Source organism: Miscanthus floridulus, chromosome 14, assembly GCF_019320115.1.
Source record: "Miscanthus floridulus cultivar M001 chromosome 14, ASM1932011v1, whole genome shotgun sequence".
In the NCBI taxonomy this organism is placed as follows: domain Eukaryota; kingdom Viridiplantae; phylum Streptophyta; class Magnoliopsida; order Poales; family Poaceae; genus Miscanthus; species Miscanthus floridulus.
The window spans coordinates 97,790,231-97,862,319 of record NC_089593.1 but is presented as its reverse complement, the minus strand read 5'-3'; the positions used below and the strand labels follow the sequence as shown (position 1 = coordinate 97,862,319).

The following is a 72,089-nucleotide window of genomic DNA, read 5'->3' as shown; positions in this document are numbered from 1 at the left end:
TACTTCCACATAACATTGATGTAATGCACACTGAAAAGAATGTCACCGAGGCAATTTTTGGTACAATCATGGACATTCCTGATAAGACAAAGGATAATGTTAAGGCTAGAGTGGATCAAGCGAGGTTATGCAATAGACCAAAGCTATACATGGCGCCTCCTAGAGGTGGGAAGTCATAGAGAAAGCCTAAGGCCAATTTCGTTCTGACGAGGGCCCAAAGGAGGGAAGTACTAGAATGGTTCCAAACGTTAATGTTCCCTGATGGGCATGCAGCGAATCTGAAGAGGGGAGTGAACTTAGCTACTTTGCAAATCAACGGGCTCAAGAGTCATGACTACCACATATGGCTTGAGTAGCAACTACCGATGATGGTTCAAGGCTATGTCCCTGAGCATGTCTGGATAGTGCTGGTGGAGTTGAGCAATTTCTTCTACCAGCTTTGTGCTAAGGAGTTATCTCGTACCATGGTTGCAGACATGGAAAGAATGGCGCCTATGTTGCTCTACAGGTTGGAGAAGATCTTTCCACCTGGCTTCTTTAATTGAGGCACCTCCTGTATGAGGCGCGAATGGGGGGGGGGCTATGCAGGGCCATTGGTGCTATTCAATTGAGAGATTTCAAAAGATTCTATGAACTAAATGTAAAAATAAATGCAAAATTGAAGCATCCATAGCAGAGCCATACATTCTGGAGGTGTCAAACTTCACAACAAAATACTATGCTGACAACCTTCCTAGCGTGCATAATCCACCCCCTTGTTACAATGCTGGCAAAGATGAATCGAACCTTAGCATTTTCCAAGGGAAACTAGGAAGTGCAAGTGGTGCGACTAACAAGACCTTGAAACATGAAGAGTGGCACACTATTATGCTATATGTGTTGACCAACCTATCCGAAGTGGAGCCGTACATGCTGTAAGTTCTCAACAAACTTTTTCTCAAGTAGTCACAATTCTGTGTCCAACTCCCTTGTTTCTTATTGGTATAGGGAATTTCATGAACAATTCTAGCATGAATCAAGGGAACCTACCCCACAGGAAACTTCAACCCTTCTTAGAGAGGGTGTAGAAAATGGAATGCCCAATTTCATTTCTTGGTTCAAATAGAAGGTACTTTCCAATTTGGCTCGTACTTAGTTTGACATTACAAGTTACTCGTACGTGCGACTAATATAACGAACTACCCTGCTTGAACTTGTAGGGACAAATCGATGCGTCTATGAGTGCCGAGTTGAGACATGTTGCTGATGGTTGTGCCTATAGGGTTAGGTCACTTACCGGTTATGACATGAATGGATATCGCTTTCACACAACAAGCCATGAGCAGAGTCAGCCCAATCGAAGAACCACAAATACTAGAGTTTTTACGCAAGGCTTAGATAGGGTTAAGTATTATGGAAGAATTGAAGAAATATACGAACTCATGTATCATGGTTGCAAACCTCTTAATCCTATTATATTAAAATGCCATTAGTTTGATCCTGAAGTAGTGAGACGGACCCCTAATCTTGGGCTAGTTGAAATTCGACAATCATTCATCTTACTAGGAGATGATGTCTATATTGTGGCTCAACAGGCCACACAAGTTTATTATCTCTCATACCCGTGCCAAACCGTCGATAGTCTTAAGGGTTGGGATGTTGTGTACAAGGTATCGCCACCTGGTAAACAACCCGTCCCAAACAATCAAGATTACAACATAGACCCCAACACATATGATGGAGAGTTCTTTCAAGAAGATAGGCTCGATGGGAGTTTTGAGATAGACTTAACCGAAGCTCTGGGGATGGAAGTTGACAATGAAAGTGGTGCTGACGAGCACGCCAGAGATGAGGTTCAGAATGTGAAGGACTTATAATAACTTCAGCGATTACATCTAAGCAATGACGGTGATGACGACATTCCTCCTTCGGAGCACGGGGATGATTATATCGACATGCGTGATAGTGATGATGAGACTTATAATCCAGCTAATCCCGATGATGATTATTATTTCTGATACATGTACGATCCGTGCTAATTAATTTATTATTTGTCATACCATGTTATTTTCTAAGTATGTTTTGTTTATTTTGCATCTATTTCGATGTATTATATGTGCTAATTGGTTTACTCTTTTTAATTGCGGGTGATTGAACAATGGTGGGCGGTATGAGGAGGATAATGTCGCTTTACTCAAAAGCGCGTAAAGGGTCCAATGCAGCTGCAGGGTCCGATGCAGCTGAGGGGTTCGGGAAGAGACCTTGGGGTAGACCCAGGGGTCGAGGAAAGACGAGGCCACCGTCGCCTGTACCTTCATCGCCGTCTGAGATACCTTCCGCTCACTCATCCTCCTTATCCTCTGAGAAGGAGGAGGAGGCAAGGGTGGAGGAGGAGGCAGGGGTGGAGGAGGAGACAGGGTGTACCTCTACCTCCTTGAGACGCCCGCTGATTCGACCCGATGGAGACAAGTAAGTAACTTTAGATGTTATCACTCATTTTTTGTTTGATATGTTCAAAATTACAATAGAAACTGATAATTTATCTTAATCACTTGATCAGGGGTTGGACGAAGGTCGATGGGGGTGATCATGCACACCATGTGAATGGCATCCTTGGTCTTTTGATCAAGGAAAAGTTCCCTGCCTTGGTACAGTTCGGCGGAACTATCGAGCCAGCCTACATGTGGGCCCACTATGCCACCGTCCCCGATGTCCCTGATCGGGATGGTAGGGTATTCGCCGACAAGGCGCATCATGTCAAGGCTAAACTTTGGGTAAGTCTTTCTCGCACTACATTGCTTAATACATCGCATTGATTGGACATTCTATAAATAATGACTAGATACATCGCATCTATATGCAGGATTTCTTTAGATGTGAGGAGGGATAAAAGCCGTCAAGAAACTCGTCAAGGACATTCACTATGAGGCACGCAACCAGGCCATGATCCAATACCACGCGGAAATCCTTAAAGTGAAGGTCCCTAAAAGAGCGGCAAGAACCATGAGACTGACCCCAGAACAATACCTGAAGGTAAATATAGAACATTAATACTTATTTTTTTTAAGATTAATTGTGCTTAATTTCAACTTCTTATGTCATATACTTGATGACATAGGTGCCTTCGTGGTGGTGCGCCTACGATCTGCGGTGCTAGGCCCCGATGGTGGACAGGTGGTGCGACCCTACGTGGGAGGAGAATCACAACGCTTGCCGGGTGCGACGTTTGCTGATGCCGGGTGCACCACACCTTCAAGGTAGGATACGTGGCTAGATGGGTACGCGAATTCATTTCTTTATTCTAATGCTAAATTCTGCATCATTTCTAATCATATTACTTTTTTGTAGTCGGCGCACATGGTGGCGAGCCTTGCTCCCAGTTCATGGCATATGCTTTGGCCCACAAGGGCAAGGCGACAACCAACGTCGCCTACAACCCAGAGGACCCACCCTCAGCGTACAGCAAGGAGTCTGTCCATAGCCGCCTCGATGGATACACATCGATGGCAAGGGCGGTCCATGGCCCAGAGTATGATCTGAGCGCCCATGACCTTGCTGGAGAAGTGGTCATGAGGGCGGGAGGAGGCAAGAAACATGGCCAGTTCTAGATTGGCGACAGCACAATCGACACGACCAGTACTCCCACTCTCTCCTAGATTCAAGCACAGAGCACGAGTTCTAGCCCGGCGATATGCCCACGGCCGGATTCTACACGGTTCTAGATGAACGCACTCCAGGTTATTTCTATTTTATTCATTATTCATTGATTTTTACATACTTTTGCATTGCATTGTAACATTGGGATGAAATATTGTAGGCTCAGCTGGAACAAGAAATGAGGCGCTGGGAAGAGCTAGAGGCGAGGATGGAGGCAAACCAGTAGAGGATGGAGGCAGAGCGGCAGAGGATGGGGGCAGAGCAGCAGAGGATGGAGGCAGAGCAGCTGCAGATGTTTGAATATATGAGGGGTGTTTACGCTGCAATCGGTCAACCTCCGTCACCGATGCCAGTCCCTCCTCCTCAACCTGCTCCAAATAATGTTTCAGGCACTGTGAGTCACTTCATAACCTTATAATCACCTTTTATAGTTTATGCAGAATCAATCTTACAAAGATACTCAGACACTAGAAACTAGAAACTAGAAATAAACTAGAAACTAGAAATAAAATAGAAACTAGAGACTAGAAACTAAATTGATTTATAGTTTACAAACTAGAAATAAACTAGAAACTAGAATGATTTATCTCTTCTTCTTTGTGCAGAATCAATCAGCAGCATCGAATGAGCCTCATGACCCAGCGTGGTCACTGGGGACACTATGGCCTCCTCAGTGACTACTTGTGATTTTATTTGCATAGGCATTTGTGGATTACTTGTGACTACTTAGTGGACACCATTGCACTCAATGAATTTTATTTGCATTTGTGGTTGTGAATGAACCTACTTGTGATTCTGAAGTTTATTTGCATTTGTGTTGTCGATATATCTATATGAACTACCTGTGATGCTTATTGTGAACTATGTGTGTGGTCTGTAATGTTTATTTGAGTGGGGTAAGTCATACGTGACCGAACCATAAAAACAAGAAATATATGGTCGCTTTGCCAAGTGTTACACTCGGCAAAGAGGCCTTTTGCGGAGTGCTAAGGTAAAAACACTCGGCAAAACGGACACGTGGCCAAAATCTATACATTCTGGGCCAGTCTTTGTCGAGTGTCCGAGATTTAACACTCGGCAAAGTAGCCATGTTGTCGAGTGTCTGGAATTTGACACTCTGTAAAGCAGCTAGCAAACAAGGGCATATTTGCCGAGTGTCAGTGCCAGGGCACTCGGCAAACATGACTACTTTGCCGAGTGTCAAATCCCGGACACTCGGCAAACGCGCCGTGACTGTCCCCGCGCCGTCACGTTACTTTCTATTGCCGAGCGTCAGTTTCAGCTCTCGGCAAAATATTTACTGAGTGCCCGATAAAAAAAACACTCGACAAAGAGACGTTTGCCGGCACTGTAGATGCCATGTGCTGTTTGCCGAGTGTTATACTCAGCAAAGCCTTTGCCGAGTGCGGCAAAGCTACTGTTTCCAGTAGTGAATACTGTTTTGTCACACTAACGGGAGTGGCGTGACAAGGCTGAACCTTAAAAAATCATATCTTTTCTATGTGACTTCGGATTCAGATGATTGTTACAAGGACATTGTCGCTAAGATGCTAAAGAAATAATGTAAAATTTCATCAGCATATTAATTGTGTACCACAACTTGTTGTCTTACAAAAATCATATCTTTCTTGAGTGGTGCCAAATGAAGATAGTTTTATATTAAAGTTGTGGCAATCAATGAGATCTACAACTTTTTAGTTTTAAGGTGTTTCTTTTAAAATTGCTAAGATGCTCAAGAATATAATATCAATTTAAAGGATCATATAAATCTTGTGCCAGGGCTGGCCTTCTTAGAAAAAATCATATCTTTCTTATATGATATTGAATAAATATACTTTTTATGTGAAAGGTGTATATAAACAATTTAAAGGGATCAAATATAAGCATTTTTAATTAGCTATGGATTCTAAATTTTTCCAATAATTTTAATTCCTACTCTCTTATCTCCTAAAATTATTAGCCGTTGCAAAGAACGGGTTGATTGGACTATAGTATTGTGATTGGAGGTATTCACACATCGGCGCATCTGAAATTGATGCCACAATGTTATGTAAATTCAGAAGTTATGGTAAATAAATAAATGAATAATTTCAGGCAGCTTATATAAAATTCCAACCTGCAGGCGGTGGAGATTCCTCTGGCGGCGTCATTGCGGGCGGTGGAGGTGCCTCCAGCGGAGGATAGAGAATGATCGGCTGCAGCTGGTATCTGACTTAGCAGCTAAACCCCTTCAGGCTGACGGCCGTGTTGTTAGGGAACTGTTGAATAATTAGGCAATTTCCAAATTAAAACCAGAATATAAATCATGAAGTAACTAGTATAAGCGTAGCTAGTATACTAGTATGATTTAACAGCATGAACACAAGAACTAGTCACCCTGTTCGCTGGTTGGTGCTGGTGCTGGTTTGGGCTGGCTGGTGCTGGTTTTTTGAGAGAAAAACACTGTTGGCTGGTTGAATAAGTCTGGCTGAAACCAACAAGCGAACAGGGTGTAAACATAGCTCCACACTAGTCAAATTAAACAACATCAATCGAGACATTGGATCACGAGGTGTGTACCTTTCAATTGTAGAGAGAGACGACGTCGCGGGTGGTGATGATGACGTCCCTGTGCAGCCTTCGAAAAGAGAGCCGTCGTGGAAGTTGGGAGCTGTCGCGCGAAGTGCGCTTCTAAAAAACCTTATTCGTCCTCTCCCGGTGTAGAATCATAAGGACGAGGGTTTCAGAGACCTGCTCTCCTGAATGCCAATGCACACAGACGATCGGGATGGAGAGACTACGGCGACAATGCAGTAGTGAGAAGAGGAAAATATTATTTGACTACCTTAGAATTTTCCAACTAGAACTCTCAATAGTAGTTTTTGATGTGTCTTTTCCTAGGAGGATTGGTACACACACACACACACACACACACACATATATATATATATATATATATATATATATATATAAGGAGGAAAACTCCCTACCTCCATATCAATTAGCAATATGGTACTAATTAATGTTGCACCTCAAACCTCTACTTATGGGTTTAAACATTAAAGCCCATTAGGGAACACAGGTATTGGGGCTTTGAGATTTATTAGAATTTCTTCATATGGATTTAGGGGAACTATCCATATAAATTCATACAATCCCCCAGCAGATCTCAACTGCCCAATATAGATATTTTTCTTCTCCCACTACTGTTGATATACTAGTGTTTTAGTAGAGTTTGTTAAGTTGAACATCCGCCTAGAGCTTCAAGTTACACACTTACACCCATTCACAAGTTGAATAATGGACTACGCCTTGAATTGCAAGTTTTGTGCGAACAAGTTTCACTCAAATTCAAACTAGTACCTGGCTGCCAGTAGCCTTCCCCGTGGGTGGAGCATATACTATCGACGCCAAAAATCCAACGCCGGGTACACAGTGATCAACGCCGGCGAAAGGCCCACGCAGAGCAGATCCAAGCTTCTCTCTGGACTTTGGAAGGGCACCACCGGACCAGACGGTCGTGACCTCAGGAGGCGTGACAGTAAATTTTACCCGTAGTTGACAAGGGAGCAAGATTGATCAGTAATTTATGGTGGAACATGCCAGTCGTTTGTCCAGACAGTTCCAAATGTATGGCCAAGTGGCCAGTGAGACAAGGCTATCAACTAGAGAGTCGAAATCCAGCATGTTCATGATGTATGATAAGTAAAACGAATGTATCGGCAATCATCAATTACTCAATTATATAGATCTAACCTGCCGATCATCATGAAAGCATGCAAAAGATGTAAGAAGATATGCGTGAAATTATATGATTTGATTGAGAAACATACTAGCTTTTAACCAAGACAAAAATAAGTAAAGAGCATGTAAACAGCCAATATATATTCTCAAAAGACAGGCTATCAGCTAAATAGCCGGTTCCAGTGAAAGAAGGGTCATAGCATGCAACCACTCAACCATTAAACGTGTATAAACATGTACGCCTATTAGATCCAATCAACTATCTTTATCAGTGGGGGCCAGACATAATTGATACAACCATAATAAGGATAACATATTAAACCTTCAAAGCATATAGATCTATAAACGCTTAACGAGATCACGGAAACACGCTATAATTGTGCGGGCTCAAGCGATCGGCTAACTAGCCGATGTAGACATAGCATGTAGTCGAAGACTATGCTTGGCCATAAGCAAGGCTTACCACCTGACGATTTCCAATCTATGATGCTAGCAGGGGGGGCCAGACCTAACCGATGTAGCCATAAAAGCACTTCTAGACCGGATCTCGTCAACTAGCAAGCCTTACCTAGGGCTAAACATGACTTTGACCACACGCTATCTTCGATCAAGATCAGAACAGAATGGCTAGACTAGCAAGAACCATCATCAAAGCGAGATGTAAACAATATAGTGCAATGAGATGACGATTCAAACTTTGGAAGGGCACCACCGGACCGGACGGTCATGACCTCGGGAGGTGTGCCAGTCAATTTTACTCGCAGTTGACAAGGTAGCAAGATTGATCAGTAATTTAAGGTGGAACTTGTCAGTCGTTTGTCGAGACAGTTCCAAATGTATGGCCAAGTGGCCAGTGAGACAAGGCTATGGACTAGAGAGTTGACATCCAACATGTTCATGATGTATGATAAGTAAAGCGAATGTATCGGCAATCATCAATTACTCAATTATATAGATCTAACCTATCGATCTTCATGAAAGCATGCAAAAGATGTAAGAAGATATGCGTGAAAGTATATGATTTGATTGAGAAACATACTAGCTTTTAACCAAGACAAAAACAAGTAAAGAGCATGTAAACAACTAATATATATTCTCAAAAGACAGGCTATCGGCTAAATAGCCGATTCCAGTGAAAGAAGGGTCATAGCATGCAACCACTCAACCATTAAACGTGTATAAACATGTACGCCTATTAGATCCAACCAACTATCTTTATCAGTGGGGGCCAGACATAATTGATACAACCATAATAAGGATAACATATTAAACCTTCAAAGCATATAGATCTATAAACGCTTAACGAGATCACGGAAACACGCTATAATTGTGTGGGCTCAAGCGATCGGCTAAATAGCCGATGTAGACATAGCATGCAGTCGAAGACTATGCTTGGCCATAAGCAAGGCTTACCACCTGACGATTTCCAATCTATGATGCTAGCAGGGGGGGTCAGACCTAACCGATGCAGCCATAAAAGCACTTCTAGACCGGATCTCGTCAACTAGCAAGCCTTACCTAGGGCTAAACATGACTTTGACCACACGCTATCTTCGATCAAGATCAGAACAGAATGGCTAGACTAGCAAGAACCATCATCAAAGCGAGATGTAAACAATATAGTGCAATGAGATGACGATTCAAACTTTGGAAGGGCACCACCGGACCGGACGGTCATGACCTCGGGAGGTGTGCCAGTCAATTTTACTCGCAGTTGACAAGGTAGCAAGGTTGATCAGTAATTTAAGGTGGAACTTGTCAGTCGTTTGTCGAGACAGTTCCAAATGTATGGCCAAGTGGCCAGTGAGACAAGGCTATCGACTAGAGAGTTGACATCCAACATGTTCATGATGTATGATAAGTAAAGCGAATGTATCGGCAATCATCAATTACTCAATTATATAGATCTAACCTATCGATCTTCATGAAAGCGTGCAAAAGATGTAAGAAGATATGCGTGAAAGTATATGATTTGATTGAGAAACATACTAGCTTTTAACCAAGACAAAAACAAGTAAAGAGCATGTAAACAACTAATATATATTCTCAAAAGACAGGCTATCGGCTAAATAGCCGATTCCAGTGAAAGAAGGGTCATAGCATGCAACCACTCAACCATTAAACGTGTATAAACCTGTACGCCTATCAGATCCAATCAACTATCTTTATCAGTGGGGGTCAGGCCTAACTGATACAACCATAATAAGGATAACATATTAAGCCTTCAAATCATATAGATCTATAAATGCTTAACGAGATCACAGAAACACGCTATAATCATGAGGGCTCAGGCGATCGGCTAAATAGCCGATGCAGACATAGCATGCAGTCGAAGACTATGCTTGGCCATAATCAAGGCTTACCACCTGAAGATTTCCAATCTATGATGCTAGCAGTGGGGGTCAGACCTAACCGATGCAGCCATAAAAGCACTTCTAGATCGGATCTCGTCAACTAGCAAGCCTTACCTAGGGCTAAACATGACTTTGACCACACGCTATCTTCAATCAAGATCAGAATGGAATGGCTAGACTAGCAAGAACCATCATCAAAGCAGGATGTAAACAATATAGTGCAACGAGATGATGATTCAAAAACAAATATAAAGCCAATCTATCTTAATCTTAACTAGGTAGGGGATTCGTATCAAAATTCGTACGAGATCAGACTTAACCGAGGGCAGCCATGCGGATTTTGATAAGAATCGATGATAACTATCAATAATTGCAAGAGATCAGACTTAACAGAGGGTAGCCTTACAATCAACTAACGATGAATAACTTATACAAAGCTTGTAAGAGGTCAGACCTAACCGATGCAGCCTTACAAACAAGGTATAAGTCATGGTGGATACTCATAGACAAACTGGAGGTCAGACCTAACTGATGCAGCCCTGCTCATCGAAGAACTTGTCGAAATCTACTCTACTCCTACTCCTAAGGGTGGCATAAGCCGAAAAGTAAAGATACTGATTTATGTTGATCGTTGGAGATGTTCATTACAATGGCTGGGGTTCAATATTTATACCCAAGGCTTGACTACGAGTCCTGATCGAATAAGACTGGTTACAAACAAGAAAAAGAAAAACTCCCCAATTTAAGATAACTTGGACTCCAATCTTTCCCTTATGTGGAATCCCACATGTCTTCTTGCTTTGTGGCTTGTTGATCCTGCCAATAGGGTCCATTCCCTTGCTGTCGCCATTTTGCTAGTTGATCTAGCAATCTATTTAGCTGATTTGATTGTAGGACTCAACTTTCCTTGATAATTTCTTGTCTTCAGGGATTTCCTGTCTCGAACCAAATTTCTATGTCAATACATGCCCCTAAATTTTAGGATAAAAGTGATTTTATTCCAAAATTGTCTTCTATGCTGTCTTGAGGCTGTCGACGTGTCTTCAACATGGACCGAGAACTTTACCCTAGGGCTCACTGGCTCTGTTTCTCTTTATGCTCTCAGCCGTTTGCATGCTTCATGGGTATGCCACTCTTTGTTGGCATCCTATGTCCCAAAGTTCCACGGGCGCACTATTGCTTCACGGGTGTTTGGATTCAGCTTCTCTGGTTGACTATAAATATCCAATCCTGATGAGAACGACCCAACAATCCAACCATGTTCCTCTCGCTTCTGCATTTCTGAGCGCTCTTGGCTTCATTAGATCCTTCCTTGGACCAACGCTCCACCATGAAAACCCCTAGTGGCTAGAAGAATTCTTGTGTTTAGGGTGATCGTGTCGCCCATTTTAGTTCCTTGCCAATCAAGGGAATTAGTCATCGTGGCTAGAAGAATTCTTGTGATATTACCTGAGTCTTCTCACCATCGGCATGAGACTATTCTAGTGTTTGCAAGGGCTCGAATGTGTGGACACCTTCCCCTTATTTACTCTGTCTATGCCAAGAATCCTACGAGGATAACAGTGCATTCTTGATGAATAGGTCTACTTCCTTCTCCCCCTGATGCTACTTCCATCTCTTAGCCGATGCGACTCATGTCTTTTGGCTTTGTGGGGTTCAGACTCCCTTCAATCCAATGAAGTCTTCTTTGGTTGGCTAGTCAGTTTTGGGTGTAATCCTTTTTGTAACAATCCTCCGGGATTCAAGGTATCATAATCATGGAAAGCAACAAATTCTAAATCTGTTGCGTCTCCTAATTCTTCACAAACTGTCCCCTCGATCTCCAGAGTGACGATTCCTTTCCATAACTGATTGCGACTGCGTAGCCTCAAGGAGGCCTATCATCACATCTTCTGGGTTATAAATATGGGCCATGGCCACAGACTAGAAACCAATCTACCACACCTTGATTTTCTTGTTTCCTGAGCATGAACTGTTCCTCTCATCCTTAGATCCAAAATCGTCATCTTTTCCGTAGAGATGGAGAACGACAGGTGACCCGCTGATGAGATTCTTGATGAGTTCATGTCGCCACACCAGTGTTCTCGTCTCCAAGAGTAAGGATAAACATGGTTTTGTTATCCTTGAGCGGATTAATATAACTCTTCATATCTGCAAGGCCAACTCGAATGGTGGCCTTCTTCTCCGCACGATAGTCGGTCGCAGCGATGCATAGGTGGTGGCTCCAGTAAACTCCCCCACGGGATCCTCTGATTCCCATGGGACCGATGTCCGTCGACTTCTTCAGGAGAGAGATGAGGCCCGGGCATGGTATTCCAATGTGGCTCACGATCTTGGGCGCATGGACTTCCATCTGAATGCTCTATAGGATGCGCTCACCATCTCAGAGAATAGGGCCAATTCCGCTCAAGCGAGGTTGGCCGAAGCTGAGGCTAGAATCATCGGTGAGATCCCTTGCGACGACTTCTATTCTCACAACCGTCGCACCCGGTTTTCCAAAGAATACCAAATGCTAACTATATGTGTACCCAGGATGTACACAAGACACATATAGCGACAAATATGGAGAATATCAAGAACAATGCTTTATTATATATCGAAACATAGTTACAACAAGACTTACATCTATTACAAAGTATAGCGGAAACTATTCTATATCTTCTCTTCAGGTCTCCATACTCCACAGGGACAGTTGACTGAGGGAGCACTCGCTTAGTACTCACGGAACTCCGCAAGAACTCTTCAATGAACCACTATCTGGTACCCATCTGAGATTTTTGTTGATTGTAAAGCAAGTGTGAGCGCACCATACTCAACAAGTATAACAAAGGGGTTCATGAAGGCTCAAAGGCTTGACACTTTTTTACTGCGGTTAGCAATTTTAGTTGGTCATATTTTATTAAACCTGAGTCACTACTTTAGTGATAAACCAACTCATGTTGAAGTAATATTAGTCAATATTAACATCATTCCCAAACCATCCAAGTAACTACTAATCAAGAAGGATCCAGGCCGCTCGTGTCCATGAGCATGGCTGATATATCAGTTCAAAAAATTCTATAGAATTTGTACAACTTTACCCCTGTGCTGTGATTCCCATATGCTAGAGGTCATGACTCCCATATCACCTCTTCCAAGGAAGTGCAATAGGGTTTCACTACGTAACCTTTCACTAGACACCCTAACTAGTTAGTAGCCACTAAGGTTTCAACCATCTAGTCATATGGAACCCTCCTTCAGGAGTGGCACTCATGGTCGTGGCATAGCACACACCCTGGTAGGAAAAGAGCCATACCAACTAGTGCCCCCCTCTTGCGCCTTTCGGTGACCACTAACAAGCTAGAGACGTACTAGTTACTTGATTAAGATCAGAGCCATGTGATACTCGTGGTTGTACGGTACCTCCTAGGTGGCCACTTCAGGATTAAGTCCTTAGGGAGAGGAATCTAGAGCACTCAAAACCCCATGCTCTAGCCCCCCTGGTCCATGTTGCTAAAAAGCACCATTTTATCACATTGCATCTATCATAAATCGAGTTAAATTATTAGCTTTGGTTCTGCGCGGCAGCAACTATCCAACATGCATACCAACCCATAGGAATCAAGGATATGTGGTACAAGAATCATCTAGGTAAAGTCCTTGTTGGCATTTCAAATTAGACACATGCATATGTATGAATTAAACATTGTTCATAGGTGCAAGGAAGCCTTTGTTACACTTGCCTCAAATAGTGTTCAAACTTGTCCAACTTTCATTCTGGATCATCCTTGTATAGATTCTTCTAATGACAGCAGCAACCATCGCAAGCATCATAGACAAACCTAGGAACAACACATCAATCATTATAAAACAACATATAAAGGTTTTTTAAACACATAGAGGGCTTGTAGCTATGATTGTAGAGCGCAAAAACAACTAAAAAGATGGTTTAAAATATATGCAAGATCAATGTATAGACTAGGAGGTTTTGAGAAATGATAGGAATGAAATAAACATGATGGTATAAGGCTATCTGGGAAGATTTGCAAAGCACAAGGATTTTTAGATTCAATGTAGATGATCAGGGACTCGTATGTAAGATGGTCATGTCATTGATAACAATGAAGTGAACATAAGCATATCTAGAGTAGATCACATTTGTGGGGATGTGCTAGACTTGGTGGAAGAGAAGCATATACATGTTGATGACTAGACAAGTGTGAGATGACATGTTCATGACTGACCCAAGGTGAGCTATCAAGGTTTATAACTAGGATGATACTTTGCGGTGGTTATGTGGTGTAGGAGAGTCGTTGATTTTGTACAACTTGCGTAGGACGAGTGGATAGGTTGATGATTAGCTCATGAAAGAATGGCACCATCAGAAGACATGTCGGATTATATGGTACAATATTGGCAAGACGATTGATCTCTGGCTATAGAATGTGACAAGGAAAATGTGGGAGTGGAGGCTGGGATGGCTGGAAATTGTCTAGCATGATGCGAGGATACAAGGCTAGCGAGTGCACTAAACATATATATGGCACACACTCTTCTTATTCTTTGAGGATATGATGGTGATCTTTTGGATATCTATAGGATATATGTGAGAAATACCATGAGATAATGGTGCACTAAGATGGCCATTAGATCAACGGAGAACAGGACTATAGTGGCCGGTGCACACGCTGAAAATGCTCAACAGCAGAAAGCAGTGGTTGTGACCATCAAAAGGCAGGGCCACACTCAACTTCTGGACATGGAACTCAGTGGGGTCATGTGCAACTACAAAACACATAATCACATTAGAGGGTTCAGCGATCCGGACAATAATTTAGCGGGGAACGTAGCAAAATTCCAGTGTATCCAGGACGTGCATGTTGGTGGACAGCAGGGGTTATGAGCAGCAAGGGCTTGGCAATAGCAGCACCAAATGGTGATCTATTTTGTGGGAACGTTGAGGACTATATGGAGTATGTTTTAGCAAAAGAGCTTGGTGGTTTGACCATCTGTGAGCCGGGGAGCGCGAACACAAAGCGAGTGGCATGGCAGATTTCTGGACAGCAGGAGTAGCAGATACTACGGCCTCAATATCTTGGCCATCGTGGATTTCATAGATGAACCAACTTGTGGAATCATGTTCAGGGATATAGTGATTATGTAGATTTAAGGGCTTGGTGATTTGGGCATCGGATTAGCAGGGAACGCCAATGCCATGCAGAGGGGTGCAGCAGCTAGGGCAGTAGAGCAGGGAACGCGGAGACGATGATATCTCCAGAATCTGAACTCCTATGGTCTAGGAATTTTACAGAGGTGTGTGCAAGGATGATATCTACACTGTGGTAAAAGGTTTTGATTATTTGGATTGTGGATTAGAGGGGAACGCGATCGCTTGACTGGACTATGTGGCTGTTGGCATGGAAGGAGCAGAGAGCACGGCAACCTCAGTATCTCCAACGTAGAAGATCGTATGGCCAATCCATCTTTCAAGGGGATGTGCAGCTATGTGATACACATCATGGTAAAAGGGCATGACCACTGGAGTGGGCAATCATCGGGAACATGCATGCCAACTGCAGCAGCGTTGCTGCGGGGCAGCAGGGACATCGAGCACAAAAAGGATGATATCTCTTTCATCTTGGATTCTATAGCCATGAAATTTCGCAGAGGCGTGTGCAAGTATATAAATGATGTTATAGTCAAAGGATTCATCATAGAGCTTGTTGGATCAACGGGGAACGCCATTGCCGTCAATAGCAGCATTGCTGGACGCAGGGACAGCAGAGCATATCGCTTGCAAACCTCACCAAAACTCGATTAAACTTGATTGATGATTCATGATTTACAACAGAGGACATGTATACAATATAGGGAGATGGGAGAGGGCCTCACATCATGGTTAGTAGCAGTTGGAGATGAAGTTGATGGCAGCCGGTATCGACGACGGGCGAAGACATGGCCTGCGATCAACAGGACAGCACCAACTCCTCTTCGGAGATGATCTACGCCACACGAGAGATCAAATAGATGGATGAGATGGGATTGAGCAGCAAGATCAGAGAGGGAAGATGGAGGGACGACCTTACTGCTGCGAGGGTCAGCGACGGTGGCAGTGGCGAGATGTACGGTGGTCGACGGGGCAGCAGCGATTCTCCTCGGAGATGATCTGCGATGTGTGAAGGAGATCAAGAGGTGGATGAGAGGGGCATGGACTGAAGAAACAGAGAGGGAAGAGGCATGGCATCCTTACCATGGTTGCTGCCCACATGCTCTATACAGAGAAGGATGGCGATAACAGTTTTCCCCCTTGATGTATTGAGGCTTCACGATGAGGGATGCAGAGGAAAAACCAAATTTGCAGCAGCGGGGCTCTCTGTTTTGATGTAAAGGAGGAAGAGGGAGGAAAGGGAAGAGGAAGGGGCGGCCATGGCAATGGTTTATGTCCTCTTCTTCACATGCAAGAGACAGGGACGCCCAAGAGAGATCATCAGGGAGAGGAGGACAGCAGGGATGAAAAGGAATTGTAGGGGGCAAGGGGGTTCCATTTATAGGAGAGGGATGGAGGAGATGAAGGGGAGGTGTCCTGCTTGTGCGTGAGGGAGGGGGAGATATTGCTGTAGTTTTCTGCATGGATGCATGCAATTGAATAGAAACAAAACTGATGGAGTAAAATGGGTGCTATCAAGAGAGGATTGAAGAGAGGTGTGTGACCAAGGGAATTAAGGGAGGAGGAGTTTGATGCTGCTGTTTTTGCATGAGAGGAAAAGGAAGATGCGCCATAGGGAAGAGATGTGCTGCTGTTTTGTGCATGCAATTGAAGAGGAGGCAAGTGGAGTAGGTGATTAAGGAGGAGTATTATGTATTGCTATTATTTTTTGCATGAGGGAGGGATGAGGTGGTCAGCATGGAGAAGAGATGCGCTGCTATTTAAACTTCTTCATGCATGCAATTGAAAGGAAAAGAGAACAAATGAAGAGTAAAGGAGCACTATTGGGAGGGGTGGGTCTAGAAAATTAAAAGAAGGAATTCTTGCATCTATTTTTTTTGCATGAGGAGTAAGGAGGCATGGTGCAGCTTATTGAAGTGGCCGGCCATGAGGAGGGCTATTCCTTTCCATGCACTTCAATAGAGTTGAGAAGGGAATATTAGAGAGGAGTTGTGATGAAATAAATAAGGGAAATTAATGTAGGGAAAATGGGATGTGCTAATATTCTTGTATGGGGAAAAGAGAAGAAGGTGACACTAGTGTAGAAGAGGAGAGGGGTAGCATCTTCATGTGAAAGAGAGGGGTAGGGGCAGCCAAGAGTTGGGAGAAGGGAACACTCGGCTTGATCCGTCGGCGAAAAAAGGAGGTGTGGGGCTGGTCCAAAAGTGGACTAAGATTATGGATTTGGGCATGAGATGGGAGAAGGTGCAGCAAGGATTGGGTTTGGTCCATTCGGAGAAGTTTTTGCTGCCCAAAAGGAATATGCGAGGGAGATTGGTCGACATATATAGGCTTGATCCGAATTGAGATTAATTTGGGTAGATAACATATTATTGGTTCAACTTGACCAAAGTGATTATAGAATTATGTGAGGGAGATAAGAAATGATGATTGGTCATCTAACATAAATTTAGGACTTTGGACAAGATTGAATCAAAAAGAACTATAAGTTTAGAAATTCAATCGGGCTCAATTTGGATATAGGGTTTTAGAGATTGGACATGATGTTTGGAAAGATGAGGTTCGGATCAAACCCTAAGCGTTCTCAAAACATATTTAAATTCATTTTCACACATAAACACAATGAAAAGGCATGAATGCAACAAAGAAATGAATTGAATTCCAAAATTTTTAGGAACTCACATTTTCTATTATCTAAAATGTCAACAACTTAACTAAAGTTGGGAAACTTTTAGAAAATATAAAATATCTTTTATTTTGTTTTTAGTGTTTTCTAGTCATATCCCAAAACATGAATTTTGGGGTGTGACAACAACCCTAACGTCACAAAACTCTGACTGCTTCTCCTTTTCATTAGCCATGTCAGCGCAGCTTGAAAGTTTCTAACTGGCTATGGATTATGTGATAGGATTCGTCAATGCCAGGGGTGCTGTACTAGTGACCCATTTGCACAACGTCCCGAATCACGTCAGGGAGGTTGCTCTTCATGGTTGTTGGTATTTATTAACGTGTCACTTGTTTTAAGTAGCCACCTATTATAAACCTATATCTCCTAATATTACTTTACTAGGTTGTCATCCCTAGTGATGATACCAGAGATGCTTGTTGGTACTACACAGCATTACTACTAGAATAATACTAAGTAGTTCTTTAACATTTTATGTGATTAGAAAGAATATATAAATATATGATTAAAAAGGATCTGCAAGCGCACAGATAATATACCATTGTAGCACTTTATCCAAGAGTATTCCAGGTATCGTTATTTATATTTTTACCATAGGGAAGGTCTAGCATGGACATGTATTGATAACTTATACTATTGAAGGAGAAGTAAACCATAACCAATGTTCTACTCTTAACAGGGGTAAGTCATAGGATAAGTATATATATATATATATATATATGATAAGTATTAATCAATAATAATGATAAATCACTCAGAATACTCCTTTCTATAGCATTAGCATGGTTAGGTAAAATATTAGAGGAATAATTCCTAAGTTATTCTTAATTATAAGTCAAAGCATACATTGATTAATGCAATTATACCTAGTAGTCATTGCTAAGATCATCCTCATATCTACACATAAGGGATATTACTAAGTAAGATTAAGAACAGAGCTTGCTCTTCCTTCGTAACCGGACCCTACGTGCGCCTATATTCAGGGAGTGGACCACAAAGGACTCAATGGGAGTGTCACATCCGCGATCTACCACATGACCCTGAATATAGGGTGTATCCGCAGGTAAACAATGTATAAGCACCACGCTTACACAATATCGACCACTCACCCCGTGCGCAGCGAAGCGAGTGCTATACGAACTTATGTATGGATATAATGATAAACTAGCTATACTAAGCATATAACCAAAGTAGACGATGAACACTATAACAAAGAACATGAATAAGATGAATACTAATATTGTCATAACAATTGTAACTAGCATATAAAAGGAATGGAGATACAAAAGAGAGGGGGTACAAAGATTATACCGAACCACGCTCTTGACAAAATCGGGAATCTAAGCAAAGCCTGCTTGCCTCCCTCTAGACCTAGCTTAACTAGCTATGCCCTAGAATATAGTGGAGCTCTGAGGATTATTAGGGTTTCTATCTTCTCAAATGACTTATGCCTTCAGGGGAGCAGGACTAATATATATAGGCCAGAGCATCCATCATGAGCCCTTGGATCAAACCAACTTAAAGGACGGCGTAGATGCAATCTAGGCAGTGGAGAACTGATATTGCAACGAGGGGCTGACAGGTGGGCCCTAGGGGCCGGGCTGCCAACAGGTAGGGCTGGCCGGCCCCACCAGGCGGTGTCTCGCACTCCGCTTCGGTGTGGAGTCCTCCTGAGTCTTCTAGAGTCTTCTAGTGTCTGTTTGGCTATGGATAAGCGCAATTAAATCTGACATGTAATTCCACCTTGATGGTTTTCTAAATAAACCCTGCAGAAAATATAGATTCACCAAAACTCGTGGAATTTATTAGTTTAAACCCCTAAACCTTCATTGGTGATTATATTTATGCCCCTATACATGTTATATTGACGGTTTATAATGGTTGTTAACTACTGTCAACATCCATGTAGGAAAATTCTTGGTAGTGGGGTCTTCTGAACAATGGATTCGCGCGTCCTACGGTAAGACAGCAGGCACTTCTCTTTGAATTCTTCCACTACCTGCTCAATGAGCACCTTCTGGTCATTACGCAAGTACTCAAGGTTGACCTTGTGAATGGCGTTGTTGTTTTCCATGTTAACGACTGTGGTTGACTTCTGATCAAACGATTGTGGTCCCACTGGGCATGCCAGACCTGTGTCAACGCCGAAAATCTGACACCGCGAACACAGTGATCAACATAGGTGAGAGGCCCGTGCAGAGTAGATCCCGAGCTTCTCTCCGAGCTTTGGAAGGGCACCACCGGACTGGTCAGTCGTGACCTTAGGGGCGTACTAGTCAATTTGACCTGCAATTGACAAGGGATCAAGATTGATCAATAATTTAAGGTGGAACATGCTGATCGTTTGTCCAGACAGTTCCAAATGTAAGGCCATATGTCCAGTGAGACAAGGCTATCGACTAGGGAGTCGATATCCAGCATGTTCATGATGTATCATAAGTAAAACGAACGCATCGGCAATCATTAGTTACTCAATTATATAGATCTAACATGCCGATCATCATGAAAGTATGCAAAAGATGTAAGAAGATAGGTGTGAAAGTATATGATTTGATTAACAAACTTACTAGCTTTTAACCAAGACAAAAACAAGTAAAGAGCATGAGCCAATATATATTCTCAAAAGATAGGCTATCGGCTAAATAGCCAATTCCAGAGAAAGAAGGGTCATAGCATGCAACCACTCAACCATTAAACGTGTATAAACCCGCACGCCTATCAGATCCAATCTACTATCTTTATCAGTGGGGGTCAGACCTAACCAATACAGCCATAATAAGGATAACAGATTAAACCTTCAAAGCATATAGATCTATAAATGCTTAACGAGATCGTGAGAATACACTATGATCGTGAGGGCTTAGGCGATCGGCTAAATAGCTGATGCAGACATAGCATGTAGCCAAAGACTATGCTTGCCATAAGCAAGGCTTACCACCTAACGATTTCCAATTATGATGCTAGCAGTGGGGGTCAAACCTAACCGATGTAGCCATAAAAGCACTTCTAGAATAGATCTCGTCAACTAGCAAGCCTTACCTAGGGCTAAACATGCCTTTGACCACACGCTATCTTTGATCAAGATCGGAACAGAACGGCTAGACTAGCAAGAACCATCGTCAAACCAGTATGTAAACAATGTAGCGCAATGAGATGACTATCAAAAAGAAATATAAAGCTGATCTATCCCAATCTTAACTGGGCAAGGGATTCGTATCAAAATTCGTACGAGATTAGACTTAACCGAGGGTAGCCGTGCAGATTTTGATAAGAATCGAGGATAACTATCAGCAATTGCAAGAGATCAGACTTAACCGAGGGTAGCCTTACAATCAACTGACGATGACTAACTTATACAAAGCTTGCAAGAGGTCAGACCTAACCGATGTAGTCTTACAAACAAGGTATAAGTCGTGATCCTGCCAATAGCGTCCATTCCATTAATGTCGCCATTTCGCTAGCTAATCTAGCAATCTATTTAGCTAATTTGATAATTTCTTATCTTCAGGGATTTCCTATCTCAAACAAAATTTCTATATCAACACATACGTCATACTCCCTAGTCTCTTCAGGAGCTTACTAGAGATCACCCAAATCTCATAGACTGCGATGTTTTATAGTCGGACTCATATAGGTGTGTTCTTTCAAGAATGCTCTGTAGGATAGCACCTTCGCTTGTTAAAGCCAATAGAACATATTAAGGCATTCGCCAACCTACCTTATAGCGCCTCATCGCACTGAGAGTATTGCATCTTCACTTAGAGCGGGTTATAGATTACTCTCCTTAGTTTACCAATAGTTTGTTCTTCCCAAGTCCTTAGTCATGGGATCTCCGATCAAAAAAGTTGGGTTACTACTACTGTAACTCACAAGGGTCTCGTACCCATCTCCCTTGATACAAATTCTATCACATTCCGTTATATCCCTTTTGTAAAGGGATCTACTAGGTTTTTGTCTGTTTGCACATAAGCCACAGCTATTACTCTAGAGTTTCTCAAATTTTTGACAGACTTCAAACGTCTTTTAATGTGTCTTGTTGACTTCGCATTATCCTTAGCACTGTTCACTTTAGTAATCATCGCTTGATTATCACAGTTCATAAGGATAGCCGGTATTGGTTTTGCAACCACTGGCAAGTCCAACAAGAGCTCACGCAGCCATTCTGCCTCTGCAGAAGCTGTATCTAAAGCAGTAAGTTCTGCTTCCATGGTTGATTTTGTCAAAATAGTCTGTTTGCAAGACCTCCATGACACTGCGCCACCTCCAAGAGTAAACACATACCCACTTGTGGCGTAGATCTGATCAATATCATATATCCAGCTCAAATCACTATATCCCTCAAGCACAGCTGGGTGCCTAGAATAGTGAATCCCAAAAGTCATTATACCTTTAAAATAGCGCAAGACCCTTTTAAGTGCATGCCAATGATCATCACCCGGGTTGGACATATACCTACTCAACTTGCTCACAGCAAAAGAGATATCTGGTCTTGTTGTGCTAGCTAAATACATGAGTGAACCAATGATCTAAGAGTACCTCAGTTGGTCTCTAGATATCTTCTTGTTCTTTCTCAAAGTCACACTAGGATCATAAGGTGTTGGAGAAGGCATGCTATCCATAAAGCCAAACTGGCTCAAGACCTTCTCAACATAGTGAGATTGCAACAAAGTAATCCAACTGTCATCCTTAACCAACTTGATGTTTAGAATCACATCAGCTTCTCCCAGATCTTTCATGTCAAAACTCCTTGACAGAAAAGACTTGACCTCATTAATTGCATCAATGTTTGTACCAAAGATTAGAATATCATCAACATACAAACTGTCGACACAGAATTTCGTCTCGTGCCGAGGACACACGCAGCAAGCCGGAAGGGTCCGCTCGATGGAGCAGATCTGCCTAGCTTCAGCGCAGGGGTGGTCGATCCTACGCAATCCTCCCGAGGCGTGCCAGTCAATTTGACCCTGCAATTGACAAGGAGAGAAAGTTCATCAGTAATTAAGGGTGGAACTGGCCGGTGTTACCAGACAGTCCCGAATGTACGGCTGTGAGTGCCGATATGAAAGGCAATCGGCTAAATAACCGATTCCAGTATATTCATGAGAATAAGTCAGTTAGAGCTCATGGGGTCGTGTGAAGAGAATCGGTTATCATTCAGGATAAACATCATTTAAACGAATATTAATCAATGGCAATAAGATATCAATGATGATCGGTCCATGCTGAGCCAATGATTAAGAGTAACCGAACTCCTTTTTATATAAAGAAACAATTCAACATCACTTAATCATTTAATAAAGATAAATCTAATGAACATGTTAGATCTCATCTATCGCCATGACCAGTGGGGCATGAGGTAGAATCATGCAGGCCGTAATACAATAACAAGATCATGGGGCTAACACATCTTTCAACTTACCTCTACTTCAACGATCTCGTGATGTGAACTGTTCGTGAAAGCATTCGATATCGGCTAAACAGCCGATTCAGGCATAGCGCACAGTTAAGGTCATGTCTTCTCAGGAACGGGTCTATCAACCAACGATCCCTACTCCACGGTGCCAATAGTGGGGTGAGAGGCAGAATCCCACAGGCCGTGATGATGGGCCATGAAACGGTTCTCGCTAACCGATAGATCTACTCAAGATCGAACATGCCTTAACCGCACGCTGTGCACGATTAAGATTGACGCAAAACAGCCGATAAAAACATAACTCATCACTTAAGATGTAGATTAAATCAGTTCTAGATTAGCAAACGATGAGTTAAACAAGATATAAGGCTGATCCAGATCAATCTCAATCAGGCAGAGTGATATTTTTGTAATTAGATAAACAATGAAAGCAATAAGCAATATCGGTAACTTAATGAATCTATCAAAGACTGCCACTCTAAGATAGAGCCGATAACTTGACCTTGATCCAATTCAAGCAATGGGGTGTGAGGCAGAATCACATAGGCCATACTTGAATTAGGCAAGAGTCGATAACTAGCTTATACCAGAGCCGCAGTGAGGGTCGACCGGATCGATGCAGCCATACGAACAGAGGTATAAACTATGACGGTACTTACAACAAGCAGTGGAGGTCGATCGGATCAATGCAGCCATACTTGCCGAAAAACTCACCGAGATCTACTCTACTCCTACTCCTTAGGGGTGGCCGGAGCCGAAAAAAGTAATTGACTTGTATTTGATTGATTGATTGACTCCTTTACAATAGCCGGGGTTTGGTATTTATACCCGGTGTCTAAAAACGAACCCTACTCGAGTATGACTCAATTCAATCTTTGGCATAATGAAAACATTCCTAATTTAAGATAACTTGGACTCTAATCTTTCCCTTTTTGTAGAGTCCAGCATGTCTCATCTCAGCATCGATCATAGCCTCTGTCGTTATCTGCTGGCGCTATCTGAAGAAAGCCGATTCTAGAGTTGCATCTGAATCAGCTGGTTTCGATCTGCATGCAACTGATCCCCTGCTGTCATGATCTTGGGAGCTCCCTAGCTTCTGAAATCCTTCTTCCAAATTCCGGTGTAAACACATGCCCCCCAATTTTGGGATAAAAGTAATTTTATTCCAAAATTATCCTGTCCGCATCCCTGATTGGTCCACAATCATGGGTAGAGAACCTTGATCTGGGGTCTACCGTTTGTCGCCACTTGCGTCCATTCACGAGCTTGTGCCTCAAAACCTTTTCAAGAGTACCACTATTTCATGGGCATTTGGATTCATCTTCCCAGGCCGGCTACAAAACGCTTACCCGCCCCTGGCGAGAGCAACTCACCATTTTAGTCATGTTTCTCTTCCATCCGTCTTTCCGAGTGCTATCTCTTTGCGATAATGATCTTGAGTGGTTAGAAGAATTCTTGTTCATAGGGTGATTGTGTCGCTCATTCTAGCACCTTGTCGAGCATGAGAATCAGCTGCTGCGGCTAGAAGTCTTGTGATGTCGTCTGTGTCTTCTCACCAGGCTCGCAGAGCTGTTCTAGTGTTTGCAAGGGCTAGAATGTGTGGACACTTTTCCCTTGTTTGTTCCATCAAATGCCTATCGGGAAAGCCACAAGCTTCTTTCCAGCGGTCTCTCAGTCACCGAGGAATTAGCTGGGTATTTGTTAGGCAGGCGGCTCTTCCCTTTCTCTTACACAATCTTATCAATGGGCTGACGTGACTTGGTTCACGATGACCCTCGGCCTTATGGGGATCCGGACTCCCTTCAATCCAAAGAAGCCTTGGTGGGTAGATCTCTAGTCAATGTAGATTCTTTATATCCGTCTCACAATGCTTCGTAATTTCGGGAAACGATAAGTTTGAATTTGTTACCCTTCTGTTATCCGTCCCCTGAATTCCTGGAATGCCGATCTATTTCCGTATCTGTTTTTAGTTTTCACATCCTCGGCGAAATCCATCTCCTTGCCTCCCCGGGCTATATATACGGACCACGGCTGAGGCTCAGAACGCTACCTGTCTCATCTCAAACCTTCTGCGTCCTTAGTATAGTTCCTACTCATATGTAGGTTTGAGATCATGGAGAACAGCAAGAGACCTACTAAGGAGGCTCTTAACGAGCCCGCGTCATCATGCCAGTGCCTTCATCGCCGGGAAGGTGCCACTCGGGATGTCCCCATCGTTCTGGAGCATAGGGTCAACTCGGCTCAACCGTCGGGATCATCCTCAACATTGATTCATCGCTAGCTCCCTAGTTATCCGAGGAGGTAGATCGATAATGTCGATCTAATCGCTTCCATCGATCGGACTGATCAGAGTCTATCCAACTGCCTTTCCCTCCTAGAATTGGCTCTGGCCATGATTCAAATCCGATCATCCTCCAAGGCTGACCTAAGGGAACGACTAGCCAAGGCTAAAGCCAGAATCACAGGTGAGAAGGCAACCACAATCTTCTTAGCTTTTCTTAACTTTTGCTTTCGAGATTTTCTGATCATCCCTTCCTTTGAATTTTTAGATCTAACTGCTCAGTTGGAAAGCCTTCGATCAGCCGCAGATCACGCGGCGGGGTTTGTCAATGCCAGGGGCGCTGTTCTGGCAATCTGTTTGCATGACATTCCAAACCGCGTCAAGGAGGTTGCTCTCCATGGTGTTTGTCATGGCGCTGCCACAGCGTTGGCTACTGCACAAGTCCGCTCTGGCCACAATCTTCAGCTTCTTCCTTATGGTTTCCCAGATGCAGTACCCCCAGGGATCATGAGTGTTTGACTAAGGAATTCTCTAGCGCACTTTGGCCGATGACATAGTAGGCAAAGTGTTTTCCGGCCCATGACTTGTAATAGGCTACATTTAGCAAAAAATTTCTTCGTCTTGAGCAATTTCCCTTTTGTTTTTGTGCTTCATACCATACGTATCGCTCTATCTGTATAATCGATACACATTATACCGGCTTTCACCCCTTTGGGTCTACTTTTGTGCTAGTGACGATACCCTCCCGGTATCGGCCATTAGAGCTGACGACCGAGCAAATTGGTTGTTAAGTATCAATCCAAATGCTAGGGTAATACTCCTTCAAATATTCTCCGTTTGACTACTCTACCGAATTCTCCTTCTCTTCTTAGTACCTCCAAAATACAAGTATTGCCAAGCACATATTTGATCCGATAAGGTCTTTCCTAGTTGGGTGACCTTTCGCCAAACCTACTATTCCCTGACCCGATAGGCGATTTTACTTTCTAGACTAAGTCTCCTTCAGAATATTGCTTAACCCTGACCTCTTAATCGTAATATCTTGCAATCCTCAGTTTATTGGCTTCAATATTTTTCAAGAGCATGCAGCCGAAGGCAACCCAAGTCTTCAAAGTCATCCATCACAAAATTCTGGTAGACTTCGGCTTGATAAATCCTTTTTCGACGTCACACGCCTTGATCCAGTTTGAACTTCCCAAAGAAAGACTGCGCTGTGTCCATGCACAAGTTCATCAGGTGATCCCATTAGCTCCTTCGCTCCTAGTCACCAAGGGCGACCTATTCTCAGCCCTCCTTATAGTCTTGTCTCCCTTTTCGGCCAAGGGGCACTTGAACAGGCAAGAGGTTTAAAGAACCACTATAGTCGACTGAGTATGTCCGCTTCAGCCAAAGAGCCAATCCTTTGAGAATAGCCAATTCCAGACTTCCGATCTTAATCCCACTCAAGTCTAAAAACATGGCCTTCATTAAGGGAGCCCCTCGATCTTCTATCCTCAGTCATCTGGTGCCATATTTTCTTCGACACTGGTGAAGCGGCGCTTCACCTCCTATTAATTGCGGTTGCCTTTTGCACGTCCCGAGGCATCCGTCCCTTCGCTTCATGTCTTCAAATACCAGCCGATGTCTTTCGCCTCGAACACATCTCCATCCGCAACTGTTTCTTTGCTCTTCTCTGCCTGCCGAAACCCTATAGCGGTTAGATCCAATCATTCTTCATGGCCAGCGAAGATAACCAAGGCAAGCGCATGGCGGAGGAAATCCCAGAAGAGAATATGCCGATGAATCAGCACCTCTAGCACATGAGGTGAGATTGACATTTCTTGTTCATGATGATAAACAGTTCTGATCCACCTATAGGTTTGTTGTGAATGACAGTCTCCGTCCTCTTCCCAGGGCCGGCGGGCCCTCTGACACCGCATCTTTTGTGCTGGCCTCGTCGTCGTATTCTTTTGATTCCTACAACGGCAATGATGCCCGGCGCTATCTTCACGAGTGGAGGATGGCTCAAAACCGTTACTCCGATGCGACTTGGGAGAACGGCCAACTAGAGATTCGCCTTAGGGTTTCCCAGGCCGCACTTCATGTAGCTGAGGTGGAGGCTAGCGCCGTCCGAGCGCGGCTGGCCGAATCCGACGCCATGGTGGCGGGTAAGATGAATCCCATGAAGGCTTTTTATGCTAACTTCCATTATCTTCATCTTGACCGTCTTCTTGTTCTTGTGATTGTCAGCCCTAATAGCACAGTTGGAATCTCTCCAACTGGCGGCGAACGCGGCCATAGACGCTATCAATGCCCGGGGTTCCTCCATCGACGCTCGTCTCCAAGACGTCTCAGTCCGCGTTCGGGAGATCGCCCTCCATGGCGTTCGTCATGGTGCGCCGGTGGCGCTGACCGCGACACAAGTCCGAACTAGGTACGAGCTTCACGCCATGGAAACAGGTTTCCCAATGGGCAATGGCCCTGAGGAGCATGAGGACCTGCTTGAAGAATTCACCGTGGTAGCGGAGTCCATAGTAGACATCACATCCGCTCAGGATGTGGTGAATAAGGTCTTCGATTAGTTTGTATTTAGGATAAATCAATGAATGAAGACCCTTGTTCTTTTATGATTGTGTTTCAATGCAATGCCTTCATGTACGACTGTGAATGTTTCTTGCTCTTTTTGTTTTTTGCTCTATAGGCGATACATATCGTATCGGCTATTACTGTCTTTGAAGATGTTTACTTTTTTGAACTAGAGGCGATACCCTCCTGGTATCGGCTATTAGAGCCGAGAATGAATCGGCTACCAAGTGTTGATCAGATGCTAGGATAACGCCCCGCAGAACTTTCAATATAAAAGGTCAGACGAGTAATCATCCTAGGTTAAGCGTCCTAATAAGCGAAACAGAACTTCTCTTAAAAAATCCATTAACTCTGAATCACACTCACACTTTAACTCAGCCTTCACATACGTTGGCCTAAACCCATCTCCAAGACTTAATACTCATTTTTCCTTTGATCCAACGGCCGACGTGAAGCTGTGACTTTTCTACTAAAATAAACTCTTAGAGCCGATCTCCTACATCGGCTGTTGGCTTTTATTGCTGATTTTAATAAAGCCTCCTTCCCATGTCTTGCCAGAGAAGCATTCGAAATCTCCCAGTTCCCAAAAGACTGGATCGGCTATCGCAATACTTACAGACTCATCAGCGTGAACCACCTCAACATCATCTCCATGCCATTGAATCAAACACTGATGCATGGTCGATGGCACACAATAGTTTGCGTGAATCCAGTCACGACCGAGGAGTAAACTGTATGATCCTTTTCCATCGATGACAAAGAACGTGGTGAGCAGAGTTTTACTCCCGATTGTCAGTTCGACGTTCGTTGCCCCCCGGGTCTTAGACGTATTACCTCCAAAGTCTCCAAGCATCATGTCGGTATCAAGAAAATCTCCTGGTCCATTGCCAAGCTTACGGAAAGTGGTGTATGGCATAAGGTTGACAGAAGCACATCCGTCTACCAACATTTTGTTCATCGGCTTCCCATCAACAAAACCTTTCATGTATAAAGCCTTCAAGTGCCGATGTTTGACTGGCTTATCAAATATTGTTTGTTGTACAACCGTCAACTTGGTAACTATTTTCTCATACTCCAATTCATCGAAATCTGAATAAATCTCTTGATCTGCTGGAGCTCTGAATTCCGATGGCAACAGAAAAGCCATTTGAATATTAGCCGATGGTTGCCCTCTATCGGCTGTTTGCCTTGCACGCCATACTTGAAGTTTACCAGATACCTGAGCCTGTTCCAACTCCTTATTCCTTAGGCGTTGCACCCTTCTCTTCTGGCTTCTTGTCAATCCTCCGGGGCACCATTGGCCCTCTTGCCAGACATGTTCCCTCTGGTTGCTTCTTTCTTCATGATCAGCCCAGTTTTGGTCAACAACTCTTTTCCCTAGCCGACCATGAACACTTTTATTTTTTAAGCGCTGATCCATGTTATTATGATGATATGCATCCTGGGCATAGATAGACCGGCGGTTGATTTGAGATTGCCTAAACTCCTAATATTGATTGCTGCATTCTGGACAATTATGTCTAGTAGGCAATTTCAAACCTTCGTTCTAGTAATATCTGAAGAAAGGACAATTCCAGTGCGATTTAGCTTGCTTCCTTTCATACCTTTCTTCTTCCAATTGACACTGGTATTTTTGATCCTCTAGCCATCACTGATAATCCTTTTTCTTCTGCCGCTGCCACTTATTCAACAGGATCCGAGATGTAACTCGTGGCTTCGTCGCTCCACTCTTTGATGTTTCCCCTTGCTCATATCGGCTCTTCTGCTGATCACGATGTCTTCTAATCTCTCTGTATTCGTCCGCCGATATTTGCATCTTGGGATCAACTGTTCCAGCTTCTTTTGATCTGACCGATGTTAGGACCTTAGTCTTTCCTTTGAATATCTCAACATCAACCATATTTTGATCTCCTGGGAAAGGATTATCATCTACTTTCATCTTCCGAGGCGTATCGAACTTGAGCCTCTCTTGCTGAATAGCCCTTTGTATATGCTGCCAGAAAATTCTGCACTCATTAGTGGAATGAGAAGTAGCATTATGGAACTTACAGAACTTCTTATTCTTCAACTGTTCAGGGGTAACATAACATGATTGTCCGGCAATTTGATCTGGCCCTTCTCAAGTAAGAAATCAAAGAGCTTGTCCGATTTTGTGACATCAAAGTCATAGCTCTCCTCGATTCCTCTTCCCCAAGGATTTGGTACCATTACTATCTTCTTGTCCCAATTCCATTTAGCTGCAGCAATCTCCTCTTCTTCATCTTCATAGACGTCTTCAATTGAGTATGGATCATAAGCTTCGGCTACTGTGGTGCTCTTCTGGAATCGGGTATCTATACACATACTCTGGAATTGGCTATTGAGTGATGCTACCCGTTGAGCCAATTGTCCCAAGTTGTCAAACTCTTATCCTAGCAGCTTTTCTTTCCACATTGGTAGCATTCCTTGGATGGCTAAAGCAGCTAGCTGATCATCGACCAAGCTCAATGAGAAACACATATTCTTAGTCTCTCGGAGTCTCTGAAGAAACTCAGTGCCTGATTCATTAGTCCTCTGTCTCATGGTTGTCAAATCAGTTATTTTCTTCTCTCCAGTCCCAGTGTAAAAATATGTATGAAACTTCTTCTCCAGGTCGGCCCAATTGGCAATGGAGTTGAGTTGACTGGTAGTGACGAGAACCAAGTGAAGGCCGGCCCTAACAGGGACAAGGAGAAGAAACGAACTCGATGGGCATCCTCAACTGATGCTTCGCCCAATTATGTAAGATACCGATTGACATGTTCTATTGTGCTTGTACCGTCTTGACTAGTGAACTTGGCAAACTCTGGAAGCCTGTAATTTGCAGGAAGAGTGACCAAATCATACCATTCTGGATATGAGCGTTTGTATAAAAAAGTAATTCCTTTTGGCTTCAGACTGAACCGATTCTTCATCATCTCGGTCACCTTGAGTAGCAACTCGTCAGCCTACGGATTTGGATTTCTCAATACTTGCTGACCCATCTGTGGATTGAAATCCCGCGTGCCTTGATATCCTGGATTTGGTATCATGTGGAGGGTGTTATAATCCGTGCCATAATGATAGCCTTGTGGAATCTCAATCTATTGGGTCCTTTGCTGGCTTGCTGCTTGAAGTCTCTGATTATAGACATAAGGATCTATATCTCTACGGATCCTTTGAATTGATGGTGCTATCTTCTGAGCCGACGACGGTATGTGGCCTGATGTGCCAAAATTGATCATCTGGTTTTGACTTTGCCCCGCTGGCTGCTGCACATGCTGTACTGATGGTCTAGGATTGTACTATATCTGATTTGTAGCAGTACGTAGAGTTTGTTCAGATGAACCTTGAAGTGTCTGGACGCCACCATTACCAGTTGGTGCTGCTTCTTGATGACTGGTACCGACTTGATTAGTCCCTTGGGTCGACGGATCTGGAATATTATAACAAGTCGATCCAACCTGACCAACTGGAATTCCATGAATCGCCTCTTTCATGGCGTTGTGAAACACGTCAACGAAAGCTTCATTGCGGCTTGATATGGCATCAAGAACAGACTTGTCTATGGCTTCTGTAAAGAAACGCCTATCTTCATCTTTGACCGTATCTGTCTGCCCATGTAGTAGAACTCTTGGTAGTGGAAATTTTTGAATAATTATGCTATCACGTGTTTTGGTGTAGGACAACAAACACTTTATCTGAAATTCTTCCGTAGCTTTGTTGATGGTATCCTTATCTTCATCAGGCAGGTCTTCATAATGTACTATAAGGATGTTGTCGTTGTTGTGAACCGCCATGATGATTGTGGTGTCCCACTGGCGTGCTAGAAACGTGTGTCGGCACAGAATTTCATCCCGTGTCAAGGACACACGCAGCAAGCCGGAAGGGTCCGCTCGATGGAGCAGATCCACCTAGCTTCAGCGCAGGGGTGGTCGATCCTGCACAATCCTCCCGAGGCGTGCCAATCAATTTGACCCTACAATTGATAAGGAGAGAAAGTTCATCAGTAATTAAGGGTGGAACTGGCCGGTGTTACCAGACAGTCCCAAATGTACGGCTGTGAGAGCCGATATGAAAGGAAATCGGCTAAATAGCCGATTCTAGTATATTCATGACAATAAGTCAATTAGAGCTCATGGGATCGTGTGAAGAGAATCGGTTATCATTCAGGATAAACATCATTTAAATGAATATTAATCAATGGTAATAAGATATCAATGATGATCGGTCCATGCTGAGCCAATGATTACGAGTAACCGAACTCCTTTTTATATAAAGAAACAATTCAACATCACTTAATCATTTAATAAAGATAAATCTAATGAACATGTTAGATCTCATCTATCGCCATGACCAGTGGGGCATGAGGCAGAATCATGCAGGCCATAGAAACAACAATAGACTCGATGACCCTAACTCATTACTAATATCAGTGGGGCATGAGGCAGAATCATGCAGGCCATAATACAATAACAAGATCATGGGGCTAACACATCTTTCAACTTACCTCTACTTCAACGATCTCGTGATGTGAACTGTTCGTGAAAGCATTCGATATTAGCTAAACAGCCGATTCAGGCATAGCGCACAGTTAAGGTCATGTCTTCTCAGGAACGGGTCTATCAACCAACGATCCCCACTCCACGGTGCCAACAGTGGGGTGAGAGGCAGAATCCCACAGGCCATGATGATGGGCCATGAAACGGTTCTTGCTAACCAATAGATCTACTCAAGATCGAACATGCCTTAACCGCACGCTGTGCACGATTAAGATTGACTCAAAATAGCCGATAAAAACATAACTCATCGCTTAAGATGTAGATTAAATCAGTTCTAGATTAGCAAATGATGAGTTAAACAAGATATAAGGCCGATCTAGATCAATCTCAATTGGGCAGAGTGATATTGCTGTAATTAGATAAACAATGAAAGCAATAAGCAATATCGGTAACATAATGAATCTACCAAAGACTGCCACTCTAAGATAGAGCCGATAACTTGACCTTGATCCAATTCAAGCAGTGGGGTGTGAGGCAGAATCACACAGGCCATACTTGAATTAGGCAAGAGTCGATAACTAGCTTATACTAGAGCCGCAGTGGGGGTCGACCGGATCAATATAGCCATACGAACAGAGGTATAAACTATGACGGTACTTACAACAAGCAGTGGAGGTCGACCGGATCAATGCAGCCGTACTTACTGAAGAACTCGCCGAGATCTAGTCTACTCCTACTGCTAAGGGGTGGCCGGAGCCGAAAAAAGTAATTGACTTGTATTTGATTGATTGATTGATTCCTTTACAATAGCCGGGGTTTGGTATTTATACCTGGAGTCTAAAAACGAACCCTACTTGAGTACGACTCAATACAATCTTTGGCATAATGAAAACATTCCTAATTTAAAATAACTTGGACTCTAATCTTTCCCTTTTTGTAGAGTCCAGCATGTCTCATCTTAGCGCCGATCATAGCCTCTGTCGTTATCTGCTGGCGCTATCTGAAGAAAGCCGATTCTGGCATTGCATCCGAATCAGCTGGTTTCGATCTGCACGCAACTGATCCCCTGCTGTCATGATCTTGGGAGCTCCCAAGCTTCTAAAATCCTTCTTCCAAATTCCAGTGTAAACACAAACATAATATAACAGATTCACCCCCACCATGTAGATAGTACACACACCTATCAGCCTCATTTATGGCGAAGCCCGCACTAGTTAAAGTTGTGTCAAACTTCTCATGCCATTGATTTCAGTAACTTACACACCTTGCACTCTTCACCTTTTACTACAAACCCATTAGGCTGATCCATATAGATTTCCTCATCCAACTCTCCATTATGGAAAGTTGTCTTCACGTCCATTTGATGAACGAGAAGAGCATATGAGGTAGCCAGGAAAAGTAGCACTCGAATAGTGGTTATTTTAGCAACAAGTGAATAAGTATCAAAGAAATCCTCACCTTCCTTCTGGGTATAACCATTAGCCATAAGTCGAGCCTTGTACTTGTCAATAGTACATCAGGCCTAAGCTTCTTTTTGAACACCCACTTATAGCCCACAGGTTTATAACCAAATGGCAGCTCAGATAATTCGCAAGTTCCATTACAAAGAATCGAGTCCATCTCACTACGAATAGCTTCTTTCCAATCATCTGCATCTGGGGATGCATATGCGTCTGCAATAGAGGTGGAAGTATCATCTACAAGGTACACAATGAAATCATCAACAAAAGATTTTGCAATCCTTTGTCTCTTGTTCCTCACAGGAACTTCATTGTCGTCCTTTTCATGAACTTCTTCAAGTGGTTGCTCAAATGACTTAACAGGAGACTCGATAGGTATAGTGAAATTAGGAGCTATCTCAGAGGAAAATCTAGTATTGCTACGCATATCTTTCATAGGAAATATGTTCTCAAAAAATGTAACATCACGAGATTCCATAATTATATCAATATGCATATCAGGAACTTCAGATTTTGCCACTAAAAACCTATAGCAATGCTCTGGTGAGCATATCCTAGAAAGACACAATCCACTGTCTTTGGTCCAAGCTTTTGCTTTTTAGAAATTGGTACTTTGACTTTCACAAAACATCCCCACGTGCGCAAGTATGAAAGTGATGGTTTCCTTCCAACCTAATCCTCATATGGGGTTGTCTCTTTATTTCTGTTCGGAATTCTATTCAGGACATGACTCACAGTCAATATAGTCTCCCCCCACCATGCCTTAGATAGACCAGCAGTGTCTAACATGGCGTTCACCAAGTCAGTCAGCGTGCGGTTTTTCCTCTGGCAATCCCGTTTGACTCGGGCGAATAGGGAGGTGTCCTCTCATGAATAATACCATGTTCCTCATAGAGTTCATCAAACAATCTAGGAAAATATTCACCACCACAATCCGACCTTAGACGCTTAATCTTTCTCTCTTGTTGATTCTCAACGTTAGCCTTATAGATTTTAAAGTAGTCTAGCGTTTCATCCTTAGATTGATGCAAGTAAACATTGCAAAATCTAGTTGCATCATCTATTAAAGTCATGAAGTATCTCTTTCTACCTTTTGTCTCCACACCATTCATCTCATATAGATCATAATGTATGAGTTCTAGAGGTGCCAAGTTTCTCTCCTCCACTGCCTTGTGAGGCTTTCGAGGTTGCTTTGATTGCACACAACCATGGCACTTAGAACCTTTGGCAATAGTGAAATATGGAATTAAACTCAAGCTGGACAATCGTGACATCAAACCAAAGTTCACATGACATAAACGAGAATGCCAAACATTCGCATTATCGTTAATTATGCCACAAATGTGATTCACTGACTTATTACAGAAATCTGCTAAAGAAAGACAGCCTCCGCACTCATAGCCTTTACCAAAAAAATTGTCCATGCTTGGACATTACTACTTTATTGGAATCTAACACTACCTTAAACCCATCTCTCAAAAGAAGGGAGGCGCTAGCAAGGTTCTTGAAAATAGTAGGGACATGCTGCACATTCTTCAGCTGCATGATCTTCCCCAAAGTAAACTTCAGATCTACCATGCCAACACCATGAACAGAAGCATGTGATCCATTCCCCATTAGGACAGAGGAACCTTGGAGCCCATGATAAGAAGAAAACATAGAGATGTCAGCACACACATGAATATTAGCACCTGTATCAACCCACCAACTTGGGGATTGAAATACTGAAAGTACGGTAGGAACATTACCATTCTCCTCGTCAGCATTGCTAATAGTCATGAGGTTGACATTCTTCTTTTTCCCTTTGAGGCCCGCTCGATCCGGACACTCATTGGAAAAAGTGACCAAGCTCTCTACAAGTGAAGCAAGGCAACTCTGCTTTGTTTTTCTTCTTCTCGAAGGTAGTTGTTAATTTGGCATTAAAAGGTTTATTCTTTCCTTTGTTCTTGCCATGTGGGTTTCTTTGCACCAAATTGTTCCTCTTCTCAATAGTGTTCTTAGCCCTAGCCTTCTTCTCAACATCAAGAGATGCTATCAGGTTTTGAACTGATATTTTCTGTCTCTTGTGTTTGAGAGTTGTGCCAAAGCCAATAATGCATCCGGCTACAAACTCGTTGGGCATGACACAATTAAGGAGTTCAAGGTCTCTTGCCATGAGCTGAACCTCATGAGCTTGCTCTACTATAGATCGGTTACCATCCATCTTGTAGTCATGAAAGCTCTCCATGATGTTCACCTCATCGCATGCATTTGATGCACCAAAGGTAGAATTCAGATGATTTAACAAATAGCAAGCAAGACTGTTCAGATTCGTTCCTCTAAAGATAGTGTTGTCTTCCTAGAATCTTCTCTGATCTTCTTAAGAGATATTTCGCTCGGGTGAGCCAACAGTAATCCAGAACACTTGCATAGCCTCAAGCCAGAGCGTGGCCTTAACTCGCCACTTCTTAAAATACGCACAAGAAAACTTTTCTGGCCTCAGCACGCCAGTGAAACCAGCCATAGTTAAATAAGGAAAAAGCCTATAATAAGGTTTTTGGATTGTTGAATAATTAGGCAATTTCTAAATTAAAACCAGAATATAAATTATGACGATCTCAGAAACTAGTATAAGCATAGCTAGTATACTAGTATGATTTAACAACATGAATACAAGAACTAGTGTAAACATAGCTCACACACTAGTCAAATTGAACAGCATCAATTGAGATATTGGATCACGAGGTGTGTACCTTTCAATTGTAGAGAGAGACGGCGTCGCGGGTGGTGATGATGACGTCCCTGTGCAGTCTTCGGAAAAGCAAGCCGTTTGTGGAAGTTGTGTGCAGTTGCGCGAAGAGCGCTTTCGAAAACCTTATTCATCCTCTCCCGGTGCAGGATCACAAGGACGAGGGTTTCGGAGACCCGCTCTCCCAAATGCCAGTGCACGCAGACGATCGGGATGGAGAGACTACGGCGCAGTAGTGAGAAGAGGAAAATACTATGCGACTACTAGGGATGAAAACGGTACGGATATTTTCCGACCGTATTCGAAACCGAATCCGTTTAGAGGGGTTGAGATCTGTCCGTATCCGAGTCCGGATATCCAACATCCGATACCGTATCCGAATACTCAAATCGCATATTTATTATGTCGATATCCAATCGTATCCTATCCAACATAGTTGACACTATCCGTATTCGAATCCGAATCCGGACAGAAATATGAAAACAAATGTAATATCGGTGATATTCGTCCGTATCCGATCTGTTTTCATCCCTGGCGACTACCTTAGGATTTTCCAATTGGAACTCCCAATAATAGTTTTTTTTTGTGTCTTTTCCTAGGAGGATTGTATATATAGAGAGAGAGAGGAAAACTTCCTACCTCCATATCAATTAGCAATATGGTACTAATTGACGTTGCACCTCCCACCTCTACTTATGGGTTTAAACATTAAAGCCCATTAGAAAATACGGGTATTGGACCTTTGAGATTTATTAGAATTTCTTCGTACATAAATTCTTACAGAAACCAGTCGTGAGCTCTTCAACCATCAAGCGGAGACAGTAGGCGCACTTGTCCGGCGCCAGGTGCAGCCAGCACTGCACCAGCCCGTACACCACGCCGGAGCCTGTGTACGCCTGCAGGCTCCCGTGCGCCTGCCGCCGCGGCGATGCGCTGGCCGCCGCAGCGAGCTGCGTCATGAGCTTCCACCGCGTGCTGTTCATGCTGACCGCGTGGCGGTGGGCGACGTAGGTCTTAGAAGCCTCCGTCAGGAGGATGCTGTTTCCGTCGTTGCCGGCGGTGAAGACGATAGGGAGGGAAGGCTCGTCTGCGAGCCGGAGGACACACGCGTCTTCAATCAAGCTCGCCGTCCTGCTGTTGGGACATTCCGTGAGAGAGGAGTTAGACACCATGTCCAGGCACTCTTGGCAGTCGGCCATGCTGTGGTCGGCGAAGCACATGGCGGCGCCGAATGCCTTGTCTGGAGGGGTTCCGGCGCTGACGTTGAGGAAACCTCCGTTGAAAACGGCGCCCGCGCGCAGGTTGTTGACGAGGCTACGGCGGTTCGCCTGGTATACGCAGAGGCAAGGCTGCTGACATTGCCGTCATCCACCGTGCCGCAGCCGGTCACTGACACGGCCGAACGTGGCGGAGCCTGAGGGAAACCAAAACCGAACGGCCGTCGGACGATGGCGATGAGCAGGATGGGGAGAAGGCGCCAACGAGCCATGGCTGCCTCGTCTGGCAGACCGCCACTAATGGACGGACAATCAAGCTCGATCTCGCTGCCTATCGTCTCTAGCTTGACATGATAACCTTGTGCATCTTGCTACGAGCTTATGATCGAGGTGCAGTGCCCTGGAAATGGAATAATAGACTTCCATGAATAGCATGACTGGCCGGCCGGGAATATATGTGTGCGGAGCTGGCACAGAGCAAGTGATGACCCGGCCGCCTCGCAAATAAATTAAGCTGCCGATGCGGACTGATTGAGAGCAAGGTATAAATGAGCCAAGTGCTCCACTACAAGTTTTATAAAGAGCCAACTTATATAATAGTTATCTTCTATTTATCTAAAAAATTATTGTTATATGGTACTATGTCTTATACTCTCTTTTCTATTTCATCTCACATACAATTCTATCTAGGCCCACCAATACTTAGGCTTCCGTGTCCAGCTTATTACTTGCATCAGAGGCAAACTCTACTCTCTTTTCTTCTCTCTTCTTTACGTCAGCAAAAATGCTGACTCGATCGGGTATAACCGTATAAGACTATTGTTGTAGTTGCTCTTAGCTAGCGATGATATTTGCATCTCATATAGCTGTAGATCGGTTACTAAATAGCTAGAAGTTTCTTACCTACTAGTGTGATTTAGTAGTCTACATAAATACCTACCTAAGGGCGTCCCCAATAGTCTTATCTCCGAGCTAGCTGACTCAGAATTCTATTTGACCTGAAAAAGAGAGTACAACACAAAACACGAACTCATCGTTGAGCTTGTGGGTCTTCAGAGAGAAAGTCCCACCGCGCACCACACTGCGCACCACTTTCTCTGCTTTTGGAGAGAGGACCGAGAGTACAAGCGGGACCCACACACCAGGGGAGAGAGAAGATATTGAAAAAAAAATTCTAACAGGCAGGATATGACGTGGCACCAAATAACTAGCGACACACTCTTTTCATTGAAGACGCCCTAGCTGTAAACCAGTTAGGATGATTCTGTACAGTCTTGGCTAGCTATCGAGCTCAGCTCGACATAAACGGCGCCCATGAGCATGGCCACTTGACCAATAATTTTTCTAGCTCTCTCGATTTCCTATATGGCCTATCAGTGACACAACAATCTTCGTCGCGAGTCCGAGGGGTTAATTACCTTGCATTATTTTTCATAATGACACATGTAGGTAACTTATAGAAAAAATTATGTTACGTTGTTTGAAATTATTTTTCATAATGGTAGATGTGTATAACTTAGATATAGGTTTAGGGTGTTATTTTAAATTATTTTTCACAGTGGCAGAGGTAAGTAATTTAGTTGCAATTTTATATTTTATATTAATTTATTAATAATGGCATAGGTGAGTATTTTTTTTTATAAAATAGAATATCTAATGGTTATTGTTCGGCATGGTGATTAGTGTCTATCAAATTAAATACCAAATGTTCATGGATATTGTGATAATCTACAGGATTTAGTTTTTTTCCTAACCTATATCGTGTTAACTGGAGGCTCCTTGGCTATAATTTCAAGGTTAAGATTTTACAAATATGCGCGTGTTTAGTTCCCACCCCAAATTCCAAAAAAGTGCTACAGTAGCCATCACGTCGAATCTTGCGATACATGCATGAAGCATTAAATGTAGATGAAAAAAAAACTAATTGCACAGTTTGGTTGGAAATTACGAGACGAACGTTTTGAGCCTAATTAGTTCATGATTGAACACTATTTGCCAAATAAAAATGAAAGTGCTACAGTAGCCAAATTTTCAACTTTCACCCAACTAAACATGCGCTATATATATAAGGAGGTGCTATGTAAGTATTTGGATTGCAATCAAAACCAGGGGGCATTCTGCAAATAAAAGGAATACGTATTGAAAAGGTTTCGTAAGAACTAGGGGGTCATCGGAAATATCGCCTGGGAACATCACTGTTAAGGCATCTCATGGGGCCATGATAGTCCTCCGGTTAAGAAATCGGATTAACGGTAGTGATGGGAGGCCGGCAATGTTGGATATGATTATCCAAATCATATTTGACATGGTCCAAAGCCACAATTTAGTACTATCTGTTAGACTGCTACTAGTTTAGAGCTAGCTAAGACATTCATTCAGAGCAGAAGGTAGTAGTAATATTAGCTTACAAACCTTGCTGACGACTCTTATGATACTTCCAAACGAATCCTGAACTCTGGATCCGCCACTGAGTATAATCATCTTTCAAAAATCATAGGATCATCTCTTGCACAAGCCATGTTTACAAAGTAATTTGCCCAAAGTAATTCTTGTCACACGACAAGAATTCTTGAACTGTGGATCCGCCAGCAAGAGCGTCCCTGGCAATGGCTTCCTGCTACTGCCTTCTCCTTGTCCTCCTCACCACCTTTGTCTTCATCTTCGTTGCGGCAGCGGGGCAGGACAACAATATCATGAAGTCGTTTAATCCGTCCTGCTCGAGGACGGACAACTACACCGACGGCAGCCAGTACAAGAAGAACCTGGACCAGCTCCTGGCTGCGCTCCCCACGGCGGCCGGCGACAACGGGTGGTTCTACAACGGCACCGCCGGGACGGGGGCCGACCAGGTGTTCGGCCTAATCATGTGCTACGCCGACCGCAACGCGACGCAATGCCTGGAGTGCCTCGCCGGCGCGCCCGCCGGGATCACCGCGCTGTGCCCGGGCAGCCGGAACGTGAGCGCGGCGTACGACGCGTGCGTGCTCCGCTACTCGGACGCCGACTTCTTCTCCGTGGCCAGCCGCGATGAGGCGTTCTACGTCATCTGGCCCAGCACCGTCGACCAGGCAAGGCTCGAAGACGCGCGCTCCAGCCTGATGAACCGGCTCGCCAGGACGGCCCCCGGCTCGCTGCTGTTCGTCGCGAACGAGAGCGCGCCGCTCGCCGGCTCGTCGGACTCGGTGTACGGGCTCGCGCAGTGCACGCAGGACCTGACGGCCATCGAATGCAGCTGGTGCCTCAACACGTATATCGCTCTGCTGCCGGGGAGGTTCCCGAACAACACCGGCGGCGCGCTCAAGGGGTACAGCTGCTACGTCAGGTACAGTATCGGCGCCTTCGACATCACCTTGCCGCCGCGCCGGACGGCGCCACCGCCGCCGACGGATTCTTCGTCGGTCTCCACGGGTTTAGTGGTCGGTTTGTCTGCCGCCGGTGCTGCCTCTTTCTTGATAGTTCTATGCTTGTCAATCTGGTTCCTCCTGCACCAACGGCGAAGGCGCGCCTGGCAGAGGATGGAGCGGGAGCTGGAAGAGGGCAGCGACGAGCTGGAGATGGAGGACGAGTTCGAGAAAGGGACCGGGCCAAAGCGGTTTCGCTACGGCGAGCTCGCCACTGCCACCGACAACTTCTCGGACATGCAGAAGCTTGGAGAAGGTGGGTTTGGGTCCGTGTATAGAGGATTCCTCAAGGACATGGACCTTCACGTCGCCGTCAAGAGGGTATCCAAGGGCTCGAAGCAGGGGAGGAAGGAGTACGCCGCGGAGGTCAGGATCATCAGCCGGCTGAGGCACCGCAACCTAGTGCAGCTCATCGGCTGGTGCCACGGCGGCGGCGAGCTGCTCCTCGTCTACGAGCTCATGCCCAACGGCAGCCTCGACACACACCTGTACAGAGCCAGCGGCGACGCTCTGCTTCCATGGCCAGTCCGGCACGAGATCGTGCTGGGGCTGGGGTCGGCGCTGCTGTACCTGCACGAGGAGTGGGAGCAGTGCGTGGTGCACAGGGACATCAAGCCCAGCAACGTGATGCTGGACGCCTGCTGTGCTTCCACGCCAAGCTCGGCGACTTCGGGCTGGCGAGGCTGGTCGACCACGGCCGGGGCTCGCACACCACGGTGCTCGCCGGCACAATGGGGTACATGGACCCGGGGTGCATGATCACCGGCAGGGCCAACGCCGAGTCGGACGTCTACAGCTTTGGCGTCGTCCTTCTAGAGATCGCCTGCGGCCAGCAGCCCCTGGTGCGTCGCCACGGCGAAGAAGACGTGATCCACGTCGTGCAGTGGCTTTGGGAATGGTACGGCAGAGGAGCCATCCTCGACGCCGCCGACACGCGGCTGAAGGGTGAGTTCGACGCCCGGCAGATGGAGACGGTGATGGTGGTCGGACTCTGGTGCGCGCACCCTGACCGGAGCCTGAGGCCGTCCATCAGGCAGGCCGTCAACGTGCTGCGGCTGGAGGCACCCCTGCCAAGCCTGCCGGCGAGGATGCCGGTGGCAACCTACATGCCGCCGCCTCATGCTTTATACTACACATCTTCCGTTAGGACAGGCGGCAGCAGCAGCAGCACGGGCACCGGCACCACTCGGTCAAGCACGACAGAGACATCTACCCTGCTCAAATGACCAAAGATCTGTGCTTCTGCACCCCGACGATTTTGAATATGTAAAGTAGATATGTACATTATGTTAAGTATAGTTAGCTCACAAATACCAGAAACCAACATTGAGGGCAGTTATTTTTGTTTCTTCTAAACTTCATTATTATTATTAGTATTCCACCAAGAGAAGAGACCAAGGGAAGTTATCTTATAATTCAGTGTATGTAACAATTCTTCTGTTTCAGCATTTACAGTGAAGGCCAAAAGGCTTCGATTCACACCAGCCATACACCCAACCGACCTCTTCAGTTTCCAACCTTAACATAGCATTTCTCCGATCAACCTCTTCAGTTCTTCCAACTTTAACATCGCCTTTCTCCATAGGATTACAGAAGGAAAATACAACCTTGATTCCTCTATGAAGAACACATGAGCCTAAACAGCAGTTGCAACTGGAGTGTCGGAGTGGGCGCCCCATTCGGTCCATGATCCATCGTATATCGCGACGTCAGTTTTGCCAAGGTGATGAAGGCCCTAAAATGAGAGCAATGGTTACAGAAGCACTGCTATTTTGTAAAGTAAATACCAGGCGCAAGTCCCAGGTAATCTTACCAAGGCTAATACACATGCTGTCACGCCAGTGCCGCAAGAGGTCACAAGGGGTTGATCAAGAGAGATTCCTGATAATGAATCACACTAGAAAAATTATAGATACTGCTAATGTTAAAACTTGACTAGTGCAGTTCTATGTTAGGTACCATAAAAATGGACACCACCATCCACTACTGCCAGTAATCAGCATACAACAAATGTTGTGCAAACTTCACTAACTCACAATTACGCAAAGACACGCAGCACAATAGCAATGGACAACTCACTACGTAAAAATCGATTTTTTAGCAATGGTTCGATTTTTTTTAGGGGCGGCTGCTGATGGAGCCGCCCCTACAGTGGCGTGCTCGGGTGCCCAGACACCAGCCGCCCCTACAAATGGAACAGCAGGGGCGGTTGATGTTACTAGCCGCCCCTACAAATGGGGTCTGATTTGTAGGGGCGGCTCAATCACCAGCCGCCCCTAGAAATGCTATTTGTAGGGGCGGCTGGTGATTGAGCCGCCCCTACAAATGGCCCCGTATTTATAGCTCCGATTTGTAGGGGTTGCTCAATCACTAGCCGCCCCTACAAATGCCCACATATAAAACAGATATAGCAACTTCTTCCTCCTCGGGTCACTCACTCCAACCCGTGAAAGAAAGGTGGGGAGGCCTTAGGCACCTCCCAAAAATTGCTCTACTAAGGGGGGAGGTTTTGGCCTCAAATCATTTGGTGGAGAGGTTGTAGAAGGTAAGAAAATGCTATTCCATACTTTTTTTTTTGAAGTTTTAATGGTTGGTTAGTGAGTAATTAGAGTTTTGTTTTTCTCTCTTCTATGGTGCTTGAGCTACTTATGAAGCAAATTAGACCCAAGTTTTAAATGTACTAGGATAAATTAGGGAGGGAAACAAGATCATACCCTTATTTGGTCCATGTTTCTTGATTTTAGTGAACAATTAGTTAGTTTTATGGATGTTTCATGTGCATGTGGATCTAGATCTAGGGTTTGGTTTTTTATTAATTTTGTTTTTGTAAATTTATGTTTGATGAAATTAGACTAGGGTTTGTATGAAAGATATTGGGTAAAGTATAATTGTTGCTAATTGTTGTCTTTAAAATTGTTTATTGTAATCAATAAATATGTATTTTAATTATTTATGGATAAATGGGTCATTAATTAATTTTTCTTTACCATGGTGTGTTTGTATGCTTCATGTAATTATATTAGATTTATATTCATATATATCTGAAGTATATACAATTATTCTCAAGTAATTATTAATTTGTTTCATTTTTATATATATCTGAATAAGTAGTCCTTTAATGTTTGTTTTGTTGTTGTTGTAAAAGATGGAGTACATGAACTCTTGGATGTATGATTCATTAAGGTTCAAGGCAGGTTTCCATGAAGAGGTGGATAAATTTATTGAAGCCGCAAAGAAGCATGCAACGGCATTGAAAGAGAATAAGGATACAATTATTTGCCCATGTAAAGATTGCAAGAACCATATGGCATGGACAGATGTGACTATCATCAGATCACATTTGATTATGCGAGGATTTGTTGAGGACTACACAGTGTGGATTCATCATGGTGAAACGGTTATTGTTAACGACGAGGATGAGGAGGAATACGACGACAAAACCATAGAATCCCTATCCCAATATTCAGCAGAGCTTGATGCACGAATGGATTTCGAGTTTGGCAATGAACAAGGTGGTGATGCTGGTGGTTGGGATGGTAATGACGAAGGTGGTGCCAATAATGATGGTGGAGCACGTGTCGGGGATGAAGATGATTTGGAGGACATGATTCGAGCCCTTGGACCAGAGATTTTACTAAATAGCCCGAAAGGTCTAGAAAATTTGGGTGCTACCATGGGTGCTGCATCTATTGCAGAGATTACTGTAGTTTCAATGATCTATTGCATCTCCTGTCATGGGTGCTGCCACAACCAAACTCAGTTCCCACCAACACATACCAAGCGAAGAAGGTCATAAGTCCATTGACAATGGGGGTTGAAAAAATCCATGCATGCCCCAACCACTGTATACTTTTTCATGGCGAAACGTTCAAGTCACTGGATAAATGTCCCTGGTGTGGGGCCAGCCGGTACAAGAACAATGACCTTTACGGTGGGGACGAAGCCTCCGCGAGGAAAAAGAGAAATAAGAAGGGTACAAAAAAGGTGGTACAAGAATCTCAGCCCCCAGAGGACACTCCATTAGGCAACGATGCAAAGCAGAGAAGAATTCCTACCTTGGTAACATGATACCTGCCAGTGACCGACCGCTTGAGACGTATCTTCCTAAACCCTAAAGAAGCCGCACTCATGACATGGTGGGATTATGAGCAAAAGGTGGATGATGATAAGATTACACACCCGGCTGATTGTAGTCAGTGGCAAAGGTTTGATGAGAAGCACAAAGAATTTAGCGATGACCCAAGGAATATACGGTTTGGCTTGAGCACCGATGGAATGAATCCCTTCAATGAGAGGATGAGCGACCACAGCACATGGCCAGTGATCTTGACCATGTACAACATCCCAACATGGTTGTGTCAGAAGAGAAAGTACCTTCTCCTCACTATTCTTATTTCTGGCCCTAAACAACCAGGCATTGAAATAGACGTGTTCCTTGAGCCTTTGATGCAAGAAATGGAGAGGCTATGGAGGCATGGAGAGCAGATGTATGATGCGTTCCAAAAGGAGGACTTCATATGTAGAGCAATAATATTTGTTACTACCAATAATTACCTCACGCTGTTTGCTTTGTCTGGACAGATCAAAGGGAAGACGGGATGCTTGGTTTGCTTGGATGGTACTACATGGGTGTACCTGGATGCATCCAAGAAGATAGTTTACCTAAGGAACCGACGCTTTTTAAAGACACGTCACGAGTACCGCAGCAAATTGTTCTTTAGATTTTATGACAACGCCCCGGAGATTGAACCCTCTCCGGAGAGACGTCAAACAGAGAACACGTGTACAGAATAGTGAAAAACATACGTGTCGTCTATGGAAAGAAGAATCCGGATGGGACGAACAGAGATAGAAGCACACCTCCTATCGAAGGAGTACCTTTTAAGAAACAATCGATCTTCTTTCAGTATCTGCCTTATTGGCCAGACTTGGAGGCCCCCCATGCCATTGATGCTATGCACGTGCAGAAGAATGTCTTTGAGTCTCATTGCTACCTTGATGGACACAGGCAAGTCAAAGAATGGACTAAAAGCACGGAAAGACATGGTGCAGCTAAACATGATGCCACAGCTTCACCCGGTACCTGAGGCTAATGGAAAATACACTCTGCCTGTGGCATGCTTCAACCTAACACTAGACGAGAAGAGAGCTATATGCACTTTCCTGAGGGGGATCAAAGTCCCGACTGGGTTTTCAGCAAATGTAAAGAAGCTAGTGTCGATGAAGGACTTGTCAATAACACACTGCAAGGCTCACGATTGCCATGTGATGCTGACAGTGTTTCTACCTATTGCAATCAAGGCTATAAAGCTAGAGTTCTTGAAAATGGCCATCACCCGCATGTGCTACTTCTTTTTGAAGATCTCACAGAAGACGATTGGCAAGCAAGAGCTGAGTGACCTACATGAATTTGTGGTGGAGACACAAAATCAACTAGAGATGTGTTTACCTCCTGCTTTTTTTTATATAATGCCACATCTCATGATTCACATGGTTCATCAGATACAGGCGCTGGGCCCTTGCTACTTGCATGAAATGTGGTCCTACGAGCGGTTCATGTCGGTTCTAAGTCGATACGTGCATAATCAAGCATACCCAGAGGGCTCCATGATAGAGGGTTACAGTACTGAAGAAGTCATCGAGTGCTGTCAAGAGTACCTAAAAGTATAGAAAGGGATTGGTAAACCCGATTCTCGTCACAAAGGTAGGCTGGCTGGGAAGGGCACCAGTGGTAGAAAAGTGTTCATCGACCATGATTACAAAGAGGTGAGTCGGGCGTATTACAGTGTCTTGCAGAGTACACAACTGATGCAACCGTACATTGATGAACACTTGGCTATCATTATGGCGGAGAGAAATAGCCGTTCGGATGATTGGGTCATGAAACAACACAAGCAACGACTAACTACATGGTTGAAGGACCAAAACATACCGCCTGGAGAAACCATAGACTCTATTACCATTAGTAGGTTAGCAGAGGGGCCATCGAGACAAGTGACATCTTGGAATGCTTATGACATTAATGGGTATACGTACTATACCCACGCAAATGATAGTAAATATGTGAACCAAAACAGCGGCGTTCGAATAGAGGCTATCGATGGATTGGGGCGAAAGATCCAATACTTTGGCATCATTGAAGAGATATAGGAACTTGACTATGGAAGGGATATAACGGTGGCCCTGTTTCGATGCCGCTGGATCAAACAACACCAACTGAATGAGATCGGATTGAGAGTCCTGGACCTCGAGAATCTAGGCTACCAAGATGACCCTTGGGTACTCGCTTCACGTGTCGCACAAGTTTTCTATATGTCTGACCCACAAAGTAACCTCCCCCTAAAGAAGAAGACAAATCACGTGGTTGCCTCCGAAAAACAGCACATTATTGGAGTTCATTGCGTGGACGATGTTGAAGCTTACAATAACTATGATGAGATGCTGCTATTCACAGACTTTCCTAAAAAGATCAGTGTTGTGGAAAAGAACCTCCCCAAAGACAATGCCATGGGAACGAAAAGGTGTCAAGGGGAAAATCGTTACAGCGGGCTAGCTAGTTGTTGAATGTGTAGTGTTTGTGTAAGTGTGTGTTTGTAAGACTTCATTTATGCATGCGTGTGAGACTATATATTTATGTACGTGTTTAAGACTACATATTTTTGTATGTGTGTGAGACTACATTTTATGCATGTGTGTGAGACTCCAAATGTGATGATTTTTTTTCCTAAAATTTTCTAAAATCTTGCCCTATCAAGTTAGTGTGTTGATTTGGTCATTCTTTTCATTCGACAAAGTTTGAGCACTTCAAATTTTCAAATTTAAAAAAATGATAAGTTTGAACGAGATTTTCAACCATTAAATGATTTCAGCTGAAAAAGTGATGAATATCAAAGTTGTATAACTCATCAAGATCTACAACTTTATTTCGATCATTTCTTCATCTGACAAAGTGATAGTAAACATTGTTCACAAATCAACATGTTTCTCGTATAGTTCATGAAACTATGAGTCATATGTGAATTTATGAACAATATTTACTAATACTTTGTCACATGAAGAAGTGACCAAAATAAAAGTTGTAGATAGTGAGGATTTCAACAACTTTTATGTTCTCGACTTTTATTGTTGAAATCATTTAAGGTTTCAAAATCTTGTTTGAAGTTGCCATTTAGTGAAATTCAATATTTCAACTGTTCAAATTTGGTCAAATGAAAATATGATCAAAATAAAAGTTGTACATATTGATGAGTTCTACAACTTTGATATTCATGAGTTTTTCATCTGAAATCATTTACTCTTTCAAAATATTGTTTTAAGTTGAAATTGTTTGAATTTCAAAATTTGAATCGTACAAACAAAGTCACATGACAAGATGACCAAAATAAAAGTTGTACATGTTGATGAGTTATACAACTTTTATGTTTACAACATTTTCATTTTATTTCATTTAATGTCATAAAATTGTAGTCGAAGTTTTAAAATTCAAAATTTTAATTTTTTTTGTTTTCTATATTGTTTTGACTACAATTGTTTATATATATATTTTTGCATATATAGAATAATACAAAATATTATATTTGTGCATATACACAATTTTTTTATATTACTTTGTGTTTTTATGATATAAAAATATAGAATTTATAATTTAAAAAACAGAAAATATTTGTAGGGGCGGTTGGATCAGAACCGCCCCTAAAAATGCATTTGTAGGGGCGGCTGGATCAGACCGCCCCTACAAATAGTACCGAGTATAAATAGGAAGAAGCGCACGGGAGTCATCGTCAGGGCGCTGTCTTCTTCCTCCGACGTCGTCAGGCTGCCCGCGCCTAGGGTTTTCGCCGCCGGTACCGCGCCCGCCCACACCAGCCCCCGGCGCTCGGCGTCCCGCACCCGGCCCTCGGGGCCTGCCCCCGCACGCCGAGCCCTGACGTCCCGCGCCCGGCCCCCGGCGCCCGCCCCCGCGCACCGACCCCCGGCGTCCCGCGCCCGGCCCCGGGCGCCCGCCCCCGCGCGCCGACCCTCGGCGTCCCACCCCCGCACCCTGGCGTCCCGCCCCCGCACGCCAGTGCACATCGTCCATCTGGACCAGTAAGTGTCAGATCTCTGCTTGCTCTACGAACTCTGCTTGCTCTATGAAGTACGATCTCTGGTTGCTCTACGAACTCTGGTAGCTAGGTTCCATCGCCTGACGCCTTGCATATGCTCGATGAAATGCCCAGCCAATGCCTTGTCTTGATTGGGCAGTAATGTATCTTCCTTCCATGATCGTTACAACAATGGATTAGTGACATAGATGGAAAATATAGCACATGATGTAGTAGATTGGTTTGTGAATCTTTTTCTAAGAAGTCCTACTAATATATAAAACTCCTTTCTTTACACTGTCTTTTTTGTAGCACTTGAAGATACCTTGATATCAGTCTGGCTATAGAAGACCATGTATGTCTATCTATAGCATCAGTAATGAATTATATATAAAATAGGACTCTTTTTTTTGCATTGATGTCGATCTAGCTATAGCAGACCATACATGTATCTCTAGCATTAGCAAAAATAAATTGTAGATGAAATACAAATGTTTTAGTTTAGTTTTAAGCATATCTTTTTCTGTTCAAAAAGAAGTATATAGTTTTTTGGACTATTTATTTTTAGCCCTTTATAATGACATTTATGGCATTAATCTAGCCATTTTTATATAGATACAACTTGGAGACATTATGACATAATTACATCCAGCCATTTTTATATAGCTCTATCTATTTTTGTATTGGTCCCGCCTATTTTGTCACTCTATACCTTTTTGGTACTTTTAAGTACTTTAACATTGATACCTGTTATTTTTGCACTGTTTGCTTTCTGGGGATAGATGGTCCTTATTTTTTTTTTGACCACTGTAAAGTCCTTCAAATCTTTCTCGAACGGAACTATGACTAAAACGTCCTAGTTTATTAGATACAAGTATAATAATTCAATTAAAACATATTAGATAGTATAATAATTACTTTAGAAAGTATCTAAAGTCCTCTTTGCACAAGCCATCCACCTCTGCACTCTCCCCATTCAGCATCAAAGTTCGCATATGTTTGGAACCAGCAACCTGACAGTACAGTAGCATATGTTAGATTATTTTTTTTCCTGCGCTCTAGTGGCAATAAAAAATTGCAGTGTGTGGTTAACAATCTGACAGTACAAGCATTATAGCAGTAGCAGATTTCTTTGCTTATTTATAAACAAAAACGTGGCAAGAAAAATTATAGTTGCACCCTTGCATGCATCGCTAAAACAAGTCTGCTGCTTACCTTTTGAATTATTGTAGTTGATAACTGCTGGACGCCTACTCTGAGCTGTTGTTTGTAGGAACCAATCCTACACACAAGAATTTGCCGAAGTAATGCATGTGCAGGCTAACTGAATTTAAGCTGTTCCTGGGACTAAATCAACCAACACACGAGAATAGGTAACTGCTGGTGCTGCTAGCCAACACAGAGAAAAACTGGGACAACTACAAGTTCAGTTGCAAAGACCAAAGCTGAATAAAGGAGCTCTCATAAAAGCAACTTGACTAGACAAACATCTAGCTAATGCAAGGAACCGTGCAAGTAACTAGTACCCAGCAGCCGGCACTTTGGCCACTCCAAAAGCTTGCACAATGTAAAAGGAAAATGAGAAACCTGGAAGTAGAAACATGATAAAAAATTGTAGATAGGTAACAGGATAAGTAACAGCTTGCACAATGTCAAAGAAAAATAAAAAACATGGAAGTAGCCATTTTCAGACAAGTAACAGATTGCAGTTCTGTATAGATAGTACAAGCAGTCAAGCACTACCTGAATCCAAGCAACTCAGAGATAAGTTCCCTGTCTCTATTATTTAAATTAAAAACAACAGGAACAATACATTTAGAATTAGTAGTCTTACCACTGCTACACAAATGATTTTGCAGGAACAATACATTTAGAACATATGCGAACTTTTAGCTGTTCTGGTTTCACTTGCTAGTGTAGCTGCAGTAACAATGCCATGTGTTACTGTCATTATTTTGAAGAAGAGAAGGAAAGGAAAGCAGCTAACCAACCAGTCATTAAAGAAGCTAAAGAATTTCCTTACAGCGTGAATTGGTAAAAAAATGCTATCAGGATGATGGGAGAGTCATTCCGACGTTGGAGGTCGGAGCTCAACACGAAGTATATCCAAAAGGGGTTAACTCCCTTCAACGAGTTCGGCAAAATAACTCATAGTCAATGGGAGGAGCTCGTGGCTCAGAAGACTTCACCGGAGGCATTGGAGCTCAGTGCCCGTAACACCGAGCTGGCGAAGAGGAACAAACACCACCATCATCTAGGCCCCGGTGGCTACTATAGCAAGGAAGAGCAGTTTAGGAAGATGGACGAAGAGGCCGCAGCTGCTGGGAATATCGATGTGACAAATTTGAAGGTACGCTCAAGGAACTGGATATATGCGAGGAGTACAGAATCATCTGGCAGTAATCTTAAGTTTGATAAGCCGAAGACCCAAGAGGCGGTATCAAGGATACTGAAATATGCTGAAGACAAGGAGAAGGGCTCATTCAATCCTTCCAGAGAGAGGGACGAGCTTAGCCTTGGCTTGGGAAACAAGGAGCACACAGGCCGCACTAGGGGGCTAGGGAAAAGGACGACCTGGAAGCAAGGATTCGAAGAGGACAGGCACATGTACAAGAAACATGACCGAGACCGAGAGACTAGTCTTGAGCTCCAAGTGAAGGCTCTAGTTGCGAAGGCGCTGGAGGAGCAAGGACTGTCTACGGAGCCACTGATATTAGTGACACCACCGGAAGAACTGGCATTAGTTGGCAACCCTCCGAAAGTCCCTAGCAGCCAAGGTTCCACTGCAGCCACAACCCCAGTCGATCGCATACGGGAACCAACTAGTTGCACCTTGGTGTTTCTCAGCGGCCGGCAGAACACTGTGATGGAGGTGGCAACGGGTGTGGCACATCCTCCCGGTGGCTTACACCACAATAATAAGATACCGCCGGACTACACTTGGGTCGAGGTGCATACAGTGAAGTCTGAGTTCATGCAGTAGAGGATAGACTACGCAACTCCCAAGGGGCTGGTGTTACTCGGAGACGTTATGGGGCAGTTCATCCTCTGGCACAAACGAGACATTATATTGACTGCTTCTTCGCCGCCTCCCCCTCTCCCAAATTTGGAGAGAGTTGTTGGGGTCGGGGAGATATTTTCACCGTCTCGTGACCCCCATATTCCTGAGATGCCACATTCTTCTACACCTCCTAGCGAGCATGTGCCTGATGAGATGCCACAACCTTCTCCAGCTCGTACAGAGCAAGTGCATGATGAGATGCCACAGTCTTCTCAACAAGCACAACCGATACATGAACAACGAGTGCCTCCTAAAGAAGGGATGCACAAGAAGATGAGGACGTGCCTGAATGGGAACTTCGAAAGAAGATTCCAATCAACATAAGGCTAGTTTATGTTCCGATCAAAGACGTCTCATCGGTGTCCAAGTGGTATTCCTATGACCAGTTCAAGCCTGAGAACCAAGTTAAAATAATCCCATCATAGGGTTCTGAGGAGGCCGTCACTAGCAAACTCCACCAAATTGCAAAGCAGTATCCAAATGTTGATGCCATCGAATGGTCAAAGGATTGCCCAAAAACATATGAAAGAGGCAAGCCCTTCCTACCAAACCGGGACATCCAGTGCCTACCACTTGGAATGAGAAGGTTCCATGATTGTTACTTGCGTGTTCTCCCAACGAGCATAGATATCATACAAGCATGCTTCCCCACCGGCACATTTGGAAGCCCAGCCGGAAAAATTGTCTTTGACTTCAATGACATGCACACATGCTTTCACCTGGGAGAAATGGAGATGAATCTAATTCGCACGTGGTGCCTGTAAGTCTTTGTCCTCCTGATATGATATGAATGTAATCTTTGAATTTTGTTGTAACTAACCCACGCCGTGATTTGTAGAATGCAAGTGCACATTGTCAAACAAATGCCAAGTGTGAAAGCCGGGTATGTAGACCCTCAAGCTATAGCCCAAACAAATTTTAATTACCCTAAACGGTGGACACTGGATGCCAAAGAGCTAGCTGCTGCAAAGACTCTTCGGGAGAAAGAGCGCATCCGTACGGCGAAACTAAGGGAAGAGTCCCTTAAGGTTGCGGCATACATTGCCCTGGCTTTTAAAAATCTCCAACAACACTCTACTATATGGCTACCATACAACTTCGAGTAAGTTCAACTCTATACTTAAAGCTTTGTTCAATATATTTTATTCGATGCAAAAGAGCTTATCTAGTTCTATGATTAAATCCATGCAGCAACCACTGGATTTGTATAGCCGTCGATGTCGGGAGGAGCATGGCATGGGTCTTTGATTCATTAGATAAGGACACGGTGACATACAAAGACTTCATATCGATTCTCAAGACGTATACATATCGACAATCCTCATTAGCTTATATGTTTGTATACATACTTGTAACATTCACTTTTGGATACTAACAAGTTGTATTTGCTAAAATAATTCGAACAGAGCATTTAGGTTCTATGTCACTAATCATCATGGAAGGCATGATCTAGCAAGAAAGGAAAAGCTGGCTACAAAAACGCTATGTGCGGTAAGTGTAACTTACTTCTTCAGTACTCCGTTACATGGCTGTCAAAGCATTACTTAACATTTTCATATGCAAAACACACAGTGCCCCAAGCAGAGGCCTAGGAGTGTACATTGTGGGTACTATATATGTTCTATGATGAGTAACACCGGTGCCTACAGGAGACACCCCTTAAGGGTAAGTTTGAACCTCTTCACCCGTAGTATAAAAACTTCGTACATGGTATGAAATACTAAGTCGAAACTTGTTCTCTTGTAGTGGAGAGAAGAGAAAGGAATGAAAAGAGACTCATACAAGGATGATCAACTCTTAGAGCTCGTCAACGACCTTTGCAACTTCATATTGGACCAGATTGTACACGTCAGAGGCGCCTACCATGACCGAGAGTCTGAGTTAGGTATAAATCCTCAGTACCAACACTTTCGTGAGACTGAAAGGCTAGCTCTAGGACGTTGATAATAATGTGTATGGAATTTGTATATTTAATGATGGATTGTATATATTCTTGTGAATTGGACTTGTAATTGTAGTTTATAGAATACTCTTGTGCTTTGTAGTCGCGGTCGCGGGGCGTTCGGCAACGCGAACGCGGTTCGGAACGTTGGTCGCGGGGCGTTCGGCAACGCGAACGCGGTTCGGAACGTTGGTCGTGGGACGTTCGACAACGCGATTTTGAATTGTAAATTTGAATTTTTTTTGCGGGAAAACATACTGTAGGGGCGGTTCTAGATTGAACCGCCCTTACAAATACCTGTTTGTAGGGGCGGCTGGTACTACAGCTGCCCCTACAAATCGATTTGTAGGGGCGGCTGATAATACGAGCCGCCCCTACAAATAGATTTGTAGGGACGGCTGGTAATACAAGCCGCAGCTACAAATAGAATTGTAGGGGCGGCTGGTAATACGAGCCGCCCCTACAAATCGATTTGTAGGGGCGGCTGTAAACACCCGCCGCCCCAACAAAACGATTTGTAGGGGCGGCCTGGGAACCGCCCCTACAAATGCATGATTTGTAGAGACCCTTGCGTAGGGGTGGCTGGGCAAACCGCCCCTACAAAGGGTTACCAGTCGCACCTACAAAGGGTCAACAGTAGCAAGAGGGCTTCTAAGGGCGCGGAAGCTATGCTGGATATGGAGTTTAATATTTTCACAACTGGGAGGAAACACCCAATAAAATATGATAAGACCAGGCTACTGGATGCTACCATCGAGCATGAATTAGGTACTTGCAACCTATATGGATGAAATATTACCTTCTTGCTCAAATCGTTTACGGAGTTCATCTGGAGGTAATAGCTTTTGTGAACTGTCAAGCACCTGAAGAAAGTCATGTAAAAATAAGCAATAACATAAATAATACTTCCAGACATACAAAAACATCTTTGCCAACACTCGGATGGAGAGAAAAGGGATTATGATATATGAATTTCTAGCTGAAACACCCATCCAAGTTCCAGAGTGACAGAGCATAGCCCAGGTACAAAGAAAGTGCAAGCACAGAAAGAACATCCAATTCTCCGTCCTATTATGGTAGATGAAGTATCAGTATAAGGAAGAGTAGCCTTCAATGCAAATGCATCTACCAACAACACGATCTCTGACTATGTCAACATGCTAACTACCTAATCAACCAAATCATAGTATAACATAACACTGGCATACAACCAACTTGAGCTGACAATTAATGAATCTAGAAAACAACATTTACACCTTACTAAAATGAAAGGACGGATGCAGAAAAATATGATGTTAAAATGAGGAATAAGTGCAAAGTATCATATGCTGAAAATTAACTCCGGCTATGAAATTTATCAGATAAGTGTCCATTACCATCCATTGTGAAGTGTAAACACGGTAAAACATCCACAGGCAAAAATGAACTGATCACAGTATGGAGCAGTGGAGAATTTCCACCTGAGGAAAAGGAACACATTTGCTCCCAGGCACATGACCACTTCTAATTCCCTTTCGCGGCTCAGGAACTGCACCATCAAATCTGTACAGAAGTTTCAAATCAGGTAATATGAAAATGTCAGGTTGTTGAGCATAAAACAAGTAGAAAAGGTACAAAACTTGAATTACCAAAGCATCTCTACAACATTACTGCATTAGTGTTAGTATGTGTTTATGTACTGGTTAAAATATACTTGTGCATCAAAATACACTTGAATTACAAAAACATATATATATTCTATAGCATAACTGTATTAGTGTTACTATGGTGTACTGCTTAAAAGATACTTAAGTATCAAAATGCAAAAGCTAGACTGAGTTCTCAGCAAATATATATGCTAACAATATTCTCATTCCTACGATATGGATACAGGTAGAGGCTGTATATACTGCTACTGCATGCATGTAAGATGTACGATGGAGCGGGAGCTGGAAGAGGGCGGCGACGAGCTGGAGATGGAGGACGAGTTCGAGAAAGGGACCGGGCCAAAGCGGTTTCGCTAAGGCGATCTCGCCACTGCCACCGACAACTTCTCGGACAAGCGGAAGCTTGGAGAAGGTGGGTTTGGGTCCGTGTATCGAGGATTCCTCAAGGACGTGGACCTTCATGTCGCCGTCAAGAGGGTATCGAAGGACTCGAAGCAGGGGAGTAAAGATTTCCAAACGTGCCGGCACGGCACTACAGGCCCTTGCCCGCCTGGGCACGGCCCGTCTGGGCACGGCACGGCAGGCACGATTGATGAGGCGTGCCGTGCCGTGCCGTGCCACCATGCCGGAGTTCAGGCCCAGGCACGGCACTAAACTTGCTGGACCGTGCCTGGCGTACCGTGCCGGCACGGTAGCCCAGCGTTGCCGGCCCTGGCACTGAAATTACAAAAACATTTATTCAAATCATAAGTTCACAGAGATAACTTCTAATTCATCAAAAACATCAGACAATGCCAGCAAAAAACAGCAAAGAGCAAAGAACAGCAAAGAACACAGGCAAGTTTTGAAACTAAAACTAATTAAAGTAGGAGCTATGCAATGGCTGCCTCATTAAAAACCTGTTTAGGTAAAACTCACCCTTGTGAGAAACCCTAAACAGGAAAAGAGTACAGCCAGCTCCTAAGATTGTTCATAAGTTCATTACATCCAGCCTCCAGCATGTCCAAGTCTTAATAACTATTACAGAACCATTACATAAATGGGGAACTTAATCAACATCAAGATAAAGTGCTTCAAAGGCCTCTTCTAGCTCCTTATCCTCCACCATGTGCTGCAGTCTTGATTCAGCATTCTCCCAGTCCTTGATGCAGGTTAGTGCCTCCACAGTCTCAGGGTTCAGCCTCGGCGACGCTCCTCGATGATCCTGCCAGTAGTGCTAAAGGTAGATTCTGAAGAAATGGTTGACACAGGCACAGTAAAAATATCTTTTGCAAGAATAGAAAGCACAGGATAAGTAAGCTTGTGCTCATGCCACCATTGCATGAGGTCAAAATCATCATCTAACTGGCTGACTGTGTCAGAGTCCAGGTAGGATGCAAGCTCACTAGAGTTAGAAGCAGAAGCTGCCTGTAGCAAAGAAGTGGCAGAAACACCCCTGGACTGATCAAGATTAAGGAGGGAGGGAAGAACAGCCAGCTCCAATGTCAAGCTCATCATCATCATAAATGTCAGCCCAAGCTGTTCTTTTTTTACCAGAAAGGGATGTAGGAACAGCCCTTTTGAGCCTAACAGAGCCATACATTGCATCATACCTGTTGTACATTCTAAAAAGAAGAGCTCTGGTGTCCAGCAACTTGTTAGTGTAATCAACATTAAAAAGAGAATTCAACTTTCTAAGCACTTTGGTAAAGCCCTTAATCTTAGCTCTTGGATCCAGTATGAATGCAATGGAATGAAGATCAGGTATGTTCTTCCAGTACTTATTATATTTGTCAATCATAGACTGCACAACAGATCTCAGATGTTCATCATGTTGATATTTATGCAGGTGAACAGCAATCTTAACAATATGATGAATCATAAGTGGAGAAGTAGGATAGTACACACCAGATAAAGCAACAGTAGAGTCATAAAACAGTTCAAGAAATTGCAACATCTTAGTTGCCATATCCCAGTGATCATCAGTCAACAGGAAAGGACTACCTGCAGGTCTAGGGTAATTAGCCTCAATGAAAGTACTGAAAGTACTCCTGTGAGGTAACAATGTTTTCAGCATAAGGTAGGTGGAGTTCCACCTAACATCCATGTCCAGTGAGAACTTCCTAGGTCTAACACTGCTAGCAATGCAATAACTCTTGTATGCAGCAATTCTTTGATTAGAGGAGTTCAAAAAAGAGATTGCAGTTCTAAAGTTGTCAATGAGAGGATTAACAGCAGCCAATGCTTCCTTAACAATCAGGTTAATAATATGACAAGCACATCGTTGATGCAAAAACAGATCAGCACCTAAATACTCTTTAAGTATAGGTTTCAGTTTATCCATTGCATTTTTATTGGCAGATGCATTATCCAAAGTCACAGAAAAAACCTTGTTAAGTATACCATACTCAGCAAGGACAGTTTTAACACGCTCAGCAATGTTTTCAGCATTATGGGAGACATCAATCAACCTTAAACCAAGCACCCTTTTCTCTAATTGCCAATCAGCATTAATGAAATGAGCCACAACAGACAGATAATCTTCTTTGGCCTTTCCAGACCAAATATCAGAGGTAACATGCAACAGATGAAACAACATTGTCTTGCAAACAAGTCATTAATTTTTCACGTTTACCATTGAAGTGCTTAAACAGATCTCTACCAGTAGTTTGCTTAGAGACAGGTGCAAAGGCAGGGTTATGAGCAGTTTTAATGTAATCTTTAAAGGCATCAGTTTCACCAATCAGTAAAGGTAAATCTAGCCTAGCAAGCATACGAACAAGCTCAACACGAGCTACATCAGCATTGTACTCCCAGCGACGAACAGAACCATCAGGATTAAAACCAATTTGAGTTTGAGACATGCGACATTTCTCACGACGCTTAACACAAACCTTAAGATGTCGAGTAAGATGTCCAGTGCCATTAGCAGAATAAGCAGAGTATTGTTTCTTGCAATGTTTGCAAGTGGCAGCATACCTGACGGGTCTCGCCTTACCTGGCACCTTCTTGAAGTGCTTCTCAAAATCATCCCAGACAGCAGAGGTAGAAGGCCGATTGGAGCATGCCACCTCACTGTCGCCACCGTCGGCATCGGGATCGGCCCCTTCCCCGTGGACCGGGACCGCATCTTGGTCACAGGGAAGGGGATCAGCAGCAGACCGCCCAAATAGCTCGGACGCAGTCCTCGCGGACATCGTCCTCCTCATCATCCCTGGCTAACCCGCACATCCGCAGCTCATCGTTCTGGGAGTGATCAAACTCCCCTTCATCGGCAGTCGCCTACGCCTGGGGCCATCTTTGCCGTCTCCGGTTCCTCGACGGCTGCATCAATCAACAACAGAAAAAAATGGTTAGGGTAGGGGATTAGGGTTAGGGTAGGGGATTAGGGTAGGGGATTACCCTTACCTCTAGAGCCTGGAGCGCCAGGAAACGACGATGAGATGGACCAGATGCACACCCCCAGGTACCTCAACAGAGACCGGAGCCCCGGAGGTGGCGGCGGCCGGCGATGAGAACGACGGACAGAAGACGGAGATGCGTCGAGGATGCTACGAACGAGTCTCAATCGACTTTCAGGGATGAAGAACAAGGGAACAGATGGAGATTGAAGGCAGGGAACCACCAGATCTGAGAGAGAAGAGGGAGATTGAGGGAAGAGAGGGAAGGCAGGGAGATTGAGGATGGAACCCACCGGATCTGACCCCCTTACCCACCGGAGAACGCCATGGACACGGCGGAGTAGGGGAACGAGGCGACGATCAGGCGAACGGGCGAGAGCGAGGAGCGAGACGACAGCGGGCGAGAGCGACGAGCAAGACGAGAGCGGCGTGAGGGAGATGAGGGTAGGCGAAATGAGCTAGGGTTTGGATGGTGGGGGGTGCGGCCGTGGCGGGTGGCTTATATACTGCAGCCCCGCCGGCGCCCCAGAGCCGTGCCTGAGCCGTGCCGCCCTTTGGAACGGGCCGTGCCCGGGCCGGCACTACGGGCCGACTCCTTGGCCCAGGCACGGGCACGGCACCGGGCCGGGCCAGGCATGGGCACAGCTGGGGCGGGCTAGGGCCGGGCTTTTCACACCGGGCTCGTGCCATCCTGTTTCAACCGGCCCGTTTGGAAATCTTTACAGGGGAGGAAGGAGTGCGCCTCGAAGGTGAGGATCATCAGCCGGCTGAGGCACCGCAACCTGGTGTAGCTCATCGGCTGGTGCCACGACGGCGCCGAGCTGCTCCTCGTCTATGAGCTGATGCCCAACGGCAGCCTCAACACACACCTGTACAGAGCCAGCGATGACGCTCTGCTTCCATCACCGGCACGAGATCGTGCTGGGGCTCGGGTCAGCCCTGCTGTACCTGCACGAGGAGTGGGAGCAGTGCGTGGTGCACAGGGACATCAAGCCCAGCAACGTGATGCTAGACGCCTCCTTCAACACCAAGCTCGGCGACTTCGGGCTGGCGAGGCTGGTCGACCACGGCCGGGGCTCGCACACCACGGTGCTCCCCGGAACCATGGGGTACAAGGACCCGGAGTGCACCATCACCGGCAGATGCAATAAGGAATCTGACATATACAGCTTCAGCGTCCTCCTCCTTGAGGTCACCTGTGGCTGGTGGCCCGTGGTGGTTCTTCCTAATGACACCATCGTCCACCTGGCGCAGCGGGTTTCTGAGCTGCACGAGCGCGGACTGGTTCTTCACGCGGCCGACCCCCGCCTGAACGGGGAGTTTGACCCCAAAGAGGTGGAGCGCATGCTGCTCGTCGGTCTCTAGTGCACGCAACGTAACCCGAGCCTGAGGCCATCCATCAGGCAAGTTGTTAGCGCTCTACGGTTTGAGGCGCCGCTGCCGAGCCTCCTTGAGAGAAGAACGCCGGTGGCAACCTGCGTATCGGTGCCATTCGGACTGCTGAAATCTGTTCCTTCTTTGCTTGTGGATGACACGACTAGAACCGACACTACTACTACTATGTATCTCAGCACCACCGCTACTTAATATGTTACTTACTATGTTAGGCCGGCATCAGTGGTGAGTACTCCATCCGTATTAAAATAATTGCACATTTCCCATCCTTAAAAGTCAAACTTTTTAAGTTACTAACTTTATAGAAAATAGTGTTGACATGCTTGAAAATAGTGTTAATATGTTAACATTTGTTACTCTCTTCCATCCTTGCTTGTGGATGATACTACTAGAACCAGCACTACGTATCTCAGCACCACCGTGTTGATGCCGAGTTGGATCACCACATCGGTAAGGAGCTAGAACGCTCGATGTAGGGTTTAGTCAAATTTTAGGTTGGCCAATGCCTAGGGTTTGTCCACACCCGGACCTTATGTCTCCAGCGATGAGCGCGATACTTAAGACATATTGTCGGAAGAGCCTCAGCGGGAGCACGATACACAAGAGACGCCGATGAGGTCTCTTGCAACCCAAAACCCCACATGTCCGGGAGGGACCCATCGGAGTGTACGGCGGCTATGGGCTGCCCTAGCCGGCCTGGCCGCTGTAGAGCTTCGTCGTCGTCGATCCTCCTACCATGCAGCATCGATGAAGAACGAGGAGAAGAGGTAGATGGGAAAAGAGGGTAAAGAGAGTTAGTAGATGTTTTTTTGATGATTGAAAGTTGGGATCCTCAATCGGTCGTGATCCTCTCATTTATTTAGAAGGGGTTGTCTTGTCCCAGTAGGAAACAAGTCCAAAATGCGTTCTCCAAGTTTTCGACCTCAAAATAAATCAAAAAACTGATTGGGAAACAAATCGGTTCGGAATCAGCAGACAAGTTGGTCTGACTGACTTCAAAGTTGGCCAGGCTAGGTTTCACGGGTTTTGTGGGGTGTTGTGTCCTAAGTATCCAGTTGGTGGAGGTGTTGGGCGCCGTCCCTTACCGCTGGCCTTGGCCGACAATCCTCAACCGCCCCTGACATCCTCTAGTAGAGCCTGGAGCTGTCCGTCAGAGCTGGTGTTGTCATTGTGTGATGCCCAGAATCGTCTTCTTCTTGTCATCTATGTTGGTATTTCTAAACGCATACAGAAATAATTCGCAAGTGCACGGAACTACTATTGTAGCATGTCATCCGAAATTATTTAGGGTATCGTATTTTTCACTGGGAACAGAGGTATTCTTCTAGCTAGTTCCTCCAAGGACAACACAAGGATAGACTTGGTGAGGCTTGATATGGATTTCTATGGTTTTAGGGTCAAAGGATAGATAAACTCTACTTCTTTTTGCTCACTTTGGACATTGACGTACACCTGGTCTACCAAGCGATACCGACCTGTAGCTCTACGTCGAACCCGAATGTGGAGGACTACAAGGGTCAAAGAAAGAACATCCAATTCTCCGTCCTATTATGGTAGATGAAGTATCAGTATAAGGAAGAGTAGCCTTCAATGCAAATGCATCTACCAACAACACGATCTCTGACTATGTCAACATGCTAACTACCTAATCAACCAAATCATAGTATAACATAACACTGGCATACAACCAACTTGAGCTGACAATTAATGAATCTAGAAAACAACATTTACACCTTACTAAAATGAAAGGACGGATGCAGAAAAATATGATGTTAAAATGAGGAATAAGTGCAAAGTATCATATGCTGAAAATTAACTCCGGCTATGAAATTTATCAGATAAGTGTCCATTAATTACCATCCATTGTAAAGTGTAAACACGGTAAAACATCCAGATGCAAAAATGAACTGATCACAGTATGGAGCAGTGGAGAATTTCCACCTGAGGAAAAGGAACACATTTGCTCCCAGGCACATGACCACTTCTAATTCCCTTGCGCGGCTCAGGAACTGCACCATCAAATCTGTACAGAAGTTTCAAATCAGGTAATATGAAAATGTCAGGCTGTTGAGCATAAAACAAGTAGAAAAGGTACAAAACTTGAATTACCAAAGCATATCTACAACATTACTGCATTAGTGTTAGTATGTGTTTATGTACTGGTTAAAATATACTTGTGCATCAAAATACACTTGAATTACAAAAACATATCTATATTCTATAGCATAATTGTATTAGTGTTACTATGGTGTACTGCTTAAAAGATACTTAAGTATCAAACTGCAAAAGCTAGACTGAGTTCTTAGCAAATATATATGCTAACAATATTCTCATTCTTGCGATATGGATACAGGCAGAGGCTGTATATACTGCTACTGCATGCATGTAAGATGTACTCATAGACTTAAGAATTAGAATATGAGTTACATACCTAGGTTTTGATCGAGCATCTATAAGTTGATGTGTCTGGGTATTGATGTTCTCTTTCACCTGAAAAAATCGTCTATTAGTTGCTAGTTGCTACTGTTGGATAATCTACTACTTCCTTGTGTGAACACACAGCAAGAGAAGGCGGCGTCGAAAAGGCTCCCTGCAGTGGTACTATAGCCGCTGTGGAGGCAGGCGCCGAATGGCTCACCTGCCGGACTGTAGCCACATGCAGGGACAGGCGCTGAAGTCAGTCCTGCTTTGTTATCTAGTCACTGTTACAGCAGGGTAGTTGTACTAGGACTTGATGGATAGAGTTGTATATATAGTTTGCCACTGCAACTCAACAAAGAGAGTTCAGATTTGCCATCTCCTATACAGGGCTCCGGCCAACGCTGGTGCTTGTACTGTGTGTATGCTCTGTTCTCCCTTCTTCTTCTACCTCTAGTCATAGTGTGTGTGGTCGGACAACCTTGGCCGTGCTCGGCCGTGGTCAGCAAGACTGGTGAGCGGTCGACTCACCTGAGCCGGTGATCCTGTGGGCTAATAAGTGGTATCAGAGTCGTACAAGCGCCGTCGCCGGACTAACCACTGGCGATGACAAACGGTTCGGAGATGGATGACAGCAGTGGCACTACTGTGGCTGTCCAGCCACGACCGGAGGACGTTGTTCGCACGGTGCGGGAGGTCAGCGGCACCAGTTGGCCGATGCTGACTCGCACCAACTATGGAGAGTGGTCGGTGATCATGAAGGTCAAGCTCAGAGCCCGACTCGCACCAACTATGTACTCATAGACTTAAGAATCAGAATATGAGTTACATACCTAGATTTTGATCGAGCATCTATAAGTTGATGTGTCTGGGTATTGATGTTCTCTTTCACCTAAAAAATCGTCTATTAGTTGCTAGTTGCTACTACCTCCTTCCAAAAATGTATGTTTGGTACCAGTACTCCCTGCATGACTATCCGGCGTATGGGATATTCTACGGCTGGTGTGTTCACGGGAAGTTCCCATGCCCAGTATGCAAGGCATCTCTGATGTTCATTTGGTTGATGAAGGGTGGCAAGTATTCTTCGTTCGACAAACATCGACAATTCCTCCCTCTTGACCATCCATTCAAACGAGATATCAAGAACTTTACGAAAGATGTAGTAGTTGAAGGTCCTGCACCCCAGATGATGATTGGTGCCGCGGTTCGTGCCCAGTTAGACGCTCTCGAGGTCAATGACCAAGGAGATCGTTTTCTGGGATATGGTGAGGAACATGCATGGACTCACAAGTCGTGCTTGTGGAACCTCCCCTATTTTGATGACCTTCTACTTCCACATAACATTAATGTAATGCACGCTGAAAATAATATCGCCGAGGCAATTTTTGGTACAATCATAGACATTCCTGATAAGACAAAGGATAATGTTAAGGCTAGAGTGGATCAGGCGAGGTTATGTAATAGACCAAAGCTAGACATGGCGCCTCCTGGTGATAGGAAGTCATGGAGAAAGCCTAAGACCGATTTTGTTCTGACGAGGGCCCAAAGGAGGGATGTACTAGAATGGTTCCAAACATTATTGTTCCCTGATGGGTATGCAGTGAATCTGAAGAGGGGAGTGAACTTAGCTACTATGCGAATCAACGGGCTCAAGAGTCATGACTACCACATATGGCTTGAGCGGCTACTGCCAGTGATGGTTCGAGGTTATGTCCCTAAGCATGTCTGGATAGTGCTAGTAGAGTTGAGCAATTTCTTCCGCCAGCTTTGTGCTAAGCAGTTGTCTCGTACCGTGGTTGCAGACATGGAAAAAATGGTGCATGTGTTGCTCTGCAAGTTGGAGAAGATCTTTCCACCTGGCTTCTTCAATCCGATGCAACATTTGATTTTGCACCTCCCGTATGAGGCACGAATGGGGGGCCTGTGCAGGGCCGTTGGTGCTATTCAATTGAGAGATTTCAAAAGGTTCTTCGAACTAAATGTAAAAATAAATGCAAAATTGAAGCATTCATAGCAGAGGCATACATTCTAGAGGAGGTATCAAACTTCACAACAAAATACTATGCTGACAACCTTCCTAGCGTGCATAATCCACTTCCTCGTTACAATGCTAGAGAAGATGAATCGAACCTTAGCATTTTTTTAGGGCAACTAGGAAGTGCAAGTGGTGCGACTAACAAGATCTTGAAACATGAAGAGTGGCGCACTATTATGCTATATGTGTTGACCAACCTATCCGAAGTGGAGCCGTACATGCTGTGAGTTCTCAACAAACTTTTTCTCAAATAGTCACAATTCTATGTCCAACTCCCTTGTTTCTCGTTGGTACAGGGAATTTTATGAACGATTCTGGCGAGAATCAAGGGAACCTACCCCGTAGGAAACTTCGACCCTTCTTAGAGAGGGTGCAGGAAATGGAATGCCCGATTTCATTTCTTGGTTCAAACAGAAGGTACTGTCCATTTTGGCTTGTACTTAGTTTGACATTACAAGTTGCTCATACGTGCGACTAATATAATGAACTACCCTGCTTGAACTTGTAGGGACAAACCGATGCGTCTATGAGTGCCGAATTGAGACAGGTTGTCGATGGTTGTGCCTATAGGGTCAGGTCATTTACCGGTTATGACGTGAATGGATATCGCTTTCACACAACAAGCCACGAGCAGAGTCGACCTAATCGAAGAACCACAAATACTGGAGTTTTTACGCAAGGCATAGATGGGGTTGAGTATTACAGAAGAATTGAAGAAATATACGAACTCATGTTTCATGGTTGCAAACCTCTTAATCCTGTTATATTCAAAAGCCATTGGTTTAATCCTGAAGTAGTGAGGCGGACCCCTAATCTTGGGCTAGTCGAAATTCAACAATCATCCGTCTTACCAGGAGACGATGTCTATATTGTGGCTCAACAGGCAATGCAAGTTTATTATCTCTCATACCCGTGCCAAACTATAGACCGTCTTAAGGGTTGGGATGTTGTGTACAAGGTATCACCACATGGTAAACTACCTGTCCCAAACAATCAAGATTACAACATAGACCCCAACACATATGACGGAGAGTTCTTTCAAGAAGATGGGCTCGAAGGGAGTTTTGAGATAGACTTAACCAAAGCTTAGGGAATGGAAGTAGACAATGAAAGTGGTGCTGACGAGGATGCCGGTGACGAGGTTCAGAATGTGAAGGACTTAGAATTACTTCAGTGATTACATCTAAGCAACGATGGTGATGATGACATTCCTCCTTCGGAGCACGGGGATGATTATATCGACATGCGTGATAGTGATGATGAGACCTATGATCCAGCTAATCCCGATGATGATGATTATTTCTAATACATGTATGATCTGTGCTAATTGATTTATTATTTGTCATACCATGTTATTTTCTAAGTATGTTTTGTTTATTTTGCATCTATTTTCATGTATTATCAATGCTAATTGGTTTACTCTTTTTAATTGCAGGTGATTGAACAATGGTGGGCGGTATGAGGAGGATAACGTCGCTTTACTCAAAAGCGACAGCGATGAGTAAAGGGTCCGATGCAGCTGAGGGGTCCGAGAAGAGACCTCGGGGACCCAAGGGTCGAGCGAAGGGTGGAGGCAAGACGAGGCCACCATCGCCTGTACCTTCATCGACATCTGAGTTACCTTCCACTCACTCATCCTCTGAGGAGGAGGTACATGTGGAGGAGGAGGTACAGGTGGAGGAGGAGGCAAGGGTGCAGGAGGAGGTAGGGATGGAGGAGGAGACAGGGGTACCTCTTCCTCTAGTACAGGTGTGTGGTTGCAAGGTCCCTCGACCCTCCCGAAGCGACTGATACCTCTTGAGAGATGCCCGCTGATTCGACCCGATGGAGACAAGTAACTTTATATGTTATCACTAATTTTTCGTTTGATATCTTCAAAATTATAATAGAAACTAATAATTTATCTTAATCACTTGGACAGGGGTTGGAGGAAGGTACATGGGGGGGATCACGCACGCCATGTGAATGGCATCCTTGGTCTTTTGATCAAGGAAAAGTTCCCTGGCCTGGTGCAGTTCGGCGGAACTCTCGAGCCATCCTACACGTGGGCCCACTATGCCGCCGCCCCCGACACCGCTGATCGAGATGGCAGGTGTTTCGCTGATAAGGCACAACGTGTCAAGGCCGAGCTTTGGGTAAGTCTTTCTCGCACTATATTGCTCAATACATCGCATTGATTGGACATTAATGACTAGATACATCGCATACATCGCGTCTATATGCAGGATTTCTTTAGATGCGAGGAGGGATACGAGGCTAAGGCGGATGTTGTGGCTAACAAAGTCGCCAAGAAACTCGTCAAGGACATGCACTACAAGGCACGCATCCAGGCCGTGATCCAATACCACGCGGAATTTCTTAGAGAGAGGATCCCTAAAAGGGCGGCAAGAACCATGAGCCTGACCTTGGAACAATATATGAAGGTAAATATAGAACATTAATACTTATTTTTTCTGAGATTAATTGCGCTTAATTTCATCTTCTTATATGTCATATACTTGATGACGTAGGTGCCTCCGTGTTGGTGCGCTTACGATCTGTAGTGCTAGGCCCGGATGGTGGAAAGGTGGTGCGACCCCGCGTGGCAGGAGAATCACAACGCTTGTCGGGAGCGGCGTTTGCTGATGCCGGGTCCAACACACCATCAAGGCAACCTCAACCTCTCAGAATACGCGGCTAGATGGGTACTCCAATTCATTTCTTTATTTTAAGGCTCAACTCTACATAATTTCTAATCATATTGCTTTTTTTGCAGTCGGTGTCACATGGTGGCCAGCCCTGCAACTAGTTCGTGGCATATGCTTTGGCCCACAAGGGGAAGGCGACGTCCGACGTCGCCTACAACCCGGAGGACCCGCCCTCGGCGTACAACAACGAGTCCGTCCACAGCCGTCTTGAAGGATACACATCGATGGCAAGGCAGGTCCATGGACCAGAGTACGATCTAAGCGCCCATGACCATGATGGAGAAGTGGTCATGAGGGCGGGAGGAGGCAAGAAGCATGGCCAGTTCTGAATTGGCGACGGCACCATCGACACAGCCAGTACTCCCACTCTCTCCCAGATTCGAGCACGGAGCACGGGTTCCAGTCCGGCGATACGCCCACGGCCGGACGCTACACGGTTCCAGATGAACGCACTCCATGTTATTTCTGTTTTATTCATCGTCCATTGATTTTTACATACTTTTGCATTGCATTGTAACATTGTGATGAAATATTGTAGGCTCAGCTAGAACAAGAAACGATGCGCCAGGAGGAGCTAGAGGCGAAGATGGAGGCAGAGCGGCAGAGGATGGAGGCAGAGATGGTGGCAGAGCGGCAAAGGATGGAGCTACAGATGTTTGAATATATGAGGGGTGTTTATGCTGTAATCGGCCAACCTCCACCACCGTTTCCAGCCCCTCCTCCTCCTGCTTCAAATATTGATTCAGGCACTGTGAGTCGCTTTACAACCTTATAATCTAGTTTATGCAGAATCAATCTTACTTTGCATCCTTTAAAAGAGAGTAAAGTTATTCAAAATGTCATCTAGAGATTGTCAGTTAACAAATGTCTTTCCATGGTTTTCAGTATGCTATTCTATTGATTCCCGTTAATTGTTTGTTGTCTTCTCTGAATTTGGAATCTCAGTTTATGTATATGTATTAGCACACTAAATGTTCACTTTATTTCATATATTGGCGCCATCATTTTCCAGCACTGTATCTGTCAGTGAACAAGAATCCATAATAGCAATATTTTAATTCTATCAATATTTATTTTATTGCTTGCATGATTTTATATGAACTACTAGTTCATAGATGCAAATAAACTTCAAAGTTATTCTTACCTTCGCTGGTTCAGTACATGAAAGACGAATGATATCTTGAGATCAGCATTGTGCCCTTGTTGCTTGTTGCACTGTTAGGTGCTGCCCTTATGCATGAGAGTGGTCCATGGGTACTGTTTAATGCTTGGCATCTTTCTGACAACGAGATTGATAAAATTCAAGATCGTTTTCTCCGTGCTCTTGTGGCTTTGTTATTTAATATTAATACAAATGATTGTCTCTGGAGAGAATCTGATGCACTTGTATTTTTGAGCAACTGTTGAGCAATCTTTTCATTGGCTCATCAGTTAATAGAAAATGCTTGAAGATTCTACCCTGTGTTATGACCTCCATCATAAAACAGTTCTCAGCCTTGAACATAGGTTTTCACTTGAGAAAATAATTGAGAAGATAAACTGGAAAATAATAGAAAACTGAGAAGAAATTGCAATCTCTTCTCCTTTGTGCATATGTGTTGTTTAATCTTGTCTCTCACACATGCAATCTCTTCTCCTTTGGGTGATAGGAAGTCATGGAGAAAGCCTAAGACCGATTTTGTTCTGACGAGGGCCCAAAGGAGGGATGTACTAGAATGGTTCCAAACATTATTGTTCCCTGATGGGTATGCAGTGAATCTGAAGAGGGGAGTGAACTTAGCTACTATGCGAATCAACGGGCTCAAGAGTCATGACTACCACATATGGCTTGAGCGGCTACTGCCAGTGATGGTTCGAGGTTATGTCCCTAAGCATGTCTGGATAGTGCTAGTAGAGTTGAGCAATTTCTTCCGCCAGCTTTGTGCTAAGCAGTTGTCTCGTACCGTGGTTGCAGACATGGAAAAAATGGTGCATGTGTTGCTCTGCAAGTTGGAGAAGATCTTTCCACCTGGCTTCTTCAATCCGATGCAACATTTGATTTTGCACCTCCCGTATGAGGCACGAATGGGGGGCCTGTGCAGGGCCGTTGGTGCTATTCAATTGAGAGATTTCAAAAGGTTCTTCGAACTAAATGTAAAAATAAATGCAAAATTGAAGCATTCATAGCAGAGGCATACATTCTAGAGGAGGTATCAAACTTCACAACAAAATACTATGCTGACAACCTTCCTAGCGTGCATAATCCACTTCCTCGTTACAATGCTAGAGAAGATGAATCGAACCTTAGCATTTTTTTAGGGCAACTAGGAAGTGCAAGTGGTGCGACTAACAAGATCTTGAAACATGAAGAGTGGCGCACTATTATGCTATATGTGTTGACCAACCTATCCGAAGTGGAGCCGTACATGCTGTGAGTTCTCAACAAACTTTTTCTCAAATAGTCACAATTCTATGTCCAACTCCCTTGTTTCTCGTTGGTACAGGGAATTTTATGAACGATTCTGGCGAGAATCAAGGGAACCTACCCCGTAGGAAACTTCGACCCTTCTTAGAGAGGGTGCAGGAAATGGAATGCCCGATTTCATTTCTTGGTTCAAACAGAAGGTACTGTCCATTTTGGCTTGTACTTAGTTTGACATTACAAGTTGCTCATACGTGCGACTAATATAATGAACTACCCTGCTTGAACTTGTAGGGACAAACCGATGCGTCTATGAGTGCCGAATTGAGACAGGTTGTCGATGGTTGTGCCTATAGGGTCAGGTCATTTACCGGTTATGACGTGAATGGATATCGCTTTCACACAACAAGCCACGAGCAGAGTCGACCTAATCGAAGAACCACAAATACTGGAGTTTTTACGCAAGGCATAGATGGGGTTGAGTATTACAGAAGAATTGAAGAAATATACGAACTCATGTTTCATGGTTGCAAACCTCTTAATCCTGTTATATTCAAAAGCCATTGGTTTAATCCTGAAGTAGTGAGGCGGACCCCTAATCTTGGGCTAGTCGAAATTCAACAATCATCCGTCTTACCAGGAGACGATGTCTATATTGTGGCTCAACAGGCAATGCAAGTTTATTATCTCTCATACCCGTGCCAAACTATAGACCGTCTTAAGGGTTGGGATGTTGTGTACAAGGTATCACCACATGGTAAACTACCTGTCCCAAACAATCAAGATTACAACATAGACCCCAACACATATGACGGAGAGTTCTTTCAAGAAGATGGGCTCGAAGGGAGTTTTGAGATAGACTTAACCAAAGCTTAGGGAATGGAAGTAGACAATGAAAGTGGTGCTGACGAGGATGCCGGTGACGAGGTTCAGAATGTGAAGGACTTAGAATTACTTCAGTGATTACATCTAAGCAACGATGGTGATGATGACATTCCTCCTTCGGAGCACGGGGATGATTATATCGACATGCGTGATAGTGATGATGAGACCTATGATCCAGCTAATCCCGATGATGATGATTATTTCTAATACATGTATGATCTGTGCTAATTGATTTATTATTTGTCATACCATGTTATTTTCTAAGTATGTTTTGTTTATTTTGCATCTATTTTCATGTATTATCAATGCTAATTGGTTTACTCTTTTTAATTGCAGGTGATTGAACAATGGTGGGCGGTATGAGGAGGATAACGTCGCTTTACTCAAAAGCGACAGCGATGAGTAAAGGGTCCGATGCAGCTGAGGGGTCCGAGAAGAGACCTCGGGGACCCAAGGGTCGAGCGAAGGGTGGAGGCAAGACGAGGCCACCATCGCCTGTACCTTCATCGACATCTGAGTTACCTTCCACTCACTCATCCTCTGAGGAGGAGGTACATGTGGAGGAGGAGGTACAGGTGGAGGAGGAGGCAAGGGTGCAGGAGGAGGTAGGGATGGAGGAGGAGACAGGGGTACCTCTTCCTCTAGTACAGGTGTGTGGTTGCAAGGTCCCTCGACCCTCCCGAAGCGACTGATACCTCTTGAGAGATGCCCGCTGATTCGACCCGATGGAGACAAGTAACTTTATATGTTATCACTAATTTTTCGTTTGATATCTTCAAAATTATAATAGAAACTAATAATTTATCTTAATCACTTGGACAGGGGTTGGAGGAAGGTACATGGGGGGGATCACGCACGCCATGTGAATGGCATCCTTGGTCTTTTGATCAAGGAAAAGTTCCCTGGCCTGGTGCAGTTCGGCGGAACTCTCGAGCCATCCTACACGTGGGCCCACTATGCCGCCGCCCCCGACACCGCTGATCGAGATGGCAGGTGTTTCGCTGATAAGGCACAACGTGTCAAGGCCGAGCTTTGGGTAAGTCTTT

General features: G+C 44.3%; 1 protein-coding gene, 2 long non-coding RNA genes and 2 pseudogenes across 3 annotated transcripts; 2 read left to right on the top strand and 3 right to left on the bottom strand.

Annotated features, from left to right (window-relative positions):
• Nucleotides 1-13,400: 13,400 nt before the first annotated feature.
• Nucleotides 13,401-15,976, bottom strand: LOC136502623 (uncharacterized). The gene is made up of 3 exons (XR_010770644.1): nt 15,774-15,976; nt 15,585-15,694; nt 13,401-13,534 (listed from the first exon to the last, which is right to left on the bottom strand). It is a non-coding gene; the product is annotated as an uncharacterized lncRNA (long non-coding RNA).
• A 21,267-nt stretch (nt 15,977-37,243) lies between these two features.
• On the bottom strand, nt 37,244-37,980 carry LOC136504094 (cysteine-rich receptor-like protein kinase 10). The gene is made up of 2 exons (XM_066498962.1): nt 37,864-37,980; nt 37,244-37,819 (listed from the first exon to the last, which is right to left on the bottom strand). The coding sequence occupies exons 1-2, from the start codon at nt 37,978-37,980 to the stop codon at nt 37,244-37,246; spliced, it is 693 nt and encodes a 230-aa protein (XP_066355059.1).
• Nucleotides 37,981-40,314: 2,334 nt separating this feature from the next.
• Nucleotides 40,315-42,335, top strand: LOC136502621 (L-type lectin-domain containing receptor kinase IX.1-like; annotated as a pseudogene).
• A 586-nt stretch (nt 42,336-42,921) lies between these two features.
• Nucleotides 42,922-55,708, bottom strand: LOC136505848 (uncharacterized). The gene is made up of 3 exons (XR_010771333.1): nt 55,657-55,708; nt 54,996-55,059; nt 42,922-42,990 (listed from the first exon to the last, which is right to left on the bottom strand). It is a non-coding gene; the product is annotated as an uncharacterized lncRNA (long non-coding RNA).
• Nucleotides 55,709-56,112: 404 nt separating this feature from the next.
• LOC136504093 (L-type lectin-domain containing receptor kinase IX.1-like) lies at nt 56,113-60,809 on the top strand (annotated as a pseudogene).
• Nucleotides 60,810-72,089: the final 11,280 nt, after the last annotated feature.

Coding starts and splice junctions, on each gene's coding strand:
- LOC136504094 (XM_066498962.1), bottom strand. CDS start 37,980: ATGGCTCGTTGGCGCCTTCTCCCCATCCTGCTCATCGCCATCGTCCGA. Junction 37,820..37,863: donor CAGTGACCGGCTGCGGCACG/GTGGATGACGGC, acceptor TGCGTATACCAG/GCGAACCGCCGTAGCCTCGT.